The 61,339-nt window shown below is 36.6% G+C and overlaps 2 protein-coding genes across 3 annotated transcripts; both read left to right on the forward strand.

Annotated features, from left to right (window-relative positions):
* Positions 1-3,197: 3,197 nt before the first annotated feature.
* On the forward strand, positions 3,198-28,145 carry LOC144972411 (uncharacterized). The gene is made up of 17 exons (XM_078913572.1): positions 3,198-3,347; positions 4,343-5,803; positions 7,599-8,242; positions 9,599-10,002; positions 11,221-11,362; positions 11,821-11,934; positions 12,793-12,960; positions 14,640-14,782; positions 15,730-15,862; positions 16,247-16,459; positions 16,757-16,854; positions 17,308-17,466; positions 18,033-18,602; positions 21,673-22,484; positions 23,658-23,807; positions 25,537-26,765; positions 26,860-28,145. The coding sequence occupies exons 2-16, from the start codon at positions 4,356-4,358 to the stop codon at positions 25,625-25,627; spliced, it is 5,289 nt and encodes a 1,762-aa protein (XP_078769698.1). The 5' UTR covers positions 3,198-3,347; positions 4,343-4,355; the 3' UTR covers positions 25,628-26,765; positions 26,860-28,145.
* Positions 28,146-52,510: 24,365 nt separating this feature from the next.
* On the forward strand, positions 52,511-60,133 carry LOC144972412 (transcription elongation factor, mitochondrial-like). Of its 2 annotated transcripts, none has more exons than XM_078913573.1 (5): positions 52,511-52,698; positions 53,371-53,495; positions 55,214-55,445; positions 56,563-56,712; positions 57,591-60,133. In XM_078913573.1, the coding sequence occupies exons 1-5, from the start codon at positions 52,591-52,593 to the stop codon at positions 58,014-58,016; spliced, it is 1,041 nt and encodes a 346-aa protein (XP_078769699.1). In that variant the 5' UTR covers positions 52,511-52,590; the 3' UTR covers positions 58,017-60,133. The 2 variants fall into 2 exon arrangements, with proteins under 2 accessions (XP_078769699.1, XP_078769700.1); XM_078913574.1 differs by having other exon boundaries at positions 52,514-52,698; positions 53,374-53,495.
* Positions 60,134-61,339: the final 1,206 nt, after the last annotated feature.

The following is a 61,339-nucleotide window of genomic DNA, read 5'->3' on the forward strand; positions in this document are numbered from 1 at the left end:
AACCATGAACTTTTATAGTCTGGTTAATACAGTTTAGTGAGAATTACTTATAAACGCGGATGGCAAAAAAAAAATACAAACAAAAAAACAATAACAAAGGCTACAGTGACGTCATCTTCGTTCTATCTATAACCGAACACCTTAACATACATCACCGTTTGGCTTCGCGGACACCAGACATTCGAGTTTCCCGGAAAAGCCAGACCAATGCAGTGACATGACAAATGGCTGTAATGCGAGCATCCAACGTTACACTTTATATGGCTTGCCACTGTGTCATGTCACCCCATTCCCCCCCCCCCCCCCCCCCCCCCCCTTCCACCCCCTCACTCCAAGACGCCAGATAAACAATGTCGCAGATTTTAAAAGTAAATAAATATCATATAAAACTTCTTAATGGCATCGATACGTTCTTCGACAAGATGGTTGTCTTCAATGAAACTTGGTTATACCGTATAATAATAATAATAATAATAATAATAATAATAATAATAATAATAATAATAATAATAAGAAGAAGAAGAAGAAGAAGAAGAAGAAGAAGAAGAAGAAGAAGAAGAAGAATAATAATAATGATGATAATAATAATAATATAATAATAATAATAATAATAATAATAATAATAATAATAATAATAATGATAATAATAATAATAATAATAATAATAATAATAATAATAATAATAATAATAATAATAATGATAATAATAATAATAATGATGATAAATAAAATTAATAAATAAATAAGGAAAAAATAAATACAGTGTATTATGTCAAGACGGTCGTTTCAATGTTGGTAACATCTCCTCGGCTGACGATAAATCCGTATTTCGTCGTAGTTTGTATTTGCGTCCCTATTTCTTGTTCCGGTACAAGAAATAGATACAGCAAAGGAAACTAACTAAAATGTGAAAGAGTTCCTGGGCGGAGCCATATCTTATCAAGATGATACAGAAACTAAAACTAAAACTTGCTTTTTTTTTTTTTTTTGGACATATCAAAAGACATGACACCCTTGAAAAAAAATTCTTGAAGGTATTGAGGAGGGTAAAAGAGAGAGAGAGAGAGAGAGAGAGAGAGAGAGAGAGAGAGAGAGAGAGAGAGAGAGAGAGAGAGAGAGAGAGAGAGGATGGTCAGAAGACATCAGCGAATGGATGAATAAGTCAGTGACTGAATGTGGAAGGATGGCGCAGGACAGAAGCTTGTTTCGGTTGGCTGTTGCAGAGGTCACGTCCAGGAGGAATGAGCCATGATGATGATGATGATGATGATGATGATGATGATGATGATGATGATGATGATGATGATGATGATGATGATGATGATGATGATGATGATGATGATGATGGTGGTGGTGGTGGTGGTGGTGGTGGTGGTGGGGAATCTATATTCCTCCATGGAATGCCTAGGCGACGGTATCTAATGGTGCTGTAGCGAAAGGCCGTAATTTTTATTGTTAAAAATGGTAGAGATTAAATACAATTTTTGGCACTTCACACATATCCAAGATCGCATTTTTTCCCTCATTACTTTATTCCTAACTACAGGGGAGGGGGGGGGGGGGGGGGCGATAGCTCAGTTGGTAGAGCATTCGCTTCACATTCAAAGGGACCAAGATCGATCCCAGGTGCACTCGATATTTTTTTTTCTGACCCTCCTACCCACCCAGCAGTGAATGGGTAGCTGAGTCTGTTAGATTTGGCAAAAAGCACTTTGATATAGAATAGCGTCCTAACCAAAGGATAGCGAGCAATTACTATTGTCTGTTTCACGCTATAGAAACCGGGATAAACTCCCGCTCCGTGGGCCTAATGGCTCTGAAGGACTACCATCGCAATGTAACGCCACGAAGTAAGCGATAGGGGGCGATTTATTTTGTTTTCACTCAAGTGACGAAAATAGGCCTACAAGATCTCGATAGCAGAAACTTGAATCAAGGGAGGAAAATACAAGATGTCGATAGCAGAAACTTGAATCAAGGGAGGAAAATACAAGATGTCGATAGCAGAAACTTGAATCAAGGGAGGAAAATACAAGATGTCGATAGCAGAAACTTGAATCAAGGGTGGAAAATACAAGATGTCGATAGCAGAAACTTGAATCAAGGGTGGAAAATACAAGATGTCGATAGCAGAAACTTGAATCAAGGGAGGAAAATACAAGATGTCGATAGCAGAAACTTGAATCAAGGGAGGAAAATACAAGATGTCGATAGCAGAAACTTGAATCAAGGGACTCCTGGTGTAAATGCAATGCTTTATCCACTGGGCCACAGGAATCGATGGTTAGAACTAAAACTTTCTTGCGCGGCTATGTGATGTAGTGATATGACACTCGCCTTCGGATCGGAAGGCCCTGGGTTGGAATCCCGAGCGGCGTATTGTTGAGTCCTTGAAAAAGCCTCTTTAGGCCTACTCACATTCTCTCAATGTGCTCAGGTGTAAAATGAGTATCTGGCCGTTAACAGCGTTGTATCTGTCCGAAAAATATATGTAATATCGCCTATCTAAAATATGGTCAAAATGATGTAAAAGTGATTTGTCAAAGGATGACACACCCATCAAGAATAATGTGTTTTGATTGACGTGCACTTTTTTGCAGGTCTGATAAACCAATTCCTTATGGGCTCATTGTTGTAATGGAAATCTAAAAAAAAAATGACGCAAAATATTGTCTAGATCTATTACAACAATGCAAAACTAGGCCCATAAGTGGGTTTGGATGTCAGACCTGCACATATGTATACACTTCCGTTTTGATGCAACGTTTTGAGAACCAATCACCTCTCTGGCTGGCAATATAAATAACAAATAAGACCGTGCCATTAGCCACAAGTTGTGGGACAAATAAGAGCAGATATCAAATAGACTCATAAATGGCTCCGTTCGACGTGAACATATTTGCAGGTCTGATAACCGGACGCAATAATATGGGCTCGTTTTAGTTAACATAGTTGCAATGGAGAATATTTTGCGTTGGTTTGAGAGTATTTTCATCACAACAATGAAACCCTAAACATTTGGACTATTTAAAAGTTATGGAGATCAATAACTCGACTATCTATTTATTTATGAGAAATGACTTTCTCCTCGTATTGTAAATCACGGGTACATTTTCAAAAACTTTTCTGACACTGCACTCTATTTCACGTTTTGCAAGTGTCAGGGGAGATTACTCTCAAAACATAAATGGTTCAACGCGCCAAACCAACTCTTGGCTAGTGATGAGTGATGAGTGAATTATGAGTGAATGATAGTCAACTGAATGACAAAAACAGCAAACTTCAAACCGGGACTTTTGAGTTTCATTTTGCTGACTCTGAGAATGTACCATTTATGATCGATTACAGTGAGTATTAAACTAGTATTTGCCTGTGATAGCTGCTTTGACTTTGAATTTGAATAAGAAGAATTTTGGGATTTTGAATCTCGCTATTGACATTTCATTGATTCTGATTGTTGATTTGTTTTTAAATGTTTACTCAGCTTTTTGTCTGTAGCCGGCCGTAGTGCCACCCAGTTTCCCCTGCTAATTCTAACACATTCACATTTGCTCCTTAAAATTATTCTTACTCTGATATTTCGATAGGATATCTTTTCAATGCGTGAGTTCAATTTATAATAATAATGGAGACTGACTGAACTGAATGCCAAGAAGACGACGACTCGGCAATGTCAAAGAAAGAAAATAAAATTTAAAATGCAAAAGAGCATTTTAATTACTGCTTATTTTATTTTCCTAACTTCTTAAGTAGTAGTTTAGTAGAAGTAGTAGTAGCAGTGGGGGGAACCAGATAGCTCAGACCAATCCAATTCGCGCAAAGGGACAGATTGGTCCAAGGTAAAGTTGAAACCCATTATTTATGACCCCCCCCCCCCCCCCACCTGTCCACTCAGCAGTGATTGCACTGGCCTCATACTCATATCCAAAGAGTGGCAAGCAATTGCTATTGTCCATTTCACACTACTATAGGAACCGGGATCAACTTTGGTCCCGTGGAAAATGGAAGGACTAGGACTACTCTACAGACTACAGTACTGGTACTATTAAGTAGTAAGCTGTGACCAATTTGAATACCTTGCTGTTCTTTTAATCTTTACCTTCCAGGGTCAGATGAACAATCTGACTTATTGATATTGTCCAAGGCCAAGGGTAGGCGTGGGCATTGAATATAGAATATCGACCCAATAATTGAGATCCCTTCACATTTTTTGTTTGTTTTTGTTTTCTTTTTTTTTTTAATGTCCAGCAAAACAATTAAAAAGCCAAATCTAGAAATTGATAATCATCTTGACAAATGTAACAAATTTTCGTTCTTTTTCTCTTATTTTATCCAATGCCAGCTGAAATATCGGGATGAAACAGTCAACACTTTTCTCAATGGTTGGCAATGCCACAGCTCATAAGCTGTCATCAAAGTCTGATTCGACATACGCTGTGACAAACAAGGAGAATGTAGAGGTGAAAAAGACTGAAATTGTTTCTATCAATGAAAATGGAAATTCTTTACACAACAATGAAAATGTGGGTAAGGATTCAGAGGTTGAAGTGAGCAAAAGCCAGAATCCAGATATTCAATTTGGAAAAATAAACAAAGAAGTGATATCATATGCTGACTTTATTAATGAGAGTAAAGAAGATTGTATATCAAGTTCGAAAACAAAAGAGAATGGCGTAGATTTGGAGAAAAATAAAATTGTTGATTCCAAGATGGATACGTCGGTGAAGAGTAAAGGCGATTGTAATAATCATTGTGAAACCGACACAGCTTTGATAAACAATGGAAGTGAGAGCAATGAAGAAAGAGATAAACAATCAATGTCATATGAAGATTTCCTCGGAATGTTTAAACCTGCATCAGTTTCAGAAAATGCCACCGATCTAGATGGAGGAGATCATCAAACAGTTGTAGACTCAGACAAAGAGGAAAGTAAAACTTCTGTGGTCCCACCAAAGAGAGAGGGTGTTAATTGTAAATCGATAACTTCATTTTTTAAGCCTGCTTCAAAAGGCAAAAATGTTACCTGTACAAAAAATACCAAGGGATCATCAACGTTTACAGTAACTGCAGATATTCACATTGTTCCTTCAAGTGAATCTGAAGGAGAGTCTCCTCAGAAGAGATTGAGGAAAAAGACGGAACAAGGCGATTCTAAAAGATCACCAAATGCTTTAGCTAAGAAAGGCCATAATGACATGGGTGAAATTGTTCTCATAAGTTCAGTTATTGATAATTCTCCTTCAGAAACAGCCACCAAGAAACGGAAATTTGAGAATGGAGACGCAAATAAAGAGTCTCATTTAGGTTTGAAGTTAAAGAAGAAGAAATCCTCAACCACCTTGTGTCAAAGTGACAAAGATTTAGATAAGGGAATTTGTAAAACTGCAGATGCAACTATAGGCAAGTCACCTCCCAGTTCTGGGCAGTGCAAGCTTTCCTTTGGAGCATCTGGCCTCAAAATTACCAGAGAGATGCCAAAGCCAGCGGTTGATAATGTGCTGTCTGAAAATGTGACCAGCAGTTCAGTGGATGATGTAACAAAGACAAATGATGTCCATCATGTAGATTCTAAAGAAAAGAAATCTAAATTAAAAGGGAAAAACTTAAAATTGAAATCAGGAGTGAAAGAAAACAAAGAGGATAGTGAAAGAGAAGTGGAGTTGAATTTGAAACAACCAGCATCGGAGGATGTCGTTGACGATAACAGCTCAGACTGTCAGAAGGCAATTAGTCGGAATCAACCTGATGAAATTGTAGATTCATCTTCTACAGAAAGACGAAAATGTGGACGGCTGAAGTTGAGGTAACATTCTTTTATTCCTATCTATAATTTACAGATTGATTGATTAATTTTATAATTGTTAGTTATTTATTAATATATTTTTAATTTGATGGAAGAGGTGTCCAAATTTGACCCAATTATGATTTTGTTATTTTTCAGATCTCGGCTTATAGCAAAATATAGAGGGAAATTGATGAAACTTATTTTTGTTTCACTCATTTGGGAATCTTGTTATTCAAAAATGGATTTAATCTTGTTTGTAGCAGGATTCTAAATGTTTCAATATTATTATTAATATTCTAGCATTTTTCTGGTAATAGCCAATGACTGAGTTGGTTGCCATTTTGATTCACAAAGTGGTCTCCATGTATAAGTACTCTGCTTTTAAATAAGACCTGGCTATAAGCATGCTGCAGGCCAGGGGTGAATGTTGTCTCTTGAGCAGACCAGCCTACTATTATGAAAATTTTGTAAAATTACGAAATTTCGGCTCCAATTTCAGAACTTTATGAGCACCTCTAAGTGGTAACTGAAACTTATTGAAAATGAAAGTTGATGCCAGAGAGTATCAATTTGAGGATTTTGGTGTGTTTTTTAATCAGTGTGAGGGTAATTGTTAATCTATGAGGTTAACTATATAGTGACTACTATTTTTTAACTCATAAAAACCACGATTTTAAATTTTTTTGAGTTGACAGGTTTGCTCTTGAGTACTCTCCAGAATTTTAGGTAATTTATTTTGTTGTTTTTTTGGCTTAACCTGCACCAGGGTTTTAATTTTTTTTTTTTATTTTTTTTTCTGTCACAAAGGATTGGCTGGGATAAATTAACAAAATAGCCCATGTTCCTAAATTGCTTGGCTTTGAATCATTACACATTAAGGGATTTAAATTTTACCATGGGGATGTTCAGGGGAATTTATTGACTTCACCGTCACCTTTTTTATCAAAGTGATTTTCAGACATTGATTGACTTAACTAACTGTTTATAAGCATGAAGATCCAGCTTAATAAAAGCAGCTCAGGGCACAAAACAAGACATGTGTTTTACACGACACAGTGGCAAGCTGAACAATGTGTCGCGATTGATGCTCGCATTGCAGCCATTTATCATGTGACTGCATTGTTGTGGTTTTTTCGGAATACAAGACTTGTCTGGTGTCCCCAATCCTAAAGCGAGTGTCATACCACAATACTACATAGCCTAGTGTATACAACAAACTCATAGGGGGTAAACATTTTAACCTATCGGAATCTGTGTTTATGCTCTGTCTAGCTTAGGTATATAATTCTTTCTGATTATTACATGATGATAAGTCCATTTACATACCTGCCGCTTTTGGCGGAATCATTCCTATTTTCACTCTTCCATTTTGTACTATTCCGCCATTGTCTCAATAATTCCGATTTACAAAATGATGATTATGGTAAGAATAAAACAGCAAAGAAGGGGGGGGGGGGTCTGTGAAAGAGGTGAAATTCCTATTTTCAGGCGTCCTGATTCCACTTTTGGAATGTGACGGGTTGGCAGGTCTGCATTTAGATCATCTTTTCCATGTTATTTCCCTATGTAATAACAATCTGTAAGACTACTTGTCTCATTGCCTCACAAGAACTTGCTTCAAGGAGCATAGGCCCATCTTTGAATTCTATCCTCCTTGTCCAGGCATAGCTTAATAGATCAAATCATGTTTAAATTTTTGATGAAAAATAACTTTTATGTCTGATATTTTTCAAAGTATAAAAGTTAACGCTAGTCTGATTTTAGATAGTTCAGTGACCATCTCTGCATTCATTTAATATTTATATTCTTTCAGACAACCGAAAACTACAGAGTTGGAGATAACATCTGAGTCTCAGAACTGTAGCAGAGAGAATCTAACGGAAAAATGTGACAAGTCATCAAAAACTGCAAAGCTGAAGGAAATTTCTGAATCTCAAAACTCGGACAAGGAGAAGCTAATAGAGGAATGTGAGAAATCACCTAAAGCTGCAAAGCTGAAGGAAACTTCTGAACCCCAGAACTTAGAAAAAGGGAAACCAAAAGAAGAATGTGAGAATTCACCGAAAACAGCAAAACTAAAGGAAAAATCTGAGCCCCAGAACTTAGGCAAAGAGAAGCTGAAGGAAGAATGTGAGGAATCACCAAAAACTCCAAAGTTAAAGGAAACGTCCACGGAGCAGAAGAAGCTGAAGGAAAGTGACAAAACTGCTGACGATGCGGTTGTCGTTGTAGATGATGGAGTGTCCTCTCCGATGTTGAGGAGGAGCAGTCGTATAAGAAATAATGCAGACTCAACCAAGAAGATGGAGGTGGTTGAATTGGATAATGATGAGCATGAAGATGAAAAGAAAAATACCAGGAAAGGTCGAAATGAAAAGGAAAAACAGAAGAAATCAGCCAACGTTGTGGATTTGACCTCCGACCAACCTAATGAATCTAGCAGTTCTAAGGTCCCAAGTAAGTGACAATTTTCTGATTTTGATATCTTTTCAGAGCTGCCAACCTACCGCAAAAAATGCGGAATTGTACGCATTTGCCCCAAGATTGTACCCATTTTCAGTGTACAGGGTCACTTGAGAAACCTTGGTGACCAAGTGGATATTTATGTTTTTTGACCAATTATGATCTTCATGCTTGGAGGTAGAATTCTGAAAGGATTGGATTATAGTCTTGGGAACATCATTGTTGCTGCAATTGAGCTTGTGCGGTGTGACTTTATATAATTATACCTTCCTCTTACTTTCACAATGGTTAATTTCCGTCGATTTCAGGATTGTACCCATTTTTATGAAATCTCCCCCATTTTGAGGTCCCATTGTACACATTCTCATCAGATGGGGTTGGCAGCTCTGTCTTTTTCTCCTGATATAGGACAACTTCTACTCTGTTTATTATTACCACAATACATATGTCTGGATTTAAAATCTGATAGTTTATATTTAATCACAGAAGAAGAAAATTTAAATGCAGGCACTCAAAAGTTATATTTTTTTTTTTGTAATTTTAATGCTAAGAGGACAAGCTGAGCGTTTATCGGTTAGTTTATGAATAAAAAGGTGACATGTTTCATTCAAAGCCTTGTTGTAATTTTTTCTCTGACTTAAAACCCATTTTTGAGACTTTCTTTAGTTTTTAATTGTAATTATCTTTTATTTTCCTAACCCTCCCTTCACCCAATAGTTTTTGGGTAACTAGGTCTGCCATATGTGGCAGAAACCTGGAAAACTTCCAAGTTCCATATAAAGCCTTAACTTATTGAAGAACTACCCTAGTTTATATGTAAATATTATTCTTGAATTCCCTGTTTTTAATCATACATCAGCAGACAACTAATCCAATTTGTGAAGGTTGCCACTGTGTTTTGATGAAATTTCTTGTTGAATTTTGCTCTTATCTTATAATCAGTGGTCCATGTAGCAGGCTACTCTCATTTAGTTTTAGTCTCATAGTTATATGACAAAAGCACAAAATGGAAATCTTATTTGAGGTTGGTTTTTTTTTTTTTTTTTTTTGTCTGTCTCCTTTTGTTTTTTTCATGTATTTTTTTTTTTTTTTTTTTCATTATTTTTATTTGTGGACAATTTAAATAATCCTCTTATGAATGATGAATCTAGTACATTTTCTTTTCCATTTATGTTTGAAGTCTGAAATTAGTAAAGATGTATAATCATTTCGAAAGAATTTGGATATTATTATTAAGCAATTCTTTTTATTTCCTGTTTTCCAATCAATGATAATCTTTTTAAATTTTGTGTGTGTGTGTGAGTGTGTGTGTTTGATGATATATTCATTTTAGATATGTGATATCCACAGGAAAACTTGCACCCATCTTTACAAGACTGAAACAACCCCAGCCAGAAGCCGTCAAACCGCCACCACCTCCCACCCCAGAAGAATTGGAAAAACTCCGAGCTCGACGAGAGTTTCTGATGAGCGGCATCCCTGAAGAACTGAAACGGGCTAAATCTGCTTTGGACCTGCAAACTCTCACAGATTATCCTCCCTTTCCATGCCCATCTCACGTCTGTCAAATGGACAAATTGGATGTTACTGGTGACAGTAATGTTGTTGAGCTGAATAACACGCTTCATCAGAGATTAAGACCAGATATGGTTTCTGGTGGATTTGATGACGTCATTTTGAAATGGGACAGCTTAGGATGGACCACAGATCCTGTATGGAAACAGGCTGACAAGTGTCAAAATCTTTTATTTCAGGTATTGTTGATATTGATTAGGTCTTGTGTATATCAAGGTTGCCAATTTTCTGTATATTTACGGAATTCAGTATGTTATAAAGCCTCTGTATATTTTCCAATCATCTGCTAAATGGAAAAAAAAAGTAAAAACAATATCTTTTTACTGGAGTTCAGCACTCAGATAGGGCTTGGTCATTGTTTGTGTAAAAGTTCAGTAATTTGTTGACTCCTGAATTGGGAACCCTGGTATATAGAGAATGCATCTGACTCTTGTAATCCCATTTGTAATGCTTGTCGCTAAATCAGTACAATGGTACTCAGTTTAAATTCTGATCTCACCCCAAAAAAAAGAACTCTCAATGACCCATGCCAAGAGGAAAATATGCTTTAAGCTTTTATGTAATTAAAATATCAATTCTGTATGAATAAATAAGAATGGTTTTGTCATCATTGCCCCTCTGATTATAATGGTTGTGGGTCTTATCTTTGTCCTGGATGAGTAAAGGTATGCGTCATCATCATCATTACCACGACCTTTAGGTTTTGATGCTTGAAATGAAAAAAAACTTTGGGAATGCTATTTGGCACTGTTTTTACATATCATATTATATAGTTCTAAATAGTTATTTATTATAACTGTATGATATGTAAACACAATGCTAAATAACATCCCAAAGTCTTTGTTTTGACTCTGAAATTCCTCTGTGGTGGTATCAGTAATTCCTGTTAGACAAAATATTAAGTTGATCTGTATCTGTGTAGTACTGCGTAAAACCTCCTAGTGGAGTATCACAAGCAGAGGTGTTTCAGGTTTAGATATCTCTGCTTAAAAAAATAAATAAAAGAAAGAAAAGACAGCTGTTCATGATTTACTGGATTAAAATGTGTTTTTTTTTCTTTTCTGGTTATCAGTTTGTTTCATATTTAGAACATACGAGGTTGCCAATTTTCTGTATATTTACGGAATCCAGTATGGTATAATCCCTTTGTATATTTTCCAATCACCCGCTAAATGGAAAAATGGTAACTCTATAATGTCTTTTTACTGGAGTTCAACACTCAGAAAGGGGTCTGTCTATGTGTTTGCTTAAAAGTTCAGTAAATTTTTGCCTCCTGAATTGGCAACCCTGAACATATTGTTTGTTTGATATTGTTACCGAGTGCAAAAAGATCATTGTAACTGACACATACATTTTGTATTAGATTCATTATTACTCCATCTTGTCTTCTGCTTCAGGACTTTACCTCTCACCCTGTGTTAGACCAGAGGCAAATTGATGGTTTGATACAAGAACTCCAAGGGAGAGACAAGGCATTTCCTTTCAGGGAGGCTTTCCAATTGTTCAGTGCATCTGCTAAAGATGTCACAGAAGTCAAAGGTATCCCCCCTTTATTTCCACAAATATTTATTTTTTGTTATTATTTTCATTGCTTATTCTTCTTTTTAAAAAAATTTTTTTTTTTAGATATCTATATTTTTACATTCCGTTTAGTGAAACAAAATGTAAAGTGTCATTTATTTCCAAAACTAGGAATTTAAAGGAACAAATTCGTTTCCAACTTGAAGATCATTCTAGATTTTTAAAAAGTGTTTATTTTCTTCATCTTATAATGTCCATTCAGTTGGTGCTGCACGTAAAGTTCCTCCTGTTTCAAACTTTTGAGTGATGACCTGTGACCTATGTGCCCGACACATTCCATAGCTGGACTTAATAATAATCAAAATTTGATTTTTAAAAAGTAAAAATTAAAAATAATTCTTCCTTTGTTCCAATTCAAATTCCTTACGAAATTATGATCTAATTGTAACAATGTTCCTGCTGTTTTTCTCATCCAGACAATCCTACACCTTCCAGTACCAGTCAAGATGAGGTCATTGTTGTGGATGACATAATTCAGCCATCTAGCACTGATGGAATGAGTAATGCCAAGACCAGCTCTAATAGTAATGGTAATGTTATGTTTATCTAAATTTTAATTACTTTTTTAGTTGTAACAGAGGACTATATCTGACATTTGGACGGAAGTGAAACATGCAATTGAATATAGATCTGAATATAGATCTGAGCAAGTGTGTATGAAAGGTGCCAGACAAAGCAAGAAAGAAAAATACAATTTAAAAAACATCCCAAAAAATCAATCTACCTCGACTGGGGATCGAACCTCAGACCTTCTGATTACCAGTAATCTTGCCCGAAAATTGATTAAGGGCATTAACTCATTTTCTATCTGGTTTTGGAAGTCAACTCCTCATTTTACTTTCATTTTTTTTTTTTACTCACCAATTTTATAGGAAATAAGCATTTTACATGGCTGGTCAATTCCTTCAGATACGGTGGAAGCATTATCATTTTACTTTCAAATGGATCAGATGGTAGAATGAAATGATCTTTAAAATGGTGTTGAAATGTGGTCAAGAAAGTATATTTTTCCATCAAATTTTTAGGTTTTTGTAATTTTAGACTGTTCTCAAGTTCTGAATACATTTAGTGTTTTTTTTTTGTTTTTTTTTCCCCTCTTAAGCCATGAATTTCTGTTCCTGGCTTTTTGAAATACGCTTTTACAAGACTTATCCACATATTGTTCAGGCTTTATTTTTTTAAAGACATAGTGCTTGCTATCCATTTTAATGTTTGTTGCTTGATCATTGCCATTTTGTAAACCCCCCCCCCCTTTTTTTTTTAAATTAAAATAAAACAACCCAAAAAAAAAAAAAAATTAAAGAAAGAAAAAGCAAAAAGAATTATCTATTTATATTTTCTTTCTTCTTATTTATTTTTTTTTTTTTTATTATTTTTTTTGATCATAGGAATTTTGTGGACGGATGAACACCCAGTGAGTTCCAAGCTGTTTGTTGGGAACAGTAAGAGTTTGAATCAACTGAAAGACTGGCTTCTACAATGGCAAGAAGAATTGAAGAGGGAGGCCAAGAAAGCATTGAGAGGAAACAAATCTAGCAAAGACACCAGGAAAAAAAGTATGAAATGTGATTGTGATAAATGAGAATAGGGGTCCTCACCAGGTCAGGAATTCGTGGAAAAGTCAGGAATTTTTAGATGGGTTGGGTAGTTGAGTTGGGGGAAAATGAAATGCCTGAAAGTTTCATGTTGTATAGGGAGACTGGCTTTTAAAAGATGCTAAGTTTTTATAATTTTACATTGGAAAACGCCAAATTGGCAACCCTGGTTTTGATACCTTTTTCTTTCTGAAGGGGTGTTACTCTGGCTCTTTTTCATTCACTAAGAAAATATAGGGCAAAGAAACTGGGATTCTTAATCCCTCATTGAAACCAACTTCTTATTGAAACCGTCGCCCACTCTACTGATAGGATAAGCTGCGTCTTTGACATTTGAATGTTATATAAGGTTCTTGAAATAATATTAAAATTTGCTTTACTCAAATCAAGGATAGTTGGTCCTAAGGGTGGAAAACTAAATTAGAAGCAAAAGGAGAAAAAAATTCTTGCTCAAGTTAAAAAAAAAAATGCTAAAAGGGCATTTGGTTGTTAGTGCAATGTCTTTTCCCTTGTTGTCCAGCCTTTGAAATTTTGAGTTGCATTTGACTTAGACAGTATTTTTTTCTTTTTTAAAAGCAAGTTCATAATTCATATTTTTGACAGAATTTATTAGGGGTAAACGGAAATGCATATCCAGATGTTCTCATTCAATCTCTTGGATTGAGATTGTTAGGTTTTCTTCTAACCCTTGCCAGCTGGGTGGTGATCCTGACCTCCCATAGTGGGTAGGGAGGTACATACTGTGTCTTCTATCCTTTTATATCTATTTTCCAACATGCTTTCTGTCTTTGTCTTGGAATGAGATTACTTGGCCCTGTTCGGAGTCCTGGCTGGGAGGGAAACAGTCGAATGCATAGTTATTGTTTTGGGAGATGATATTTTTTTCCTTGTAAATCATCTCTCTGTTATGTATCATATTTATTTTTAATGTATAATGTAAGCATTTGAGTGTATTCCTCTTTGTTGGATTTTGTGCTTGCGGATGAGACTTATAGGTGATCTCAAACTAAGTACATTGGTGGTATGTTCTTGGAATCTACATCTGATCCCTATTTGTTCCTAGTTCCCCTTTTGTCTTACTTTTTCTTGGGTGCTTTAATTGTAATTCCAGAACTTTTTACTATCCCATTTTCTTCCTTTTTACTGGCGCTGATATAACCTAAATGTGTTGCAAGCGCCGTAAAACCCTTAAAAACAAAAACAAAGACAACAACCCTTGCCGGAGTCCCAGATAAGGGGGAAACAGTCAAATGTTTTGTATTAGTTTTGGGAGATCTTTTTTTCCTTATAAATCCTGTGTTATCTATTGTTGGTTATGCATTCTATATTGGATATATTATGTAAACAGGTGAGTGTATTCCTCTTAGTTGGATCCTGTGCTGGTGTCTGATGAGACTTTTAAGTGATCTCAGACTAAATACACTGATAGTGTGCTCTTGGAATCTACGTCTGTTCCCTATTTGAACAATTTCCCCTTTGTCTTACGTTTTCTTGACTACCTTCTCTTGTAATTTTATAATTTTTTCACTATCCCGTTTTCTTCCTTTTTACTGGCGCTGAAATGATCTAAATGCGTTGCATGCACTGTAAAACTCCTTTAAAAATTCTCATTCAATTTACTTGTATCCACTTCTACGCAGGTCATGACTGGTCAGACGACAGCGATTTCACAGACTCCTCAGAGGAAGATTGCCGTCTTTGTAACACCATGCTGATCACTGGTCCACATGGGGTGGGGAAGACCTCTGCTGTTTATTGCTTGGCCAAGGAGATGGGGTTCAAGGTAATTTAGTAAAAACTATGCACCGATTGGCAGACCTAAATCAAGACATGATTTGCTATTTTATGATGATTTTTAGTTTACCTAAATTACCGTATACTGGCTAAACTGGTTCTACAAGCTGACCTTGTCCAGAATTGGTGAGTTGATTTTTTTAAAAGATGAAAGTATTGGTTCTTTTTTTGGCAACAGGTAAGGGAAGCTAGCTGGATATGTATCGTTTTTTTTTGTGGTTTAAGGGTGGTACCACTGAGTGGCTTTGTATGAAATATTTTCATATGTATGCTCTAAACGAGAAAAATTTTCAGGCTTTTTTTTTAATTTTAACAAATTTAATCCCTGATTTTAAAATCCTTATCTCAAATGGATCTATTTCCTTATTGAACTTCATTTCATTTCACCAAAAGTGTTACAAGTGATATTATTGCTAATAATAATAATCATATTTCTATAGTGCCTTTTGACGATACCTCAAGGCGCTTAATACCCAGTAAAACAAAACTAAAATGCTTTCCTTTGGTGGCATAATGCTCCTGCTTTCTGTAACAATAGAACAATAGCTTGTAAACCTTTGAATAAGACACTGATCTCTTGAGAAGAGCTTTCCATCAGATATAACTGACATTTTACTAGACAATTACTGTTCAGTGAATTATGGATTCAGGGTTCAGAAGGAAAAAATTCACTTCTGAGATAAGATTCAAGCCTCATCTGTATGTGTGAGCTGAGATGCTCAACTTCAAAAGAGATGGAAGAGAGAATGAGAAATTGAATGCGTTAATTAGAGTATGGCAGAAATCTAGTTTGATTTATACTTTTTTCTTGAAATTTATTATTTTAGGAATGGAAATGCAAATTTTGTTTTTAGCCAGCAAGTTCGATAACTGCATTATAACAATGTCCATTATCATGTTAATTCATTTTTTTGACATGCCTTTTTTTTCCTGTAGGTATTTGAGGTGAACCCTACTTCCTTACGTAGTGGCAAACAGCTGCAGTCACAGTTGGAGGAAGCCACTCAATCACACCGGGTGGCTGGAAGTTCAAACACATCTTCTGGAATGTTTGGAACACCCCCGTCTGGTAAATATATTACAATTTTTCTAGAAGATTCAGGAATTAGTTAAGTAAATGATAAATTTTCCCTTTTGTTGAATTGACATTGGTGGCAAAAGCTCCATCCAAGTTATACAAGTTGTAAAGATTAGTCATTAAATGGGGATCCATTATCTGATTCTGTGCTCTAAATCCAAATCACATTTTGAGGTGTGAAGCATAAATATTTTTGCTTTGAGCTTTTTTATATAGTGTAATATCCACTAAAAGTGCTCAAAGCACTTAAAATATATAATAATGTATTGCAATATTTATTTTGTTCTTCAAGATGAAACATTTTGAACAAATTTGAAGAGGAATATAATCTATGTAAATTGAAATGTCCATTATTTTCTCTCAAACTATTCTCAGGAACACCGAAACCCAAACTGGTACAGGAAACAGCACGACCTGTAGAAAAGCCTCCTGCATGTAAAGCATTCAGTGCTTTTTTCAAGCCTTCTGCAAAGAAAACGGAAGTTACGAAAAAATCAGACGTGACTGAGGACTCTAAAATACAGTCAAAGAAAAAGTCTGCAGAATCCAAACCATCTAAAACTGAAAAGAAGAAAAGGAAAAATGCTGGTATATTTATAAGAACTTTATTTTTATTTCCTCTTCCTCATATTGTTGTTGTTGTTGTTGTTGTTGTTGTTCTTCTTCTTCTTCTTCTTCTTCTTCTTCTCCTTCTCCTCCTCCTCCTCCTCTTTTGAGTCTGTCAATAATATACACCAGATCTGTTTTAAAGCACGTGATAAGGACAATGCATATAGATAAAGATGGAAATCACACATTTGAGTTGATGCATTTTTTTGTATATTTCTTAAAATTCAGATTCATTTAATGTTTTTATGAACATCATTTATGTTTTTTATCAAACAGGTGCCAAAGAGGATGAAACAGAGAAAGAACTTTCTTCTGGTGACATCTGCATCAACCCACTCAACCTCACATCAGCTTCCATTATTCTAATTGATGAGGTGAGTGGATACATGTTCATATAGAATGTTTTTTATTCTTTTTCTTTTTTTTTTTTTTTGGAACTGAGACACCAATCTATAAATTGAAAGCCTTGATTACCCCAGTTCAGAGCTATGAAATGGTTTCAAACACCACGGATGATGGACATGCATTATCAAAGCTGGTGATGAGTAACATTTTAACAAGTAACATATTAAAATCAGTTGTTGATTTTTTTATTATTATTTAGAAGTGTGTTTAGTGTATTCATTTAACCTCTGACACATCACCTTTTTGCTTATTTCTCTATTTATTCTTTAATTTATTTATTCTTTCATTCATTTTTATATTTGCAATACTATTAACAGTAATGGTAAATTAACTGGATGAACCAGTGTGCCCTCATGTGAAAGGTGGATAAACAAAATAATTATCTCTCATTTCATTACACTTTCCCCCTTCACCTAAACCAGGCAGATGTTGTGCTCGAGGAAGACAAAGGTTTTTTGTCCACAGTCCAACAGTTTATGTCTTCGACAAAGATCCCCATCGTCATCACAGCCAGTCATCCAGCCATCCACTCGGAGCTCTCACCTAGACATGAACACATCAATCTGAAACAACCATCTACGGTTAGTATGATTGATCGTTGTAACATTACATTGAACTGCTGAGTCAAACTAGGTTTGCTTGTAAATCTACCAATCTAGCATTCTAGACACCTTGTGCAACATCAACTTAACATGCTGAAAGCGCTTTACAAGGGGTCCCTAGCCAACTGGAACACTTAACACATAGGATCAGACATGACACCTGTTAGGCAAAATCACATTTTTTTCCAACAGAGACAATGCTGTTAACAATCGGGTCCTAATTTTACACCTGACTACGGTGAGATTGTGAGTAAAGAGTATTTTCCAAGGTTGCTCAGATTGAACCCTGGGCCTTCTGTTTTAAACTAGATCACATCACCGCACAATGTTATTCTAATAATCAGAAAAAGTTATTTCCTTTTTGATCAAGATTTGAATTATGATCAACTTAATTGTCATATATTACTTGGAGTGATACAGAAGTACTGTCTAAAGTGGAGCAGAACTATGTTGGAAATGTTAAAATGTATCACCTTGTTTTTTCTGAGTACGTCCATTTAAAATAATGACATCAACATTCTAATTCGTTATCTCATTTTCTCCAGAAAACCCTCTCCAGTTTTCTACACACAGTTTGTTTGGCAAGGGATGGTGTCCGTGTCGATCACGAGTCCTTGAAGCATCTAGTCAGCACATTAAATCATGACATTAGACAATGTTTGCTATTCCTGCAATTTTGGTGCCGGTCTGGTGGAGGAAGACGTCAAATCAAGTCAGACTTGCCACTCAGTAGTAACTCTTTTAAATTGGAATCGACAAACAGCAAAGTCTCAACAGATCTCAAAAGTGAAGATAGTGTCTCGGTGACTTCTGATTACAGTAATGATAGTGACTTCTTGTCATTAAGACCAGCCAGAAAGAGACAGAAAAGAATGTGTCTTGTGGACGATGATGATGATGATTCAAATTCTAACTTTTCTAACAATGGAGCTTCATCAAATAAACCGAAGCAGTTAGAAAATTCTGATCCTCCTGTGAAAGAGATGGGAAGTTGTGATGGTGAGAATGCGGACACTGCCCTTCTGCCATTGGTCCATAATGGATGTGCCACAAGTTATATCGGTGGTCACAGCGCGGACAAATCCATTTCCTTAACTGTCAGGGATTTGATTAAGGTATGCCTCCTACTCGTCATCCTCCTCCTTCCTCCATACTCCTCCTCTCTTCATCATCCTCTTCCTCCTCTTCCTCCTCTTCTTCTTCTTCTTCTTCTTCTTCTTCTTCTTCTTCTTCTCTCCCTCCTCCTTCCTCATTTAAACTTACTGACAGTCAGAGTATAACGTTGTTCGGCATAAAATACAGAAAAATAGATACTCTCCTGAAGGCCCTGTTATCTGAACAGTTTTTTGGGGCACAGACGTTCGTTAAGCTATTGAAAAGTGTATGTTAAATAAGAAAAGAAAGAAAAAAAAGCACATGTCTACAATTATAATGAATATTTGCAGTTCATTTGCTTATGTAATGCTACACCACTTTGCTATCTTATATGGTAAAAGTAGAGATATAATGTATAAAGCATAATGTATCACACTGCGTGGCATTTTCCCCTCTGAGCGGTATTTCAGTGCTAGGTCAACCTGACCCCATTAGTGGGGTCAGCCCATGGGTGGAACAGGTAGCGGTCAGTAGGAATCTGTGATGCCCCAGTAGGAATCTGTGATGCCGCTGATGGTAATTAATTGTTGCAATATTTTATGGTATTGCTCAGTTGCTAACACCAATATGAAAATTGTTCCCTCACCACAAGCAAAGCAAAGGTTTCTTTCATCAAATGCCATGGTTGATAATAATTTATCCTCTTAAGGCTGCTCATTAGAGAGGTGTCAATTTAGTGGTTTTTGAGCTATCAATGAAATTTTGTTGTAATTTGCATATCAATAATTTAATTCCCAGCGGCAGAAAATGATTGAAACAAGCATCATTATAAAGTAAAAATGATGATCTTGACACATGCCAAGTTTTGTTGTCCGGGCAGTAAAACCTTAAAAGATATGAATTTTTTATTGTAAATTTCTTATTTGGCATGACTTGGTGAGATCCTTATTTTCTCTCCCATAGTACTCCATGCCATGAATTATGTCCAAATATCAGTTTAGGAATAAAATATAAACCATTAAACGAAAATAATACTAATATTATTTTTTAAGCATTTAACTGATTTAAATATTATGAGTTTTGGGCACATTTGAAAGTCAACTTTTTAATGGCTTGATAACTTTTTTCTATACTTAAATCCCTTACGATTCAAGTCAAAATTATATTTTTTTATGACTGTTAGGCATTATAGTTTGAAGATGTATACGGTACTGCTTTTGTGTGGTTGTCTCAGGAAATGCCGACTTTATAGTGTCATATAGGTGTCAATGTTTAGGGTATTCTTGCATGTTGAATAAGTAATATAATGTAAGTTCAAGTTCTCCTTTTGTGCACAAGTGAATGTGTTAACTTTTTATAGACTGAAGCGTCCAGATATATATGGCAGTGATTTCCCAAAAATTAAATGATCTTGCTGTGGTATGCCTGTGGTGTTGTACTGATTTGACTCTGGTTGTTATTCAATTGTTTTATCTCTAAATTTGACTGACTGGAGTTCAATGGTATATCAGATGACTTTATAAGACAATGACTAAATGTGTATTCTTGGAGGAAAGGAGATGATTCTATATAAACTATATGGACAGTGTGTTCGTTTTGAATGTAGTTGGTCAATAAGGAGAAAAAGGTTACTACTTGGAATAAACTATATGCCCTCATACTTTTGAATCCTCTTTTGTCCACAAACTATGTCCGTCTGTTTGAGCAAATCATTTAATTTAACAGTACCAGTGCTTAGTGTTAGTTGTAATTGATGATTGATACTGCAATATTTGTAGCATGTCCAGTAACCTTGTTGGGTGATTGATTTTTTCTTGTAAAGAAGTCATACTTTATAGGCAGATTGATAGTAAATTGAGATATTGAAATCATACACAATATTGGTTTTTAGATTTTACTGGTCAATAAAATATTATCTTTATGAGTTATTTTACCACAATCATATCAATTTACTGTTATGATCAACACAACTGTTTGAGAGGAACGGAATTGGTAAAAACAATATACAGAACTTACAAAACCATGAATAAATCAAGAAAATCAACTGCCAATATGATAATATTGCACAGGAACATAGATGCATATATGTACTTTTGATATTTATTAAAATTTTGAGATACTGCCGCTGAGTTTTGAATAACAAATTTTTTATTTAAGTGCACCATAATTTACAAGCACTTAAAATTAGATCAACAATTTGTGATATTCAAAGAAAACTATTAACCACAAGAATGTCAAATTTTCACTGATGTTTAGAAAGACAACTGATTTTTCAAATCAAAATAATGAAGTGAAAGAGTCTGTTATTGTTTTCCCGCTATACAGACATATTATAAGACCATAAATATCCATAATTGCCCCCATTGGACACGGCACTGCCTGATACCAGTTGAACTCCAATGACCTCATGCAGGTAGCGAGCAGGGAGGGTTATTGGTCCCTTGGGAGTTCCAACTGAAATAGCGCTGATTCCACGCAGTGATCATAATTTTTTGCATAACTGTTCAAATGTTCATTAGGTAGAAATGATTTTAAAACCAAAGTGTTAACAACTCTCTGCCCTACCATCTTTTATTTCTAGGCTCTGGAATATTTACAAGTAGAAAAACTTATATAGAGTATTCATATAGCAAAATAATCACTAAACGTGCTCAAAGCTCAAGAGTCTCTAGTCAACACCTCCGCTTAATATGTAGGGTGAGACACGACGCCCTTTACTATTCATGTGGAGGTACTCAATATACACCTGAGTACAGTGCGAGAATATAAAGTGCCTTTTTTAAGGACTCGCATATGGTTCCCTCAGAGTGACACTCGAATTCAGGTCCTCCTATTCGAAGGAGTGTATACCACAAGACCACATAACCACAGAAAAGAGAAATTCACTGTTAAATTTGTAAAACCAAACATCATTACATTGCAGATTTATGACATTTTCATTCGAATTTTACCTTTTTTGTATTTTTGTCCTTTATTATTATAAATATATTTTTTCTGTTTTTGTTACGAAAAAGTGTAAAGTCTAGGTATTGTTTTTGATTAATTGGTTTTAAATCAGTTTATGACCTTTTAATTTTTTTTTATAAACAGGAATCAGCCCAAGACCTTAGTGGAGCTGTTGATATAATAACGCATCTTAAGAATCTCCTCCCCTGTCATCTGGTTTACAACATGACCCTCCACTGTTGTCGACTGCCTAAAAGCAGTCCACTTCCTGTTCGTTTGGAATTGGAAAAACCTAAAAACAAGGAGCTTCCTAAAAAGAAAAGAAAGAGGATCATGATTGGAGATTGGCTTGATAGCGATGGATCGGATGATGAAGGCCGTAAAGATGGTGTTGAAAATGATAGGATACCTTCTCCTAGTGAAATGGAAGTTACAGATTCAGTTAACAGTCATTCGAATGAAAAAAATGTGGAGGAAGCAATGAATCCAGAAACAAATAATTCAGAAAAGGAATGTGATAAGGAAGTTGGAAAGAATTTAAATGTAATCCAATCAGAATCTAAGAAATCCCAATCATTGACTACAAAATTGTTAAATGTGTTGTCAAGATTCTATGAAAGCAATTCTTTTGTGCAGTCTCTATACAATGCTTGTGGGGAATCAACGCATGAAGATGACAAACGTTGTCTTTTGCCTGGTGTTAGTGATGAAGAGATTTTAAAGGAAGGCACGGAATGTGACAGTAATCGTGCTTTAGGTCTGGAGATCTGTGTTTGTGCGGATTTGTTGTCTGCTCGTACTTTGGTGACCGGTCTTGATGCTTGTATAGACAGGGGTGAATGTGGTGACAATGTTGTGGATTTATCACAGGATGATCATTGGGAGGAAATGAATTCTCTTCCGATTGGGAACCAAATACCAGATCTTTGGATGCAAGACAGGAGTATAGCAGACATGTGAGTATCGTAGTTGGGAATATCCAATTTTCATGCTGGAGACTGCAAGAACTAAGTTGATGATCATACATCAGTGGGTTTTTTTGTTTTTTTTCGTCTTTCAATAGTTCTTTTGAACATTCAAATCTCTTGATTAAGTGTATCTTACCTCTTCAGAGATATTTTACTTCAATTATAGTCAATCGATCTATCGATAAATAAATCATTCAGTCAATCAATCAATCAGTCATTCCATTAAATGAAATATATTATGTATATAATATATATATATATATAAATTATATGAAATTATGTTGCTGATGGAAAACATGTTGATTTGTGCTTATTAGTCCATTTAATCTGGCAAAATCTTCCAGATGTTTATTATTGTTGATAATTGTAAATGTTTTCTTTTTTCATGAATTCTTTTTAAGCCATGAAGACGATGGTTTATTATTTTGCTGTCTTTTTTATATATTAGAAAGAAAAAAATTGATTTATCTCTGTCTGCATCTACCAAACCATATAGTGCAACCAAACGCAATTACACTCTTAATCCATGAGTTATAAACTTTTAACATTGTTTTTGTCCCTACTTGAAATGTTCACATTATCCTTGCAGTCATTTATGACAATATGACGAATGCTTATAGGGTCCAGCTGTTAGTAAAGGCTCATTAAGACATGTCTCTATTATACAAGTTCTAGCTGATGGCTTACAAATAGTTTTCTTGTTAATTGTTCTCATAATTCCCAAAACATCAGGGAAGGTTTAAGTAGAGATAAATTTAATTCCCCATTTTTTGAAATACAGATTTAATAATTATAATATACAACTAAATGCGCTGAAATAATTTTTATTATGTAAAGTGATTTCTAAAAATGTTTTCTTTTATTTGTTTTAAGTAGATTTGCACTAATTGTTACACATGTAGTTTTCTTTTTAAATTAAATGATCAAAATTATTCTTAGAACTCTGGTTTTCTGAAAGGGTTTTAAGGTGTTGGGATTAAATTATTTCATTTCATGTCCATGTCTTAGAACTAGCAGACTAACTTGTCCAATTTTTAATATTAAGAATAATAGTATGTTCTGTAATATAGTTTTTTTGCATGCTAGTACTGTTGGGAATGTATTGAATTATTTTTATCAACTTGATTGAAATATTCAATTTTTATATTATCTTTCCTTTAGTGATCAAGATGTCTCGACCAAAAACGTTGCTAGCTGTGTCGGGTCAGGAAGTCATAGTTCAAGGTCACCACTCCACCTGGATTATATGCCTTTATTGAGGGAAATGTGTCGATTTGAGCATGAGAGGCAGACGACCAATGCCAAGAGAAGGTGAGATGCTGTAGATTGTATTAAAATAATGGTGAAATGTTGTCTATCACCTCGCCATAACATCCACCTGTGGTTCAGTGGTTCGGTTTTTGCTTCGTACCCAAAAGGTACCGAATTCGATCACCCGCCAATAATGCACTGTGGCCTTGAGCAAGTCTCCTCCCCCTCGCTCAATTTGCGGCATTGCACTGCGGCTGACGCATGGGTTATTCCAGTCTTTCCCAGGAATAGAACCTAGGAACGAATTTCCCCTATGGCAGGTGGTATTCCAGTTTCATGGAAGAATTTTAAAATATGTCTGGCTTACATTTTAGATCTTTAAAACTTGCTTGCTTTAAAAAAAAAAAATTTATTGTTCTGTTGCTTTTTAAAAGCAGGGCTGCCAGATGACCGCGGAACCGCGAAAATTCGCGGTTGAAAGCGGTTTCGCGAATTTTCGAGGCCTTAAAAAAAAAAAATAGCGATTTTTTTTTTTTTCTCCCGAAGATTAAACGGCGACATTATTATCGTTAGAAAGGAGCTCATTTACGTTGAATGAGTAGAGATATGTAGATAATATTAACATGGGGCAGTGAATGGTTACTTTTTGAGGATTGGTGGGGCCTTTGAAATTAACGTTGCTTAGTTTGTTTAATGTATTTCTTCTGCACAATAATCCCTCTATCTACTCTGCACTCTCTTGTTTAAGGTATGTATTGTATTGTATTTACTAAATTGCTTACATTGAAATGCTAATTTATAAAGATTAACATTTTTATGTACCTTACTTCAAAATTCAGTTTTCATTGTGATTTCTGAAATTCAGTCCGTGTCCAAGAGACACCCCGTTTGGTTGGAGCGGTTTTTTTCAAACCTGCCTGGCAGCCCTGAAAAGCCTCACCTTATTTCAGGGATTGGGATTTTGTGGATTGTATTTTTTCTCTTTTTTTTTTTCTTTTCTGTTCTTTTCTTCTCTTTCTTTCTTTCTTTCTTTTTTTTTCCTTTTCCTTTTTTCCTTATTCATTTATTTTTTCTGTGAGAGAGGAATTGGGTAGAAGGGTGGAGGGAACAGTTTGACTTTGCTTGACCATTAAAATTTTCCCCTCAGTGAGTCTTTTTGAATAACCACACTGTTACATTACTCGAATAATAACAAAATCAGGTCGTGGTATTTGGGAACAATATACTGGCTGCGTACACCTTTTACAAAGTTAGTTCTCATCCCTGTAGTGTATGTCAATCCTCGTTTCCTGGTCGATTTGGATTGATGTTCATTCAGTTTTTGTCTACTCTCCATTAATAAAAGCATAAAAGAACCCCCCAAAAAATCAAACGTACTTAAGCACATTGCTCTATCTATTTTTTGAGATGAAAAAACCTAAAACTGTTATGAGTATAGTTTTTTAAAAACAAAAACAAAATTGAAAATGCTTTTAAGAATTCACAAATGCTTGTGTTGATAGATATTATTTTTATTCATATTCTATTTTTGAGCTGATATGACCTGAAAGTTTACTATTGCTGTAAAACTCCTAAAAACAAGACAGAAGACAAGAGGTTTTTTAAATTTTTTAATGGTCGTGTTATTTATTTTTTTTTCATATTCTATCAATTTTTTGAGCTCATTTGACTTGAAAGAAAGTGTTTCTCGTGCTGTAAAACTCCTAAAATTAAGACAAAAGGTTTTAAGAATTAATAAATGGTCGATTTGATATTTATTTGTTGTTCATTTTTGTCTCTTCCCTCCCAGATTCAATCACTACTTTGATTACATCGGACTGAATGTACGGGAATCCACCAGAGTAAGCCTCGCCAACACCTATTCCATTGCAAGGAATTGATCCTGTGATCATGTGGACGTTACAGAATTGTTAATTCAGCAATCAGCAGTTCAAAAGGCAATTTGAATCCTGAGGGTGGAAAAGTGTCTTTCTCTTAATCTTCTGGCAGTAGAAAATGAAAGTTGGTTGTATTATAAAGGAAAAGAAATTGAAGGTAGTAAGTTATTAACATCCCTTGACTCCTTTATTTAGTTCATGTTAATAGGTGTATTATATTTTTTTATTATATTTTTTTTTCAGATAAGGAGTAAACATAAATCCGAATATGCTAGAGATAAGTGGTAAATTCTTAACAAGACTCTAAATTAGTGGGTAATTTTTTTAACACAATTATAGAGTGAAAAGTCGTGAATTTATTTGGTCGTGCGATACTTTGTATAATATCGTACTGCACTGAAAGTAAGGGACTAAGGATGAGCTATCTGAAGTCTTGTTACCAGTGTTACCAACCCTTGTTATGTTTACTATATCTACCTACATTTAGATAATTTGACTCGTCTGCCTCTTCTCTCTTTGATTTGTCCAGTTTAGCCGATTTATTCATTTTTTAACGAACCTAATCTTGTTGGATAATATTGCCATTAAGGGTGTATTTATTTGCCATTTTAAATCATTGATAAAGTTAATCAAATTGGTCATGGCAATGATGAATGAATGCGTTATGGCAGATTCCATGGGCTGGATTTTGCCATTTACTTTTTCAGAGGAAATTTGGTAAAAATTCAAAATCATTTAAAGTAGGGTATCATTTTAAAAGGAATTAAAAGGCGTTTCGTAATATAATAACATCCAGAGCTAGAGACTTTTCTTATTTGCAGAAAATGATCAAAGAGTTACCTACCCCTGATTTTTTTGGAAAATTTCATAAATTGTGACAAGCGTCAAACTGAAGTCTCCAGGCAAGAGAAAATTATAGAAAACATCCATAACTACATTAAAAAAACACACTCAAATCAAATCAAGAGAAAAATTTAATGGTCAAGTTTATTTATAATCACTCTCCATTGATAATTTTCCAGAGTGTTTGGTAAAATCTGCCACACTCTGCAGTCCACAGTGTATGTGCCAGTAGGTTGTGGGTTGTCGCAATTTACAATACAAAATAAAATGTCACTTGTAGCTCCTGCCCCATCTGGTTGTGAGACAACCTGAAATTGATTGCAAACTAATTTTTTTTTCTCATCAAACCATTCAATCACACACATTACATATTAATCGTAATGTTTCTGAAGTTATTAATTAGCAAATTTCTTTTTTCTTATTTAAAAGAAGATTAACTGAATTATAATGTGGGTTATCTTAGAAACTTACATTCGCATACCAGTATCCCATCTCATGTTGACCTTTTTTAGCTGGCTTCCTCCCACGGAGCTGAACCTAGTCTCCAAGTGCTGGAACGTTAGCACTGAGAACACAAAGAAGATCACTTAATGGATACTGGACATTTATACAAAAAGGCTTAAGTAATTACTACTGAAACATAATTTTCTTGAGTGTGGTACAAATTTACGTACTCTGCATATACAGGCTTCTCGACTTCTTCCTCTTGGTCATTCTCAAACATTGCTTCGTTTAGGGATGCACTGGAAAGAAAGAAAAGGCTTGATATTTAACTTCACGTGTATTCAACAAAATAAAGTATTTTTATGAAACCACAATTATATATATATTACGCATAACTAAATTTTATATAACTTTCATAAAATAAATGTCAACTTGAATCAAAACTTGTGCTTATCAAGTGATCCACCATATTGTAATCCTTGCCATTGTCATCTGACATGTGCATGACCGTATGGTGAACCAAATGACCATCTCCTGTTTTGTAGAAACAGACATTGGGTGGAGCAGGATTTGCCTTTTGGCTAAGTAGGCGCTTTTGATCTCTCCCAGCGTTTCGCTGTGAAAGTAGATCGCTGTGGAAAGATCAATGAAAATATAATCAATATTCATTGAAGACACAAAGTTTTGACATCCCAAATTATAGGATTTTAATAGTCACTTTTAATATGATACATACCTCACTTTTCCTCTGCATTGGTGAATGTCCAGTTTTATCCTTCCATCTTCATCGGGGTGCCTTTCCCAATGGTCTGAAGCAGCTTCCTCATCAAAAATAGTCCAACATGCAAGGGTGAACGGCCTGATTTAGTCCTTGCATTTGGGAGATTTTTCCTGAAAGTAACAAAAGCATATAAATAGCATCATGAATGAGAATATAAATGAGGATTTTCATTTTCAAACTTACATTTTCCATTAATTAATTAATTTTATTTTTTAAAGCCTTACCATCGACACTCTTCATTTGCCCATTTGAAAAATTTGCTCTCTGGGGGTGTAGGTACTCTCTCAGGATTGTTGATGTGCGATACCCTGTTCAGGGCATCAATCTTCAGGCTGAAAAGAAAAAGAAAATTGTTGGGGAGAGGTGATTATTTGTCAGAATATATATTGTAGTAAATGAAAGCTGAAGCACAAAACGTTTTAAATGACTAAGAGAAAGCTCAAAAAGGGCCTCTTTTCGTTGCATATCGCTTGAACCCTTTTCTGGTGAGTTTGTTTTGACTTGTTTAAATAGCCGACTGTGGCCTTTTTTGATCCATAGGTTTTCTCCATGAAATTACATTTTCTTGCAACAAATTTCCAGACCTCGGTTCTTTCTGAAAATAAAAACAATAAATTTATAGCTGCAGCATAGTCAGAAATCAAATTAACAAAATCTATCGTGGAACTCATGATAACTTGGCATAGACAAATTCCTGTGGTCATAAGTATTTCTAATGGAAGGGAATCAAATGCTTACCCCACAATATTGCCCAGGCTTGTGACTTCAAATGAGGTCTTGACCGCAGCACTATATTCGAAGTAATTTAAACCTGCTCGTCGCTGGAAAATTGCTTAATATCTTTCCTCACATTCGACAATCCATTGATCGATGCAACATGTTAAATTTCCAATATCATTGTCATTTAGTTCATTTTTTTTAAACGACCCTTGGTTATGTGCCCAAAGCTCATGATTTTTAATTATCGCTGAAACAATGATGCGATTTTTGTCAGTTTTAGTTTTCTATTTATTAGTTTCCCATTCTTTTTTCTCTTGAGGAACATCGGTGAGCAATTCACAGGTCTTGTAAGATTCTACAACTGCTAGTAGACTCGTATATTTTTGCCAATTACTTCCAAACTCCTGAAACAGGTTTAGGTCTTCATTGTCACCTTTCATTTCTCTCATTTTCCTTTTCACATTTATTGCATATAACTTCTGAATGTTTGTTTTTAAGGTCTGTTCCAATATCAATGTCAAAGAACAGTTTAATTTCATTTTTTGAAGTCTTTACTTCACGGTTCAGTGACTCACACTAAAAGATCGCTGAGAAGCAATTTGGAGCACTGTGAGACGTAGATTTTTCTCCAGGCCCTTTTTTTTTTTTGGAAAAAAATGGATGTAAGTGTCTTCACATCCTTCTGGTAGGTCTAACTTGTAGAGTCTGAAAAGCAAGAGTTGTTATATATTCAACTAAAAGAATACCATTTACTGGTGAATAAGTATGAACGTTACCTTATTGTCATTAAATGTCCTGATGACCCACAACATAAACTATTATTACAAGAAACCAATACATAATACCTTCTTAATGAAAGTTTAATAAACATCTTACCACAGCATAAATTATGCTGGTCAACTTTTTCTCACATGTAAGTCCAATATTTTGGTGGACATTGAATTCTGGGCAATTGTATCTGCAACGGAATGCATAAAGTTACATTCTTAGACATGTCCTAACATTTGTTCACTCTCGTTATTAATTTTTTAAAACTTAACGGAGGCTTTCACGCATCCTGGAAGGTTTTTGTCCTCAGGTCATGCTCGAATTTTATCAATTAGCATTTTATCTTTAATTTTTGAAAATGTCTAAAATGCTTGTATGAGACTTCCTTCCACAGTCGACTTCCGTCTGTAAGCTCTCAGATTGTGAAAGGCCATTTGGAGCTCGTCTGTTGTAAATTTATTTCTGGCCATCACGTGCCTTCCAAAGTTGACTTCTTTCTGTAAGTTCTCAGATAGTGAAATGTCATTTGGAGCTCGTCTGTTGGAAATATATTCCTGGCCATCACATGCCTCCACAGTCGACAACCTGTCTGTAAGCTCTCAGCCATCGGCCATCTCGTGCTAGTTCATGGTCATTTGTCAGGCATTCATTTACTTTGTTGTTAGAAGATGAAACTGAAAGTGAAAGATCACAATACAGGTTATTTTATTCATATTTCAGACATATTTCGCTCAAGTCATAATATTTATAGACTGGAGTCACTGAGGCCATAACACTGGGTCTGCCGTGAAGACATTTTATCATCACACACAGCATGGAACTCGCTTTGCAGTCTGGATTGGTTTAAATATGGAGTCATGGGTGCACAGGCGTATGAGTCTGAGGAGTTGTGAAAAAGAGGATAGAGTTTTTACATGGTATGGGGTGAGAAGATGAATGACGCAGGTAACTGTGGCTGTCTGTGTCTTTGTAGTAGGCAGAAGAGGGTTGCATATAGGTGAATATCTAAAAAGGTGACATCGGTATGTGAGACGGTGCTGGTGAACTTAATTTGGGGGTGGTAGTTGTTTGAGAAATCAAAGAAGTTGTTAAGTTCTGATTCCGACAGTACAATGATGCCGACAATGTCGTCGATATATAATATATCTCAAAACCATCTCGGGAACGAATCCATAATTTGTTTTTCCAGATGTCCGATGAATAGACAAGCATAACTTGTGTCAATGGCCACACCGCTTACTTGTTTGCAAAACTTGTCATTGAATTCAAAGCTGTTGAGGTTCAGGACAAGAGATGTTAACCCGAGTACTGTGTCTACCCCAATATCTGTGGTAGGATTTTGTTCGAGGAAATATTTGATTGCTTTAAGACAGTTTCAGAATCATCAGAAGCTATTTCTTGAAATCCTAAAGACAAAATTTTTTCCATTGTCTAACACTAAATGCTGCTCAAGATAGTGTTTGTTACCCGACTCGTTCGATCACATTCAAATGTTAAATGCTTACATTCTTTCATTTCTTGAGCTGCATGATGCTCAGCAATTACATCAGCCTCATTTTGAAAATTAATAGCGGATGTTGACTTGATACTCAATGGCTTCCAACCTGTCCTGCTCCTGCTGGACAACACGCCTGGTTTCACGACGTCTTGGCAACAGCTCTGGATATCTCTCTTGAAGCCTGGGCACACACGATCCGACGAAGGTAATATATCCTGAACAGAGAAGAAGGAATGCGTAGCAGACGAACCCATGTTGAATTCCCCCACTGCCAGCATGCAGGAGATGAAGACACATTTGAAGCCACAGAAGAGACGCTTTGGACACTTTGACCATATCACGCCGTGCTAGGTACCACAAACTAAATTTTCATAATGAGAATTTTGCAATATTATTTAAATAACAATGAAGGTATCATTGATACAAAAAAAGCAAAGAAAAAATGAACAAAATTGAACAATAAATGAATTTTATATGAATTTTTATTTATATTTGGACTTTGAATATTTTGCGATCCGGAGAAAATGCCTTTTTCAGCACTCCATAACTCGAAAAATATTTACAAAAGCCTTTCACTACTAATAGAAACATATATACACAAATTGTATAGCAACATAACAAAAGAAAGAGCAGTCATACACGCAAGGAATTGTCTTACAGCAATCATTCAAATCACGAAAAATTAACGAAATGCACAATTTTTCAGAGAATATTGTCCTCAGCGCCATTTTTGATGCGATCGGAAAGTCAAAATATTATTTCAATCAACTTGACACTAAAAATAATTCATCTATACCAATAATTCTACATTGCTGATTTTTTGTAGCCCTGTAAACCCAGTATTTTTAAAGCAATCAATGGTTAAACATGGGCTCACGGCCTAATTCAACGGTTTGGAAGAAATCGGGGGAGAAAAAACAATTTTAGAGACTTTTTGAAAAATTATTTTAAGATAACTAATTAACCCCCAATAAAAAGCTTTATACCGTATTAAAGATCTTGGAAAGCTCTATTTGACAAAAGAAAAGTTATACCAGTATAAAATCATACATGTCCTGAATAATTCATAAAATGAAGTGATTAAATAAGATTTTTTAGTACGAACTGCGACCGGGGCATTCAGAAAAAAAAATCATAAAAAATACATTTATAAAGGTTAGATAAATAATGTAAACATAATTGATAATGGCTTTAAAAGGCCTATGTGTTAAAAAGCCTTGCAAACAAATTCCACATCATACATACTTTCAAACTATGTCAATAAAATTGGATTTTTAAGAAACAATCGTAAGCCCAATTTACTAAATCACAAAGACAGCAATGCATAAAGGTGCATCAATTAAGTGATATTAATAAGATGAGTTGCAAGCCATATATTTCAAGATAGACAAAGCAAAAAGATGCACCAAAAAACCCCCCAAAAAAGCCATTAATTGCGATCTGCATATTCACCGAATAATCAATTTAAAAAATGTAGCTATCATTATCATGGTAGGTTAAGATTTATAATTATGTTTAAGTTTAATAAAAAAACAAAAAGGTTAAAACCCTGCTGAACATGAGGAAGAGTTTATACAATCATATAATATTTGAACTAGATCACTTTTAGAACCAGTCAATTTTAAATCTTTTTGGTTCCTAAATATCTTTCTGTATCTTATTTGATTTTTCAGATCTTCAACATTTCCATTAATTGCTAAACATTGAAGGGCCTCCGTTGTATCGCAATAACCATTCTTTAAGATAGAGTCAAGAACTTTATTTCTTTGTGCTAAATCTAATATTTCTTTTTGGTTCTTTTTTTGGGCATTTTCTTCAATTTTTTTTGAATTTTCAGTTTCTCTCTCTCTACTGCTTCCCTATGTTCTTTTCTTAACAACTTTGATCTACTCTGAGCTTTTTTAAGAATCCTTTGTTGGTCACTGGTGCTTTTATGCGTAAGCCACTTCATAATACTATTATGCTTCCACATATTGATAAATGATCTGCAAATGATTTGCATTCTGAGTCGAGTCCAGCAATCAGCGTCCCAGAAGAGCGGGGCCAGTCAACCTTTTATACGTGGACTTCAGATATTCTGCCACATTCTGGTTCAGAAAGGTGATTGGCTGGGGACATTCTGTAGATCGGCGCAGAGGTGATGCTACGGGTTATCAGTGTGGAGATGGGAGTGGTAATATGATGCCCAGATGGCATCAGACATCTCCTTCACACTTCCGTTGTGTTCCCTGACTGCTCGGTGTAATACCGCTCTTGGTCTGGGATGGGACAGGAACAATAAAAAAAAATATGTAAAAATTTATATGCAAGAAAAAGTTTACAGCTCATGAAATATGTACATCATAATGATACAAATCCTGAAAACGATTGAGATTGAGGAGGAGAAGAAAAAAGTTAAAATCATAATTACAAACACAAAGTTCATGCGCAAGTGTTGAGTTTCAGATTTGAAATTCATACCAGCTCGTTCTAAATGTTCTGATTACTTCAAAATTAAAATATTTCAATATCTGCAATAAAAGTACCAGAGAACGGAAATTATCAATCATTAAAAAATATCCTCACCTTGCATTGGAGTGACGTGACATGAAAGTCAATGGCCTGACCAGTCATGACTTCAATGATTGTTTCACAGCCAAACTTTGAAGTGTGGCCCCTCTTTGCCCAAGTGCCATCATAGCTTACAGCGACGTCCAGGATTCTCTGTCGAGGAAGCATCCGGGTTATGAGTCCTGAAGTATTCAACGACTTTCTGCTGTGACTGCCTCAAAACGCTGAGAGAATATTCTGTGGCCTTGCCATAAATGGACGAGATTTCGCTGTTGAAGACAATCCGAGCTACTCCAGTCATTCCCATTCCCTCTGAAATTTTCTGGAGAGGAGCATGGCCAAAACCAATTGATAATGAAGAAGCCACTATCCTGCTGGACATTTCAAAGGATTTTGAATCTGGAAGGCAATGAGATAAGTCAGCCTTGTTGATAATGGCATTGCAATGGCTGCACAACAAATCGCAAGGAAACGACAAAAGCCATTAACTTATAACCATTCCGAATGGAAAGACTAGCGGTTCCACAATCTCGACAGTAGATTCCGTCCAACAAAGAGCTGATGGTAGACAAGTTTACGATTACAGTTGATGGTTTGTAATCACCGTTGAGTTGGAAATGAAGACGAGAAGAAGCCTAGTTTCCGCTTTGAAGCAGTTGGACGAGGAGTCAGAGTATCCGATGCAGACATCCGTGAAGACATTTTATAATCACACACAGCATGGAACTTGCTTTGCAGTCTGGATTGTTTTTTTCCATGCCACTTAAAACAACACCAGAATAAGCAATGGTGGGGCGAATTTTCACTTCATCAATGAGAAGCGGACAATTTTTCTGATAAGGGTTAGTTTTTAAAAATGTTTTTAACAATACTTGCTCCACGCCTGTGGTAGAAATAATACACAGAAGCTTGCGGGCAGATGGAAGGATTATGAATTCGTGAAGGACTTCATAATTTGCTTTGGGGAAACATTCTAAGGCAAAAGAATAATCAGATACTGTAAATGTTTTATGGCATAATAATTCTAGCTGTCTTGTACAACAATTCAAGCGTTTGGCTTTTTGAATGTCATCCACAGAATCATAAATCACATTTAATTTCAAAATAGAAAAACTTTATCAACAACGCTATCAATATTGTGTTCATATGAGATGACTGAGTGAACAATGGCAAAGAATTGAGAAAAGGTGCCCAGACCATTATTGGGATTGAGAATTTTTTTCCCAATGGCACATTGATTCCCATTTTATGTGCATTCAGTGTTTTCACGTGGGGTTAGTATGTCTAACCATTATCTTTTCTTGGTCTTACCCTCTTATGTGCATTCAGTGTAAGAGGGGAGCACAGTAAGGCCTTATCATAAACAATCAAAGATGCAAGAGTTTCACTGTAATCCTCAGACATGAAAAGGCAAATACATTTGTCAGAGGTACGGTTTATAATGATGTTGCCATACTTTCTCTTTAGCTCCTTATCAGGAGTGAAATTACTAAAAGATACAATTTTGTCTTTCTTCACAAAATAGTCTAATTGTTTATTTTGAGTTTTGGGTGGACAAGGCTTAGATTTTGGGGTTGGGAGACATGATATAGGGACATTGAAGATAGATGGTGGGCATGCTGGCTTCGAAAAGCCCCCAGGAAGTTTAACGATTTCAACGTTTTGAGGCCAGTGTTTTTCACAAATAAATGACCTAAATAGTGTCGAAAGCACCGTTAAACACCTAAAAACAAACAAACAAACACTGGGTCTGCCGTGAAGACATTTTATCATCACACACAGCATGGAATTCGCTTTGCAGTCTGGATTGGTTTAAATATGGAGTCATGGGTGCACAGGCGTATGAGTCTGAGGAGTTGTGAAAAAGAGGATAGAGTTTTTACATGGTATGGGGTGAGAAGATGAATGACGCAGGTAACTGTGGCTGTCTGTGTCTTTGTAGTAGGCAGAAGAGGGTTGCATATAGGTGAATATCTAAAAAGGTGACATCGGTATGTGAGACGGTGCTGGTGAACTTAATTTGGGGGGTGGTAGTTTTTTGAGAAATCAAAGAAGTTGTTAAGTTCTGATTCCGACAGTACAATGATGCCTGTGGTAGAAATAATACACAGAAGCTTGCGGGCAGCTGCGTGAGCGAGAATAAGAATCGTGTGCTGTCTCCATAGACCGTCTTGTTTATCTTTGACATAAACGTCGCATGGATTGTCCTGTACACTCCAGTTATCTGTGAGACAAAAAAATAGTTTGAAATGTATGAGTTGAAATGTACGAGTTGAAATGTATGAGTTGAGATGTATGAGTTGAGATGTCTGACACACAAACTCATACATCTCTCAACATTCATCTACATATTCAACTCTTTACATTCTCAACTCATACATCTCAACTCATACATTCTCACACTCAACTATACATCTCAACAACTCATACATCTCAACTCATACATCTCAACTCACCATTTTGATGAAATCGTGGCCGGTCGCTGTACAGGCAAATGACTCAACCGACATTAGGTCCATAACGTTGTTAAACTCTTCTTGACTCAGACCACAACCGTTTGTCAGACGAGGAAGTTCAACGTCCACCTTGGCTTGACTGTCGTTGATTTTTTTTATCAACGCTTGAGTTACAGCACTCGCATTCTGGCTGTCAAATGGTGCCTGTGGGTGTACGAATTCGGCGTCTGTATCCAGGAAAGACTGAATTTGGTTAATGATGGAATTAGCCGCGACATCGGCTGATTGATGGGAGTTGTCATCATCAAGGGTGTGTTGTCGCCCATCATCGTATCGGTCACCATCCTCCGATACATGTGAGTCTAGATGATCGATATCATGGAGTTGCTGTCCGATACAGCAAAAAGTAGGTCAACCGTTTGACCCAGTTCCTCCTCGCACGTCCGACACGGCAAAGGCAGGCTTGTCCTGATGAAAACGTCCAAAACCAGCCAATGGATGGTCAGTAGGTCGATACGTCCGACTCCGCTGGTTGGTTTTCCGTGCTGTCCGATACAGCAAGAAGTACGTCACCCGTCCGACACGGCAGGTACTCCTGGCACGTCTGTCACGACAGGCAATCACGTCCTGATGATTCTTCCACGTCTGTCACGACTGACAGTCACGTCCTGATGATTCTTCCACGTCTGTCACGACTGACAGTCGCGTCCTGATGATTCTTCCACGGCTGTCACGACTGACAGTCACGTCCTGATGATTCTTCCACGTCTGTCACGACTGACAGTCACTCGATACTGTACTGATAGATTCTGTCACGACTGACAGTCACGTCCTGATGATTCTTCTAAAACAGCCAATGGACGGTCTTCCCTCTCAGAAAGTCGAAACGTCGCTGTACATACACGTCCGACTCCGGTGGTAAGTTGTCCTTGCTGTCCGATACAGCAAGATAAGTAGGTCACGGCAGCTTCTCCTCGTACGTCTGACACGGCAGAGCAGTCACGTCCTCTCCCTCGCTCGTCTGGCACGGCAAGGCAGGCAGGTCCCCCTCACTTGTCTGGCACGGCAAGGCAGGCAGGTCCCCCTCGCTCGTCTGTACTGCAAGGCAGGCAGGTCCCCCTCGCTCGTCTGTACTGCAAGGCAGGCAGGTCCCCCTCGCTCGTCTGGCACGGCAAGGCAGGCAGGTCCCCCTCGCTCGTCTGGAACGGCAGGGCAGGCAGGTCCCCCTCGCTCGTCTGGCACGGCAAGGCTCGTCCTTCTTCGTCCGGATGCGTGTCCCTGGTTATATAGTCAAAATCGATGGCGTTGTCGATTTTTTCGTCGTCATACTTATTTCCATCGAATTGTAGTTGCTGTGTTGCTGCGGAAGGGTTATTGCTTGGTGTAGTGGTGATCGGGAGGTGGGTGGTGATTGGCGACTGTTCAATCGAGTCGCTCATTGGTCGCTGTTGTGACTCAACGACCGTTTTTGATTGCGACACGCACATTGGTGTATACAGAGCATCGAATGATTGATCACTGAATGATGATTCAGGAACAGATTGTAACGGTTTAACTACAATGAAAGATTCGGGAAATAGGGGTGTATGCGTTGACATCTGAGGTTCAGAGACCGATCGTTGTTGATGTTCGTTGATAGATTGGGATGGGTGTGAGTAACCCTGTTGTGGTAGTTGCTGGATGAACATATCAGGTTGTTGGGTTTGGGCTGGCGATTGGAGCTGTTGGGCTGGCGATTGGAGCTGTTGGGCTGGCGATTGGAGCTGTTGGGCTGGCGATTGGAGCTGTTGGGCTGGCGATTGGAGCTGTTGGGCTGGCGATTGGAGCTGTTGGGCTGGCGATTGGAGCTGTTGGACTTGAGATTGGAGCTGTTGGGCTGGAGATTGGAGCTGTTGGGCTGGAGATTGGAGCTGTTGGGCTGGCGATTGGAGCTGTTGGGCTGGCGATTGGAGCTGTTGGGCTGGAGATTGGAGCTGTTGGGCTGGAGATTGGAGCTGTTGGGCTGGAGATTGGAGCTGTTGGGCTGGAGATTGGAGCTGTTGGGCTGGAGATTGGAGCTGGATGGGTGATTGATGTTGTTGATCCTGTTGTTGGGGTTGTTCGGCCGGTGGTTCGAGTTTATGGATTTGTGATTGGGCTAGGGTTTGGAGCTGATTAATTGATGATTGGGTTAGCGGTTCGAGCTGATGAATTGGTGAATGGACTGGAGATTGGGGTTGGGTTTGTTGGACTGGAGATTGGGGTTGGGGTTGTTGGATTGGTGATTGGAGTTGATTGATTGGTGATTGGAGTTGATGGACTGGTGAGTCTTGTTGTTGTTGGTTGGTCAGTTGAGCGTCAAGGACGGTTTCGGATTCAGCGCATGGTTCATTGTCGGTGGATTGCTTTGCTGTGTTTATGGATTGATCATAGTCATAGGTGTCTATTGGTTCAGTGACAGATTCAGTGGTGGCTTCGGTGATAGATTCAATGGTATCTTCAGTGATATTGGTATGTTCAACTGTCTGTTCAACTGTCTGTTCAGTTGTTTGTTCAGTTGTCTGTTCAGTTGTTTGTTCAGTTGTTTGTTCAGTTGTCTGTTCAGTTGTCTGTTCAGTTGTCTGTTCAGTTGTCTGTTCAGTTGTCTGTTCAGTTGTTTGTTCAGTTGTCTGTTCAGTTGTCTGTTCAGTTGTCTGTTCAGTTGTCTGTTCAGTTGTTTGTTCAGTTGTCTGTTCAGTTGTCTGTTCAGTTGTCTGTTCAGTTGTCTGTTCAGTTGTTTGTTCAGTTGTCTGTTCAGTTGTTTGTTCAGTTGTCTGTTCAGTGTTTTGTTCAGTGTTTTGTTCATCGACATGTTGGAGCGGAGTCTGAGGATTGAGTTCAGCGGTCGGTTCTGTGAGCGGTTGTTCGGAGGAGTGTTGGTCAAAGACAGACCAGACGCGTCTTTCTGATGGTAAGAAGTTTTGGATCGGTGGTAAGGAATCAGACAATTCGCACGATTCAGCCGCAACCGCGAGATTTTGATCGACCAATGATTCAAGTGGTTGATTTTTTTTTGATGGAAAATACGGAGGGTAATAGTCTGGTTGGATTGTACTAGGAATGTAAGGACAAGCTTGGACAGACTCATCTGGATCGTATGGGGTATTGTCGTATGTGACATTATTTAATTCATATGTACAGGTGTAGTCATACGGCTCGTCTTGGAGCGGGGTACTGTCACCATAGACTTCTGGGTCTGGGTTTATTATCTTTGATGAAACATCATCATCCCACGTTAGTCGAGTTTGAACATCACTCATATGATCAGTATCGACCTGTGTCTTACTTAATTCCTTTTGGTAATCTCTCTCTCGTCTGGAACTACTACTAATTTTACTTCTGTGTCGCAATTCATCTCGACACATTGCGTCCTGTGATACACTCCAAAATCCACCTATCTTATCATCACTAATCATACATTGTCCTTGTATCTTATCTCTATCATCTATGTCATGTCTTCGTCTCTTTTTTTTCCTGTCTCTCTCCCTCCTGTTTCCTCTGTCATCGCCAGCTTCGTGTCTCTTCTTCTCTTCATATTCTTTTCTCTTCTTCTCTTCATACTCTTTTCTCTTCTTCTCTTCATACTCTTTTCTTTTCTTCTCCTCATACTCTTTTCTTTTCTTCTCCTCTTCAGACTCTTTTCTCTTCTTCTCTTCATGTTCTTTTCTCTTCTTCTCTTCATACTCTTTTCTTTTCTTCTCCTCATACTCTTTTCTTTTCTTCTCCTCATACTCTTTTCTTTTCTTCTCCTCTTCAGACTCTTTTCTCTTCTTCTCTTCAGACTCTTTTCTCTTCTTCTCTTCAGACTCTTTTCTCTTCTTCTCTTCAGACTCTTTTCTCTTCTTCTCTTCAGACTCTTTTCTCTTCTTCTCTTCAGACTCTTTTCTCTTCTTCTCTTCGTGAAGGACTTCATAATTTGCTTTGGGGAAACATTCTAAGGCAAAACAATAATCAGATACTGTAAATGTTTTATGGCATAATAATTCTAGCTGTCTTGTACAACAATTCAAGCGTTTGGCTTTTTGAATGTCATCCACAGAATCATAAATCACATTTAATTTCAAAATAGAAAAACTTTATCAACAACGCTATCAATATTGTGTTCATATGAGATGACTGAGTGAACAATGGCAAAGAATTGAGAAAAGGTGAAGAACATGCAGTTTAAATTAATTTCACAATGCTACAAATAACTACGCGCATGACGTGATTTTAACAATAAATTGCTACCCTACCAGTTTTGACTTTCTGAGTTGAAGTCTTATGCCTTCGCCAGCTCAGCAAGAAATTCAGAAATTCCGGTTCTGTATTGAGAGGTCCTTGAATGGCATATATAACATTCCTGGAGGGGCACGTGAATGAACCCTGAATAGTCCATTCACGTAAAGGGAAATGGAAATTTGCTGTTCTGTTAATGTAAGGGCAAGTTAAGCACTTCCTACTGCAGGGAAACATACCAAGGGCGGAGGTTAAAAGGGACTGTCTTTAGCGGATATGTACAAGTTGATCTCTAATATTGTGATCATGGCGATAGACAACAAGAGGAGGGTGAGGGAAAGCTTGTCTAGTAACTGGGTCCTGTTTAAGAATATTAAATTGTGCTTTGATGCTATGTCAGGATGGGATTTTGCTTTTTGCTTTGGCATTTCTATTTAAGGGCTCTGGATTTGGAGATGGTGTTGATTTTGTTTAGTGATTTATAAAGGATATTATCAGGGTTATTCCGGGCTCTGAAAAAGTCAATGAGTTCTTACACCCTTTATTTAAATATGGATAGTGTTTGTTACCCGACTCGTTCGATCACATTCAAACGTTAAATGCTTACATTCTTTCATTTCTTGAGCTGCATGATGTTCGGCAATTACATCAGCCTCATTTTGAAAATTAATAGCGGATGTTGACTTGATACTCAATGGCTTCCAACCTGTCCTGCTCCTGCTGGACAACACGCCTGGTTTCACGACGTCTTGGCAACAGCTCTGGATATCTCTCTTGAAGCCTAGGCACACACGATCGGACGAAGGTAATATATCCTGAACAGAGAAGAAGGAATGCGTAGCAGACGAACACATGTTGAATTCCCCCACTGCCAGCATGCAGGAGATGGAAGACACATTTGAAGCCACAGAAGAGGCGCTTTGGACACTTTGACCAAATCACGGCGTGCAATGACTTATTTTCATTCTGAGTCGAGCCTAGCAAACAGCGTCCCAGAAGAGAGGAGTCGGTCAACCTTTTAAGGAAGGCAATGAGATAAGTCAGCCTTGTTGATAATGGCATTGCAATGGCTGCACAACAAATCGCAAGGACATGACAAAAGCCACGTCCTGCATCCATCTCGCCTGTAAACGAAACAGGTGCAGTAGGCATGTCTGCAGCATCCCTCATCTCAGATAGGCCATTGCTTTCAAGCCTTAGTTTTTTCTTCTCCACCCGCTCTGCACATGCACCAGCTCTCCCCTTCCTGCCGAAATGTCAGATGTCGCACCTTGTCCCTAAGTGTGGCCTTTAGACTTTGCCATGGCAAAGCTGACACCAGGCTGAATGCCAGAACGACATGTCACTTTAACAATGTCACCACTGTGCACCTCCCCCTCACTATTCACCACACCACTGCTAGTTAAATCAGCAACAGTCATCAAATTCAAATCATCAGCAGATGCATCTTCAACAGTCAAATTACTTGCGGTGACACCTTCAGTTGCTAGATTATCTGCAGGTACACCTTCACTAGATGTTAAATTATGAGACATTCAACTACATCCATCATTTCAACACCTTCTGCTACCATTCTGTCCACAGCCACCATTTCATCACCAAACTGCAGACGATCTGTTTCTACATCACCAACACGCCAGCTAGCTATCAACTGTTTGAGACAAAGCCATTGACTGATGACCATTCCGAATGGAAAGACTAGCGGTTCCACAATCTCGACAGTAGATTCCGTCCAGCAAAGACTGATGGTAGACAAGTCTACGATTACAGTTGATGGTTTGTAATCACCGTTGAGTTGGAGATGAAGACGAGAAGAAGCCTAGTTTCCGCTTTGAAGCAGATGGACGAGGAGTCAGAATATCCGATGCAGAAGACGAGGAGGTCAGTGGATGCAGAAGATGAGGGTGCTCGAGTTGTTGAGCGAGATGTCGAAGGAATGTTGGTGAATGAGGTGCTTGAGATACTGATGCAGATGTTGCTACGACTGATGACAATGTACTTCTTGAAACTGACAACACTTTCAAATGATTCCGCTGCCAAGTTATTCTTCGTTGACGTTGCTCGATCGCTCTGGCTTATGAATACTGATAAGAAAAAGGAAATCATAAGACAATGGCGAGGGCCACGATTTCCTGTAGGGACAGCTTTCACTGCACTGACCCACTTGGTTCATGAAAATGTGAAATGATACTTTTTAATCCCTGTCATTTTTGTAAAAAAGTTGTCCAATGATAAACAGGCACCAAAACGGTTCCATCTTCTGTGCCACAAAACTGTGCGATGTTGCACCCTGGCCATATCAAGACAATCAACCTTGGTCACTTTAAACTTACGTTTTACAAGCCCGAAACACCAATCACAACTGAACTTTGTATGTCCTGTCTGGAGAAATGACATATTGTCGTCTTGTGAGGACCCTCCACATCAAATACAGCATCATGCAGTTGTTCTTATTCTGTCCACTACAATTATCGGCATGAAAGTGTACATGTTTCTTTCCAAAGCCGTACTTCTCTAAAAAGAAGTGAAGCAAAGAGACTACACAATTAGTCCCTTTGCCAGAAGGTACACACTCTTCTTAAAGAAAGTTTATCTGACAAGGTAACGCCTCACAAGCTACACCAAACAATACATATTTCCTTGGTGTTTTGAAAAAAAAAATGGCCCTGGTTGCAAGGGATTGGAACGGGTAGTGGACTTGTTACTTGTTGGGCAAAATCAAAACTATATTGCACAGTTCCATCATAGGGACTGGACCCTCACTTATTCTCTGGACTAAGAGATGTACCAGGAGGCACACACACACACCACCTGGTAATAAGTGTGTTCCTTTGAAGCCTTTTTCAGATGACTATCCTGAGCGGAAGGCTATCTAGAGTGCTTTAATGAGACTTCCTTCCACAGTCGACTGTAAGCTCCCAGATAGTGACATGCCATTTGGAGCTGGTCCGTTGTAAATTTATTTCTGGCTTTCTCGTACATCTGAAGAAAAAAAAAATGAACGGTAAACCAAAAATAAGTGCTAAAGTGAAAAGCTCATAAAATCCTCAGGGTAGTTCATGCTCAAATGAATTCTATTTTTGGCCGTAGAATGGACGTTCTTATTTCAGGGCAACTTGATGATATTGCAGTTTTTGTTACATATTTTAATCTTTTTATAACTAAGTATCTCTCTTGATTACCTTTTTTATTGTGTTCAAGTGGCTATGCAAAGATTCACCTCCTTGTTCTCCGTGCATGGCCATTCCAAATCCAAATATTTCTATCTTCTAAAGCCATCTAAGCATTTATTAGGTACCCAAAACAGAATTTATGTTTCATCCCAAGGCTATTTTGAAGTGTAGCTCTCTTTGAAACAAACACAACCATACCAAAATTTTGTCTCTAGGACAAATATTAAGGAAGTTATGATATTTTAAAATTATTAAAAAGTGTGGCGCAGCCGCAGAGTGAAAATTTCCGTTTTTGTTGATTAGCAGAATAAAAAAAAAAAAAATACCCATTCAACCCATTCAGGCATTAAAACCAACACAAAAGTAACATACAAAACACTCAATTTTTTTCCATGGTGTACTTCAATAAAAAAGTACAAATTTATTCCGTTAAAATGCAGTCATTTAGCAAATTTTCATTAAAAAATCATATGCCATAAGGGAAATCGGAGTAATTTTAAGGCTGTATCAAACAATAATAGGATTCCAAATACAGTAAATGGTGTATTATTCTGACAGTAAAAATAGCAGAGAACAACCTCAGACTGATAGAATCATATTTAGTCTATTAAAATGATCTGTACAGCGTCACAAAGTACAGAATTTTCATGTAGATTAAAGCATAAACGATAAGCATGTAGTAGTGAAAAAAAATCAAAAGGCAATATCTCTGCAACCATTGAAGTTACAGATAACTATACTATATCATTTTAAAGCCCATCACGAGCCCTTTCCAATGATGACAATAACATAATAGTAGATGAATATAATAAAGAACTGATAGAGAGTGGGAATTTTTGCATGTTTATATTCCAACGTCAAATAGCAATAATTATACCCCAAAAAAATTTTTTTTAAATCTAAACTCACATTAAACAAAATAATGCTCAATAGCAGTGGTCATTTTATATAGTAAGAAAAACAGTTATATGTACAATTATAAAAATAAAATAAGGTGACATTTCTATACTACTACTGACCAGAATGAAGAGGAGGATCCGTGCCCAAAGCTAGTTCTATTCTCGAAACACAACGAAGCAGGGCCCTCAGGGAAGTTTTGATGCTTTGGATCCTCTTGAGTTGAGGCATAAAAGCTGTCGTCAAACAGCAATACTGTTGCATAAGAAATAGGAAGTTAAGATCACAGTCTCTTGTAAATTCAAAGCATCACCCAAACGAATCCTAGTGTTGAAAGCGCCGTTAATCACCTAAAAACAAACAAAAAACAAACTGAACAAAGCCTTGGTTGTTCTCAGAACTTCCAGAAAAACAAGGAATTCAGATCACAGCGTCTTGTGAATTCCAATCTTAGAGTGTGGTGTTTCTTGTTTATGACTTTCCTCTCTACAGAATGGACAAATACAACTTTTTCACCATCACCGTCGTATAATCCTAGATTAGGAATCTTCTATCATTGCTCGTTTGAAATTGTGTGTGTTAAGAGGTTTTTGGCTGGTGGCTCATCCATCTTTTTCACTTTTTGATATTTCCTTTAATTTTCAGCTGCCTGCAGTGAAATAAATGAAATAGGCAGAAAGCTTACACAAGCAGCTTGTCTCTAAATTTTTCTGCAAATGGTAAGCAATGGTGCATCGTTTAGTCTCATCGTCACACAATTTTCATCTTCATGCTTTCATATCAGTGCTTCTACAGCAGGACTGCATGTGGACATTTGGTTTGTCTTGAAAAGTTGATATCACTGGGCCCATGACATCATCGTTCATTTGCAAGGCTACCAAGACGTTAGATTCCAGCCATCTTGTTTCTGTTTTTGTTATTTGATGAAAAGTCATCATCTCAATTGTTATAGTTTTTTTTTTTAAAGGAGTAGTTAAAATTATGATTTCCATTGGTCCATCTTTTGATGCCTCGTTTTGTTTGAGATTTCTCAACTATTGGCATTACAGAAGCAAGTGGTTGATGTGATTGTGAAAGTAAAAATGAGTTGTTCTAGATAGAAGTTTGCATTGTAATTGTAATGATACACATACCAATTGATGGCTACAACAAGAGGAAGTTAGTTATTGTGGAAAACGTAAATTATGTAGTGAGCTATGGTTTTACTACGTTCATTTTTCTCCTCAATACATTTCAATAGGCATTTTCCCCCCCCTTCTTTAGCGCATTGATATATATTTTTTTGTTGTATTCAAAAGTTTTCTAACACAATGTGGATTTTTAAAATGAATTCATATTTGAGAATTTTCAACGACTGTTTTAAGTCTCGACTGAATGCGTCTCGTGAGCTGTTGGAACTATTCTCAATGGCATTGTCAGTTTTGGTTTTTTTAGTCTTTACTTTCTACTCTTCTTAATTCGTTGATAAAATCTCTTACTTAACTGTCTGGGTTTTTTTTATTATCTTAAACTGGATTTATCCAAAGGTCTACATGAAACCCTATCATTGTGTGCTGTGAAAAAAAAAACAACAAAAAACAAACTTGGCCAGGACAATTAAAAAAAACAAAAACAAAAAGCAACACGTGAATTTTTAAAAATTAAGGTATCTTTAGTCCATTTGTCTTTGTTTGATAATCTCAAACAGAATGGGAGACAGAATGCTACCCTGTGGAACTCCCTCTTCCTGATCAAATGGATCAGAAAAGGTGGATCCTGCTTTGACCTGAAAGGATCTGTTGTTTAAAAATGCTCTGACAAACATTGGAAGGTTGCCTCGTAGACCAAGATTGTGCAGATCTTTGAGGATTCCGAATTTCCAAGTTGTGTCAAAGGCCTTCTCGAGGTCAAAGAAGATTGCTACCTAGTGCTCACCTTTGGCAAAGGCCTCACGAATGAAGCTCTCTAGTCGAACAAGGTGATCAACAGTTTGAGATTAAAATAAACTCAATAGTGAATGCAATGAGACAGAATGTTGACTGTTCCTTATATGTTGATGACTTTCTTGTATGCTATCGAAGTAAATCGAGTATGGACACCATTGAGAGACAGTTACAACTCCAACTAAACAAACTGTCGGAGTGGGCAAATCTCAATGGTTTCTCCTTCTCCCCATCAAAAACAGTAGCTGTCCACTTCTGCCGAAAACACACCTGCATTAGACAGCCTGACCTTTATCTCAACAATTCCAGAATTGAGGTAAAGGACGAAGCCCGATTCCTGGGTTTGATCTTTGATAGGAAACTAAATTTCCTCGCCCATATCAAAGATCTCAGACTGCGATGCCTGAAAGCAATGAGAATAATGAGAGTTCTGTCGAGCATGGAATGGGGTTCGGACACAAACACTCTTCTAAAGATATACCGAACCCTTATTCGATCAAAACTGGACTACGCATCTTTTGTATACGGCTCTGCAAGACCATCCTACTTAGGCATGCTGGACCCAATTCATCATCAGGGACTGCGCTTGGCACTCGGGGCTTTCCGCACTTCTCCAGTGGCAAGCCTTTATGCTGAGGCAGATGAGCCACCTCTCCATCTCAGGAGGAAAAAACTGGCTCTCCAGTATGTTACTGTCACATCGCTGCATGACAACCCAGCACACAAACATGTACACTACACGGATAGGACACTAGAAGAAAAATTTCGCAAGCACCCAAAAATGACCCCACCATTAGGTTGCAGAATAAAAAAAGACATCGCAGACATGAACATCAGTCTAGATAGGATACATCCATACGTCCAGGCAAAGACACCACCATGGTCCATACATAGACCAAACATAAATTTGGACCTAACAAAACTGGAAAAATCACAAACAGACCCACATATTTACAAACAGACACTAAAAGCAATATTACAAACATACAAAAACCATACTCACATATTTACGGATGGTTCAAAGAGCGCAGATGCAGTAGGATGTGCCTATCACTCATCGGAAGGCACAGGATCACTTCGCCTGGATAGAAATGTTTCGATCTTTACAGCGGAATCGAGAGCAATCCTAAATGCTCTCCGTTTGGCTGAGAGATCGAATAAAAATAAATTCTTGATCTTGTCTGACTCGCTGTCCGTACTTAAGAGGATCTCAAATTTTTATTGCACCGATCCAAGACTCATAAGTATCTTGGAAGGTGCAAATAAATTATTTATATAAAAAAAGAAAGTTTGTTTTCTCTGGGTACCTAGTCATGAGGGTATCCAGGGAACGAAGAAGCGGATCAACTGGCAAAAGAGGCAGTGAGCCAAGAATTACAAGAGGGCAGTAAAATCCCACACGCGGATTTAAAGATCAATATTAAAAAACATGTCCGAAAGGAATGGGAACGATCCTGGAGTCGAGATGTACATAACAAATTAAAACAAATTAAAAGTGACCTCGGCCCCAGACCCAACTCGGGGCTAAAAAGAAGAGACGAGGTAAAAATAACTCGACTCCGGATCGGACATACTGCCCTCACTCACCGTTTCCTTCTGGAGAGGGATGAAAAACCCCTCTGCAGAAGATGTAACTGTGACCTGACAGTTCAACACATTTTAATTGAATGTACAGAATTAGAACAGATAAGGTCACAACATTATGATAACAGAGACTTGAAGTCTCTGTTCCAGTCGGTCGATCCGCTTACAATTTTAAAGTATCTGCAGGAATGTGAACTCCTGCAGAAATTGTAAATAGATATTTTTACTTAACAAACATGTAACTATTATGATTTTATAAAGATTTTATTACAACAGTACACGTTTTGATCAGCTATGGCCCCTCAGGGCCGATAAAAGATTGATAAAAGACAGAAACGGGCGCTTAAATGACCTAAATAGTGTCGAAAGCGCCGTTAAACACCCAAAAACAAACAAACAATTTGTTTGATAATATCAGACGATATTTAATGTCTCGTTCATCACAATTTGAAATTGCTAGATTGAAGTGTTGGGACTGATAGTGACAATACTTGAGGGATGAAACAGTAAATACTGTAAGTTTAAAATGGTAAACTAATAAAGGAGTCAAAGAATTTTGCCACTTTTCCTACATGATTATATGCAACTAAAAATGGCCATTAATTTGTAAATATGTATAGATGATATTTTGTCATATTATTGATAATGTATGTCATATAATTTATAAAATTCCATTGACTGTATCAATCGTAACATAATAAAAACTTATGTTTACACACAGATTAACTTTTGTATTCCTTATATTATTTGTTTGTTTTTGTTTTTTTGTTTACTTCCGTCTACTGAAAATGAATGGAAGTTTGTGAGTGTCTTCTGACAGGATGTGTGCTATCTAGTTAACTATCTATCTGTCTGTCTGTCTGTCTGTCTGTCTGTCTGTCTGTCTGTCTGTCTGTCTGTCTGTCTGTCTGTCTGTCTGTCTGTCTATCTATCTATCTATCTATCCGTTTCCATTAAAAAATATTGTGCCATCTGTTTTAGGGATGTGAATTGAAACCATCCGTCCGGATGTCTCACTTTTGGATGGGGATTCTCTGCTTTTATCTGTAAGGATAAGAGACTTTTGGTCTGGGTGGGGTCTTTTGTTCTTCCATAGTGGGCAGGGAGGCATTTTCATTTACTGTGTTTTCTATCCCCCTTGTATCTGTTTTCCAACGCTTTCAGTCTTTACCTTGGGAATGAGATTACTTGGTTTTGTCCTGGACCTGGCCGGAATCCTTCGCTGGGAGGGTAACAGTCAAATATAGAGTTATAGTTTGGGGAGATTTTATTTTTTTCCCCTTAATTGTAAATCATCCCTCTGTTATGTATTGTTATTTTATTTTGAACATATGATTTGTAAACATTTGAGTGTGTTCCTCTTAATGGGATCTTGTGCTTATGTCTGGATGAGACTTTTAGGTGATTCAAACTAAGTGCTCTTGGAATCTTCATTTGAAACATTCCCCTTTTAATTGTTTTTCTCATTTTCTTCCTATTTATTGACGCTGAAATGATCTTAAAATTTTTTTTTTTTAAGTTGAGCTTTTTTAAGCTCAATATCCACTAAACATGTTCAAAGCGCTTTACAAGGGAACCCTGACCAACAGCAACATGTAACATATAGAATGAGACATGAGGCCTTGTTAGGCATTATTACATTTTTTTCTGACAGACAACGCTGTTAATGGCCAGGTACTCATTTTACACCTGAGTATGGTGAGAGAATGTGAGTAAAGAGTCTTTTTCAAGGACTCAACTATGCGCCGAGTGAGGGTCGAACCCAGGACCTTCTGATCCAAAAGCGAGTGTCATACCACTAGATCACATTACCATACTTACCTTAATGTGTCGAGGGCACTGTAAAACCCTTAAAAACAAAACAGACTTGTGGTGGTCTCAATTTGAATATGTGACCCATCGTTTCGCAATCGTATTACATCGGAACGAACCAAATGTTAAACTGGTCAAAAATATAAATTGTTGGCATTAGCACCCTAAAATATGGCATCCATTCTCCTCGATAAAACATACAAACTCAACACAAGACTGATATTTCTGACCATAAATTCAATTTTCACCAGCTTAACCATCCCGACTTAATACCGTTTTGAGGCAAAGGGTCACATATGTGGGTAGATTGTGACTTGAATCTACTCTTTGAGCAAGTCAAGTGAGACTGAGACTCTAGTGATTAATTTATTTGACTTTTCTTGATAACTGGCATCATTGCGGGTATTATCTTTGTCGAGATAACAACAAATAGCAACTACTTCCAGGTAGTTTCTCGGAGTTGTGCACGTAAACTTGGGGCCTAGTTGACCACATGAATATTGATTTTTGAGGCTAGAATCAAAGTATTTTTGTGTTATCAGTTGTTATTTGTTGTTATCAGTTATTTGTTGTTATCAGTTGTTATTTGTTATCTCGGCAAAGATAAATACCACATCATTTCCATCAGTTGCTTCTGAAGCGGCCAAACTTGCCTTGGCATGGTATAGAACTGACCCTTTCAATTATAAAGCATATATTTAAACCACTTGAGTGTATCTCTTATAGTGTGGTTGAGTGGTGTGACACTCGCAAAGCACATAGTTTAGTCCTTGGAAAAGGGGTCTTTACTCACATTCTCTGAGCTGTACTCAGGTGGGAAATGGGTACCTGTCAATTAATGTTGTCTCTATCGGGGAAAAAAATTGTAATATTGCCTAAAAGGTGTTGTGTCTCGTCTTGCATGTTGAGCGTTTGTTGCTGGCTAGGGACCTCTTGTAAAGCGCTTTGAGCATGTTTAGTGGATAATGCGCTATATAAATGCTCAATTTTTATATTAAAAAAAAAATATAGCGGGGATTCTGGAGTAGCGCCATGTGGTGGACTTTAAATTGTCCTTGTATAGGATGGAAACAATAATTCTGGACAAACTTGGAGTATGAATTCAATATATATAGCACTGAAAGCTTTGATCAGGAATTCCTTCAACTTTCCTCAATTCAGCAGTGGTTTGCAGTAAGCAAATTTGTTGATTCTCTTGGGGTGTTGAAGTTTCAAAAGCTTGCTTACTTCATGTTAGGACTTCTGACCATCCCTCACTCAACTTTACTTACTTTACTTTACTGTAACAGCTGTAGTCAGGCGAGTCGCCTGTCAGTCGGTTGTTACTGTTTTCAGTGCTTATTTCTTCTTTTTCGTTGTTTTCATGCTCATATTGCATTGACTGGGTGGGGATCCTGACCTCCCATAGCGGGCAGGGAGGTACACACTGTGTCTTCTATCCCCTTATATCTGGTTTCCAACATGCTTTCTGTCTTTGTCTTGGAATGAGATTACTCAGTTTTTTTTTTACTGGCCCTGGTCGGAGTCCTGGCTGGGAGGGAAACAGTCAGATGGATAGTTATTGTTTTGGGAGATGATATTTTTTTCCTTGTAAATCATTTCTCTGTTATGTATTAGTATATTTGTTATTTTTTAATGTATTATGTAAGCATTTGAGTGTGTTCCTCTTTGTTGGATTTTGTTCTTGTGTCCGGATGAGACTTATAGGTGATCTCAAACTAAGTACATTGGTGGTATGCTCTTGGAATCTACATCTGATCCCTATTTGTTCCCAGTTCCCCTATGTCTTACTTTCTCTTGGATGCTTCAATTGTAATTCTAGAACTTTTTACTATCCCATTTTCTTCCTTTTTACTGGCGCTGATATAACCTAAATGTGTTGCACGCGCCGTAAAACCCTTAAAAACAAAAAACAAACATATTGCATTGAATATGAACGTGAGGAAGAACAAAACCAATTTCAGAGGATCCCTCAGTACAGATATGTTGGATAGCCTTCTTACTGTAAAATCAGACTCCACCCCTTTGCTATAAACCTGAATTTACGTCAGATTTTCTGAAGAAGGCAAATTATGTCAATGTTGCTTGGGTTATCCCGGTCTTTCCTTTGAATAAACCCTTAAGACAAATCTCCCCTTGGGGATGAATAAAGGGAAATTTGTTTATTTATATAATAATAATGATAATAATAATAATAATAATAATAATAATAATAATAATAATAATAATAATAATAATAATAATAATAATAATAATAATAATAATAATAATAATAATATTAATAATCTTTATTGAACAGGGCAAAAGCTAATACTAAAGTAGCAGTTAAACCGCAGCAAACTCTTGGACTATATTTATTTGCAGTCGAAATGGTAATCTGTTGTTTATGTAATTATTATATTAATTATAGTTATTATAGGCGCTTTGAATGAATAAGAAGATAAATTAATTACCATTATGATTATGATATTGTTGAGTCGAAGCGATGGGATGTTCTGGTTTTGCTTCTTGAAAAGTTGGCCACTATGTAATGATGATGATGATAATGATAATAATAATGATAATTAATAATAATAATAATAATAATAATAATAATAATAATAATAATAATAATAATAATAATAATAAATAATAATAATAATAATAATAATAATAATAATAATAATAATATAATAATAATAATAATAATAATAATAATAATAATAATAATAATAATAATAATAATAATAATAATAATAATAATAATAATAATAATAATAATAATAATAATGACAGGGGGCAGCTTGGCTCAGCGGTACGGTCTTTGCTTCTTACCCAAAAGGTACAGAGTGCGACTACCCGCCTCGTAGTGTGGGATTCACCTCGCCCTAGCTCACTTTGGGGCGCTGTACTGCGGCTGACGCTTGGGTTATTCCAATCTTTCCTTTGAATAGACCCTAGAGACAAATTTCCCCTTGGGAATGAATAAAGGGAAGTTTATCTATATGTGATAATAATAATAATAATAATAATATAATAATAATAATAATAATAATAATAATAATAATAATAATAATAATAATAATAATAATAATAATAATAATAATAATAATAATAATAATAATAATAATAATAATAATAATAATAATAATAATAATAATAATATAATAATATTGCGAAAGTTCAGTATAACGACTTTGTTGGGAAGCAAGAACAACTAAACGAAACCGAAACAAGAGAATTAAATGTCGCTCGAGTCTCCTTGTTTTTCTGAGAAACAAGAAGAGTGTATGAAACAAAATAATGCTCATCGCACTGAGAAGATCGGTAAAAGGTGTTGAGGCCTACTTCAATTGTCTAAGCCACAACTGTGTTTTAAAATCCTTGCTAGTTTTTAAACAAGAGAAATTGGTGAGTTGTTAAGTGCTGGTGTTGTTAGCTAAGGGCTAAGATGACTAAGGTGAAGAAGACTGTCAGAAGAGTATCTAACTCTTACGACATTCATTGTGTAGTAACAAGAGAATTGGGTAGAAAAATCAAAACAAAATGCCAAGAGCATCCCCCCCACCCCACACAACACATGTTAAAACCAAAAACGTATAACAGGCACACACAAACACACGCACACACAAAGTACCTCATCTATTTTGCTCACAATGTTATTGTTATTGCAGTCACAACTTTTTGTTCAGTACAATATTTAAAATGAAAATGTAAAGTAAATCTTACTGTGTTAATTTGCCATAATAGAGAGAGCACAGCGAATTAAAAAATATTTTTTTATACTATCAGTATCAGCCCTTATCATAATATATATCAATTTGCAACAAGTTTCAATATTTCCTTCATTTGTGATTGGTTCTCATTCATGGAGAATGTATTTTCAGTCTGATGCAGGGTATGTATGATGGTTATGTTTTTGGATTAAAAAGTAGGCCTACACTTTGGTTGCCAGAAATTCCCTCTTAAGAGGGCCTCTACTTTGACATATTTGTTGAAATGGGTTTTCCTACGACTAGAACTCCCCATCGTTTTCAATACTCTTGAATACAGTATTCAAATAATGATTTTTGTTTATTTCAGCAGAGCGCAAAGTTTTCTCTTTCCACTTCAGTTCTTAACAGCAACTATGATGTCACCAAACTAACCTCCAGAGATGAAGAAAACATTTTATTTGCTTTGAATTCATTATCCAAAGGACAACTAAGGTATCTGTTTGTAATATTCAATTTCAATGTATTTGTTACCCTCCCCTATCCTTTTAAATTTCAAAGAACTAATGAAATTATATTGTTTATAGTCTTTTACAAAAGAAACTAGACAGTTTGTTTCCGTTAATACTGGTTGGAACAAATACATAACGGATACAAATTTGAAAACTAGACAAAACTATTTTTTTGGTGTATGATTTATTTTATTTGTGATAATTGATGAAAAGTTGTTGCTATGTAAAACCTGTTAATAAAAAATTGATTTTGCAAAATCGAGCACAAAATTGAAATCAGCACACAAGACGCACTTCAGAATTTTCTATGTCCACCATTAGGATTGGTCAAGGCCACAACTCTTTGCTCATTGGTAATGTCAGTTGATGGACTGTTTCTGCTGGTATATATCATTCCAAATTGTATTTAGTCTGTCAAACAATTCATCAGAGTTTGTATAGTAATCTTGTTCATTTTAGCTCTCTTTTCATAAATTCCCGCTTATGTTAAATACGATTCATGCCAGGTGAATATATTTGAATATCACCGCTTGATTAATTTGATTCCGAATAAAAGGGACATTGATTGGTTCAAGAATATTACAAATATATAAGTCTTGAGTTGAGTCTTTGGTTGATAAATATTTGGTCAATTTTTCTACCACTTATTATCACTCCCAACACAATTATCGATCCATTTACTCGATTTGTTACTTCAATAATGGTTTCGTCATTGAAACATTCACCCCGGCGTCTATTGCATGATATTCAATTGTCTCTGGAATCAACTTCAGAAAGCTATTTGTCTGTAATAAAACGCTGTCCCACTTATTCTGATCTCAGTCCTGGTGTTTATGTGCCGTCTCAGTAGAGCAACTTTGTAAAGGGGTCAGCTTTGGTCGAATTACGGTCGAATTGTGACATTTCAAACCAAGTTCAATGAGCATATCATTTGGTGTGGCAACTGCTGGTAGCAATGCTAATGCAAAATGAATATCTGAAATATTCTTGATGCTTTATGTAGTTCATACTGAGATTTTGTAAAAGTCTATGACTAGCTCGTCTATTATTTATAAAATACATTTGGGGATCAACATTGTTCTGTATAGCCAATATTAAATTTTTATCATTGAGCACAGACTTACGGGCAAATCTAAAAATTATAAAACTATTATTTACAAACTGATATACAAATAACTTGCAAATCTTTTTTAATTTTAGGCTAATTTTATTGCCTGTAGATTTAAATGGCTTTTTAGAATATCTACTAAGTCGTAATCAGGAGAAATATTTTGTATGTTTTGAACTATTAATAGTACAGTGAGTTAGCATTTAAAATTTTATTTTTGTTTTTAAATTATAAATCTTTATCATAATATACTTTATTTGTCAATTTAACAAGCATTCTTTAAATTATTTACTAATATTTACAATTTCAACACTGTCTTTATACATTATTGTATTAAGATATAAGTATTTTTTTTTAAAAGGTAAAGTTTACGATGCTCTTTATAAACTAACCAAATTTGATCGTTAATGGCTCAAAAGATTTGTCTTGATCTAGAATAATTTCCACACTATTGTTTTTATGGTAAGTAACTAATAGCCTTTATTTCCCTGCAAATATTGTCGATTCTCCACTAGTTTAACTCACAAAATAAAAAAATAAAAATTAATTTATATTATCAAAATATAACTTACGTCTTTTCCCCCTTCTTTCAGTGAAACGGGAGTTTTACCTCAAGCATTGCTCCAGCAAATGTGTACCTATCGATCTCAGCAGGGTCCATTCCTTTCATTGGGAGATGTGCTCTCCTTGCCTGGTATGGATAATGAAGTATTCAAGAAGATCTGCAGTACTTTTCAACCTCAAAAGAAGGGATCTGGCTTCTCAATACAGGACCCAAATTATTTGAAATACTTTTCCCCGACTCTCCGTTCAGACATGATGGAGGTATGTATGAATGTACCGCCATTCACCTTATTAGAATAAAAATTTTACATATTTGTATACAGCATGAATGCATATCCTAATCTGTGACTCATTTGAACTGTGATATAAAAGTGCAAAGATTGTGTGTCGTGGCCTGTTCTTGTATTTTATGGAAAATACATTGCAGTAGTCTAATTTCGACTCCAAGCATTTATTGCTGTCCATTTAACCAGACTTGACTAGTTGAAAATTTGAGAATTCGTAATTTTTAGGAGATAAAAATTGTAGTCGCTAGAAAATCAACAATTCATCCTTACAAGGATTAAATAACACTTCAAAATCCTTAAAATGATGTAGTCTGGCATCAACTTTCATTTTCATTAAGTTTTACTGACTCCCAAGATTTCATGATGTTCGGAGATTGCAGCCAAATTTTCGTAGTTCTAGGAGTTTTCGTATTAGTAGGCAGGTCTGATCTAACACTGCAGGGACAAAGATAATCTTAGACTCCATGGGACTCCATGCTACGATGCTCTCCTCTTGACCCCTAGGTCCCTGATTCAAGACCCACTGTGAGCATTAAAAAAAAGTAGTCCTTGAGAGCTATTAGGCCCATGGAGCCGGAGTTTATTCCGGTTTCTACTGCGTGAAACGGTCAATAGCTATTGCTTGTTATCCTTTGGATGCTTTGAAGTACTTTCCGCTAAATCTAACAGACTCAGCTACCCATTCACTGCTGGGTGGACAGGAGGGTCAGAAAAATTCTCGACTGCACCCGGGATCGATCTTGGTCCCTTTTCATGTGAAGCAAGTGCTCTACCAACTGAGCTATCGGGACCCCCACTCTGGGCATAATAAAGTTGAATTCTTGTAATGGACTCTTTACTCACATTATCCCAAAGTTCTTAGTTATGAAATAAGTACATGGTTGGTGACAGTATTCTCTCTAAAAATAGAAACAAAATCTATCTTACTGCCTTACATGTGTCATATCTACTTATTAAGTGTTGCTGTTGGCTTGAGACAGCTTGTAAAATCCTTGAGCTCATTTAGTGGTTGTTTAACTATGTTCTAAAAGTTTAAGTTAGACTCTGAGAGACAAGAATGCAGTATAAAAGATAATTTTTTTATTCCACAGAGTATTCAAACTGTGACCACTATAGAAGTTTGCTTGGACACTGTCTGTTTTGCATCAGCGACCAGAGATCTGAAGGTGACAGCTTGGAACCACGTGCCCCTACTAGGATCAAACCACAACAAGCAAACTCCAGACGTGATCCTAGAGCAGGTTAGCGTCATAGGACTAGAGTTGCTAATCATTATTATATTTTTTGGTTATTCTTCGTCCATTAAGGCCAATGCCCCTTCCGGTTGAAGATTGTGTGGCCGTCTTTTCAGTAACAGGGGTTTTAAAGGAAGCAGGGAGCGATTTTTTGAAGTCATCAGTTGAAGGGGTTTGTTTACAAGTGGTTGGTTGGGAGTTCCAAAGTCAGGTGGTGGAGGGGAAGACAGAGTAAAGATGATGGTTTGTCCTTGAGTGGGGGATTTCAAAATTAAATGCTGAGTTTCATGTTTTGTTGTTGTTCTGTTTCAAATGGCTAGTTGGAATTTCGAGTTTTCTGTTTTGTGCTTTGTGGAACAAGAGGAGTTTGTTGATGGATCGTCTTTCATGTAGGGTTTAATGGTATGATATGGTTTTTTTTTAAGCTACAATAATTAGTATAATCATCTTGTTTTGTTGGTTTCATTTCCTATTTTTCTCTTTCATGTATGTTGTCATCAAATTTTGTTAATTTTTGGCAAAAAAATCCCCAAAACAATACAAAAGCTTTTATTTAGGCAATATCTACTAAACGTGCTCCAAGCACTTTAAAAGGCCACAAGCCAAAAGCAATACTTAACTTGTAGTGCTCCATTACTCTTTATCCACTGCGATATACCAGGCTTTACTTTGTTTCTTTTTTCACCTTCAGTGATAATTGTAAGAGTGGAAAATATTATGATTTACTATTATCATTGTTTTTATTATTATTATTATTATTATTATTATTATTATTATTATTATTATTATTATTATTATTATTATTATTATGATAATAATTTTATACTTATTAATATTAATTATTGTCATCATTCACCATATTGCCTTTTTTTTTATCCCTACAGGCAATGCACGTTTTACCCCGCATACCAAAATCAGACATCTACATAGCAGAGACAAGAATCTACAGGAAACACACACTCCAATACATGCCTATCCATCTATTCACTGCTCGCCTGCAGACTGCCATTCAAACCCTTCTCACCTCCCAACATCTTGAAAAAAATGGGAAACATTCGTTTTACTTCGTCAAAGACTATTTTTTAACAAAAATGTTTGAACTCCGAGTTGGAGGAGAGAGAGTTAGCGGCCAGCACATTGTTCAAGACATTGAGGACGGCAAGTTTTTAAGTCAAGTTGCAATAGAACAGAATCTGTGGCGCCATTTTCACAAACTTTATACTGGTGTGCAGAAAGAACGCTATGCTAATTCTTTGTTGATGACTTTAGCTTTCATCAGCTATATCGGTCCAGGACAATCTGAAACCTGATCTATATTTTTAAAAATATTTCAATCTGGTGTTCCTTGCTAGTAGATGAGGCCGTTCTACCTGTTCGCCTTTTGTGGTCTGAGAGTTTTTCACCATTTATTGATTAAGGTAAAGAAAAAAACTAGAGCTTTTATATGGCGCAATATTCACTAAATGTGCTCAAAGCGCTTTACAAAGAGTCCCTGACCAACAGCAACACGTAGAACGAGACAGAATGCCTGTTAGGCGATATTATAATTTTTTTCCGACAGAGACAACGCTGTTAACGGCTAGGTACTCATTTTATACCTGAGTACGGTGAGAGAATGTGAGTAAAGAGTTTTTTCCAAGAACTCAACTATGCACCAAGCGAGGCTCGAACCCAGGACCTTCCGATCCGAAGGGAAACAATAGTAAAATGTGACTATGGTATTGTGTCTTTCCATATCATATATATACGACACCTGACATTACAGCAGAAGACAAAAGCATCGCCGAAAACCTACAGCTAAGTGACAGAATAGACACCACAGCAAAATCTAACACCTTCATCACTATCAAAGACCATAAACCAAACTTTCGTAACAATGTACAATGCCGTCTCATAAACCCATGCAAATCACAAATCGAAAAAATTAGTAAACAGATTTTAGACAGAATCAACACCAAAATCGTCAAGGAAACCGAATTCAACCAATGGAGAAACACCGCTGAAGTTATCAACTGGTACAGAAACACAGAAAACAAACAACGACAAAACGCAATCATCTTTGACATCAGTAATTTCTACCCTTCAATCACCAAAACCCTACTCCTCAAAGCACTACAATTCGCGAAAACCCTCGACAACATCACCGAAGAAGAAATCCATATTATCCTGCACTCGAAGAATACATCACTTTACAATAATGGAATAGCATGGACAAAAAAATCAACAAACTTTGATGTCACCATGTTAAGCTACGACGGAGCAGAAACATGCGAGCTCGTCGGACTATATCTACTTTCTCAAATGCAAAATCTCGAAATAAACATTGGACTATACAAGGACGACGGACTCGCATTGTGCAATAAAACACAGAGACAGACAGAATTAATAAAGAAAAAAATATGCAAAATCTTCCAGGACAACAATCTGAAAATTACTATCGAAGCCAACAAAAAAACATTCGACTTCCTGGACATAACCATCAACCTAAACGACGGCACCTACCAACCATTTTCAAAACCCAACAGCATCCCATTGTACGTTCATAGACATAGCAATCATCCGCCATCTATAATAAAAAACATCCCCGAGAGCATTAACAAACGACTATCTAACAACTCTACAAACAACAACATATTCAACGATGCAATCCCACCGTACACAAACGCACTACAAAAAAGTGGATATAACTACAAACTAAAATATGAGGAAGAGACCATTACCACCCCAACAAGAAAACGACACATAACATGGTTCAACCCACCCTACAGCAAGAATGTGACAACTTCTATCGGTAACAAATTCTTCAATCTACTACAAAAATGCTTCCCTCCCGGTCACGTTCTACACCCAATCATGAACAAAAACACGATCAAAATAGGATACACCTGCATGCCAAACATACAAAACATTATTTCCTCCAACAATAACCGAAAACTATCACAGCCAGCTCAGCCCAGCAACAACCTAGAGAAAAAATGCAACTGAAGGGCACAGGAACATGCCCACTAAACGGCAATTTCCTGACTCAAAACGTAATTTATCAAGCCACAGTTACACGACCAGACACACCAAAACAAGAAACATACATTGGCCTCACCGAGTGTCCATTCAAAACCAGATACAACCTGCATACATCTTCCTTCAGAAACATACACAAACGACATTCTACTACACTAAGCGAACACATTTGGAACTTCAAAGAAAAAAACATACAACACAGCATCACATGGAAAATCATCTCCAGAGCACAGTCGTACTTCCACTCTTCTAACATTTGCAACCTCTGCTTGGAAGAAACATTCTTTATCGTCACTAAACCGAACATAGCAACACTCAACAGAAGAAACGAACTAACTTCCTCATGCAGACACAGAAACAAACACCTTTTATGTAATTACGAACCTCCATAAACACGAATCTAGAAAAATACGAAAACACAACAATCTACCTTCACTTCCTCTTCCTGATGAGAGCAACGCTCAATAACAACGTTGTAGAAGTCAAACAATCTTAATTATCTTTCAAATGTTTATATATATATATATATATATATATATATATATATATATATATATATACACAACTGGGTACTCATTAGACCCTGAGTCAAATGGAAAGACAATATGCGAGTCAAATTTTATTTATATATATATATATCGAGGGGTGCCTGCGCAAAGGCCGTAACGTCAAAAAATTCAATTTTTCGTTTTTTACATAAATCAACTTGGGTTGGAGTAAGGTTTATTTCTACAAAAAAATATATGCAAAAATATTAATTAATTAATTTTTATTAATTAAAACCCGAACACCGTAACGTTTTTAGACAGATAATGTGACTGCCCAAAAGCCGTAGCGTGTAATACAGACTTAAGACGCTCCAAACAGTGCCTATCAGTCACTGCCCAAAAGCCTTAACAGTAGCTACAGTTTGACCGCCTGACGAAAAGGTGGAAATGCAAAGGTAAAGTTGACTGCCCAAAAACCGTATCTAGCAATAAGGCGTTTGGGCAGGCATAGAATTATGCCACCGTGGTTACAATGGCGAGCTCAATGGCCTTGACTGACTTTACAGTCTTAGAGCAGTGAAAAATATGGGGTTGGAAATGAGAGTTAGATCAACTGAAAGACCGTAATGTGACATTGTATGAGATTCTACAATGACTTTGATGCAATATTGTGTTACAATAATGTAAAATTCGACTTTTAACGTTCAAGATTGATGGTGAAAGATAATTGGGTAACAATTAATCCAAGTCTTGAAATTCCCTACCTGCCAGTATCAATTACAGGATAAGACATCACAATTTAAGGGATGGGTCAAGCTCTGGATTATGAGACGGTTTTTTTTTTTCCTTTGGCCACCAATGAACTTGATAAGTCTAACTATTACTTGATTGAATCTGTGTTTTGATGATTAAGGAAAGCAATCCTGATCTTTTTTTTTGAAATGTAATTTTCACCTCGTATGCATAGATCTCATCGTAGGGAAAGAGAGAGAGAGAGTGAGAGAGAGAGAGAGAGAGAGAGGGAGAGAGAGAGAGAGAGTGATGCAGACAAACAAACAGACAGGCACAGAGAGAGAAAGAGAAAGTTTTTGTGTGTGATAGAGAAAGAGAGACTGACAGTTAGAGAG

Source organism: Berghia stephanieae, chromosome 5 (assembly GCF_034508935.2).
Source record: "Berghia stephanieae isolate SIO BIC M18660-M18661 chromosome 5, UCSD_Bste_1.3, whole genome shotgun sequence".
NCBI lineage: Eukaryota > Metazoa > Mollusca > Gastropoda > Nudibranchia > Aeolidiidae > Berghia > Berghia stephanieae.

Coding starts and splice junctions, on each gene's coding strand:
- LOC144972412 (XM_078913573.1), top strand. CDS start 52,591: ATGCTCATCGCACTGAGAAGATCGGTAAAAGGTGTTGAGGCCTACTTC. Junction 52,699..53,370: donor TTTTTAAACAAGAGAAATTG/GTGAGTTGTTAA, acceptor TGTTTATTTCAG/CAGAGCGCAAAGTTTTCTCT. Junction 53,496..55,213: donor TTATCCAAAGGACAACTAAG/GTATCTGTTTGT, acceptor CCCTTCTTTCAG/TGAAACGGGAGTTTTACCTC.
- LOC144972411 (XM_078913572.1), top strand. CDS start 4,356: ATGAAACAGTCAACACTTTTCTCAATGGTTGGCAATGCCACAGCTCAT. Junction 11,935..12,792: donor GACCAGCTCTAATAGTAATG/GTAATGTTATGT, acceptor TTTTGATCATAG/GAATTTTGTGGACGGATGAA. Junction 17,467..18,032: donor ATCTGAAACAACCATCTACG/GTTAGTATGATT, acceptor CATTTTCTCCAG/AAAACCCTCTCCAGTTTTCT.